The following is a 72089-nucleotide window of genomic DNA, read 5'->3' on the forward strand; positions in this document are numbered from 1 at the left end:
TCCCGCCTTTATCAGGGCAAATACACCGATTGGGAGAAAATTGGGTATTGTAGGGTATTTATATGTATTATCCCCAACCACTTTAATTTTTAAATATTTATTTATAAGTGAGGAGCTTTTGTAATTCATTTTTTGTCATTAGCCCAATAGATATTTTACTAAGTCCCTGCAGGAAAAAAAGATGCAATTTTATTTGAGTTTACATTTTCATGCACTTAGAATACCTCACACTTGCTCTTCCTCATGTTACCAATTGAAATTTGTGGCTGGGGAACATTCCCAGCTCTGATAAGCACAAGCTCAGCTCCCCCTCCCCTTTCCTCTGTCAAAGGCTGTGCAGCCTACCCAATACTATGCAATGCTCTTCTTGTATCTCCTTACTGTTTACTAGTGGGGGATAGGTTTGTGCTGCTGGAACTGATAATAACAGTGTAGTTGAATACGATACTATGCTATCTCTAGATCAAATGACAGGGTGGTTGGAAATGAGCTGCACTAAATAATTGTACTTTGCGCAGGTGGGTGGAGGCAGATTATCTGGATGGAGAGTAGAACATAACAAAGCAGTAGTACTCAAAGGTGCAGCATGCTCTGGTATGGGGCCTGGTGAGATGGTCAGCATTTCCCTACATCTTCCAACACGGTCATTCAGCCCTCTGTAATAAGGTTTCTCCCTTCAGGAATATCACAGGTTTTGTTATCCTCTTTTACTACTTAGGACTTGGAGGGACTGTAGTAAACAGTGACATATAAGTTTTCCATAGATTGCACTTCCCTGTTTGGAAGACTCACGTGAACTTACAAATGACTATGTGCTGATTTCTTACTGTCACTGCAGAAAGCCCTTGAGTGGTCGTGTGTTACAAATCCCTCAGTGTGTAATGTGCCCACCTCACAGCACACTCCTTCTGGCTCAGGAAGCAGGCAAGGGGAGGGGCTTAGAAGCAGCTGACAGTTTACTCTCACCCATGGATTTCACTAATCTGTCAGTTCTCCAGTGTGCATTGCCTGGGAAGATGGTACAAGCATGGAAACTAAACATTCAGAAATGTTGAATGAAAACCAATTACAAAAAGTCTTCATTTCTAAAGCCACATTGATTAAAGAAAGAAAGGAACAATACGTGTGAAGTTGTACATAGCCTTCTAAGTTCTAGAGTTTTTTGTCTTGGGTAGTGACCTGAAACACAGCCACTAACGACAACAGAAACAGCTGTGGAGGAGGCTTAAAACTCGGTGAGGAACAGGTTCTACACCACCACAAGACTGTGCACAGCAGCAAGACACCAAGTAGCTATACTGCATCATTGAGGTCTCTCCCAGGCAAATATATCAAACCAGACTGAGGTTTCAGGATGTTCTGTTCAAAGTACTTTTTGAAAAAGTACAAAGAAATGAGCAATGTTGAGGACTGTAGACACAGTGGTCAGCCAAGGAAACTTAGTGCAGCGCATGAAAGACACATCATGCTTACTTCCCTTTGAAATCTGAAGATCTCCAGCAGTGCCATGAGCTCAGATCTGGCATAAACTAGTGGGTACGCCAAAAAAAGAGAGATGTGGGCTCACCTCACCAGCAGTAACTTTCAGTGTTGCAGGAAGGTCTGAAATCCAACAGGAGCTCCATCCTCAAGTAGCTGACGGCAAACGGCCAGATTCCATATGAGCAGAAAATAGAGATGGAGGGGAGCTACTACCGTTAAAAATTTTCTTCTTTATTAAATAAAACAAAGCATACAGCTCACAGGTGCACGCTGAACGCGTTTCGGCAAAAAGCCTTTGTCCACAGCTGTACCTGTGAGCTGTATGCTTTGTTTTATTTAATAAAGAAGAAGATTTTTAACGGTAGTAGCTCCCCTCCATCTCTATTTTCTGCTCATATAAACTAGTGGGACCTAGGTACACCCATCTACAGTTCAGAGAAGTCTGATGAGAAGTGGTCTGCTTGAAAGTTTTCAAGCTTCATTGCATGGTAGTTCTGTAGAAACTGTTTGGGTACGAACACAAGGAGATAACAGAAAATACACTGTTGTAAGAATTTATATAGGCTGCCTGGACAAGCAGAAGATATTGATGAACTCTTTCTGTCAGGGTCAGTGGATTTCGGGGCCACCATGCCCACACCGCCGGCCCTGTCACCCGGACGGCAGCAGTGTAGTGCAGGGGAGCCCCTGTTCTGGTGACTTCCCCTGGCCGCCAGAATCCTGCTCATCACGGGGTTGCTTGGGATGCAGCGGGTGCCGCCCCGCACCACGTCCCCATCACCATGACGACCAGGCGTGCCTCCTTGGCTGCCGTTGATCCACCAAGGCTGGGGGTGGCTTCCCTAGTGACTCCCTGAGTGGAACCTGCTGCTGTCAGGCTCCCCGCCCCAATCAGCTGCTCGGACGGGAGTCTCACAGCATTTAACCCTCTCCAATCCACTGTCTGACGTCTGAAGACATTCTGATTGAAGGCTGTACAGCTCCGATGTCGTAAAACGTCCAGCAGGGTATTCTTACTGTATATTACTGGCCGCTCTGTTCTTGGGGGCCTCTCTAGCATGTCCCATACTGCAGTACTGGCTCTAGCCAGCAGATGGCGCCATGGTATAATGGCAGAAAGAGAAAGCCCCCTAGGAAACCCTGAATCCAAAATTGGATTGCAAAGGGTTAAATGTGTCTGTTTTCCTCTAGCAATTACCAGTGTATGTTTGTCTCCAGGTTACACCCGCATATTTGGATTGTTTTCCCAGCTTTTGACCCTCTTGCTTTGGACCTGGTTTTGCCTTGCCTCACCCCTCTTGTTCTGTGTATTCTGCAGTTGCTGACCCGGATTGTCCTACTTGCCTTTGTGTTTGTGTGTACCTTGTTTGTCTGTAAGTCTAACTTCTGCCCCTCCTCTCTAGCGAGGCTAGGGACTGTCGCCCAGTTGTTGCCCTAGGGCCTAGCCTAGGGGGGCAAGTAGGAAGGGACAGGTGTTGCGGGCTGTATTCCAGGGACTTCCAGTTCCTGACACTTTCTACATCAGATGGCCAAGCTCTCCAAAAAGCATGACAGTGATTATGGGAGATTTTAACTATCCAGATATTTGTTGGGAATCTCTCAGGTAAAAGCAAAAGATCCAACAAATTCTTATCCACTCTTGCTGACAACTTTATCTTCCAAAAGGTAGAAGAGAAAACAAGGGGATCTGTGATCTTGGACCTAATTCTTACCAACAGGGAGTGAATGGTTGAGCAAGTAAGAGTGGCTGGAACCTTAGGAGGCAGTGATCATGCTATCCTTTAATTTTGGATAAAAAGAGGAGGAAGACCTGAGAAGACTCAGACCTCAAGGTTGGATTTCAGAAAGGCAGATTTTACTGAACTCAGAAAGACGATAGTAAAAATCCAATGGCTGGATGTTCTTAAGGACAGAAGTGTCCATGAAGGTTGGGAAATATTGCGAAATGAGATTCTCAAAGAACAATCGTTACCAATCCCTAAAAGAATGAAGAATGGGAAGCATTTAAACAGACCAGGAAGGATGAACACAGAACTTGTCCACATGTTAAAGAGGGAGAAAAATATGTTTATCAAATAGAAAGAGGGGAGAAGAATCTAATGCAGTCTGCAGAAACTGTAGGGCAAGTGTCACTTTAAAAAAGACATAGACAAACTGGAGCAAGTTTAGAGAAGAGTTACCAAAATGGTGAACGGACTGCAAATCATGTCCTATGAAGAACGGTTAAAGGATCTCGGAATGTTTAGCAGAAGAGAAGGCTGAGAGGAGACTTAATAGCTGTCTACAAATACCTGAAGGGCTGTCACAGTGCAGAGGGATCAGCCCTATTCTCATCTGTACAAGGAAAGACCAGAAGCAATGAGATGAAACTGAAAAGGAGGAGACAAATTAGATATTAGAAAAAACTTTCTGACAGTGAGGGTGATCAATGAGTGGAACAGGTTACCACGGGAGGAGGTGAGTTCTCTTTCAATGCAAGGGTTCAAACAAAGGCTGGACAAATATCTGTCTGGGATGATTTAGTGAATCCTGCAACCATTCTATGACTTCTGTATAATTCCCTATACAGCACTTGTTAAAAGGGTTGTCGCATGAAAAATATTGTTTACAGTTCAGTGCGGCCCATAATGTTAAATATTTTTTGTATGTACAATTATTAAAAAGAAGCTATTTTAGAAGTATTGTTAGGCTAGTGTCATCTGCTGTTTCTATTCTGTTTCAAGCTTAGTAATTGCAACAGGGTAGTCACTAGACATGAGCGAGCATACTCGCTAAGGACAATTGCTTGATCGAGCATTGTCCTTAGCGAGTATCTCCCCGCTGGGAAGAAAAGGTTCGGCTGCCGGCGCAGGTGACAGGTGAGTTGCGGCCATGAGCAGGGGGGAGAGAGGGAGATAGAGATCTCCCCGCTCTCCCCCGCCCGCCGCCGGCAGCCAAATCTTTACTCCTGAGCGAGCAGGAACTCGCTAAGGGCAATGCTCAATCGAGCAATTGCCCTTAGCGAGTATGCTCGCTCATCTCTAGTGGTCACACATGCTAAGTCTTGCCTCTTTCTCTCTCTCTCTCTGCTCCACTGGGTACATGGAGTGATGAGCAGCTGTTTCTGAAGTTCCTGCATCTTCTCTGACTTTAGAAGAAAGCAAGAGCAAGACAGCAGATGTTCTGTGGAATATCCTAGTTAATGTGAAAGCACCGTTACTGCAGAGAAGCAAGACTGGGTATGTGTGAACTTTGGAACATTTGTTGGTGTGAACTGGACACAGAAAGGCTCTTCAGTAGAAGCAACAGGTGGCACTATTTAACATTAGTCTCAGTATATTTGGGGATAGAAACATACACTACCGTTCAAAAGTTTGGGGTCACATTGAAATGTCCTTATTTTTGAAGGAAAAGCACTGTACTTTTCAATGAAGATGACTTTAAACTAGTCCTAACTTTAAACAAATGCACTCTATACATTGCTAATGTGGTAAATGACTATTCTAGCTGCAAATGCCTGGTTTTTTGCACAATATCTACAAAGGTGTATAGAGGCCCATTTCCAGCAACTATCACTCCAGTGTTCTAATGGTACAATGTGTTTGCTCATTGGCTCAGAAGGCTAATTGATGATTAGAAAACCCTTGTGCAATCATGTTCACACATCTGAAAACAGTCTAGCTCGTTACAGAAGCTACAAAACTGACCTCCCTGTGAGCAGATTGAGTTTCTGGAGCATCACATTTGTGGGGTCAATTAAACGCTCAAAATGGCCAGAAAAAGAGAACTTTCATCTGAAACTCGACAGTCTATTCTTGTTCTTAGAAATGAAGGCTATTCCATGCGAGAAATTGCTAAGAAATTGAAGATTTCCTACAACGGTGTGTACTACTCCCTTCAGAGGACAGCACAAACAGGCTCTAACCAGAGTAGAAAAAGAAGTGGGAGGCCGCGTTGCACAACTAAGCAAGAAGATAAGCACATTAGAGTCTCTAGTTTGAGAAACAGACGCCTCACAGGTACCCAACTGGCATCTTCATTAAATAGTACCCGCAAAACACCAGTGTCAACATCTACAGTGAAGAGGCGGCTGCGGGATTTTGGGCTTCAGGGCAGAGTGGCAAAGAAAAAGCCATATCTGAGACTGGCCAATAAAAGAAAAAGATTAAGATGGGCAAAAGAACACAGACATTGGACAGAGAAAGACTGGAAAAAAGTGTTGTGGATGGATGAATCCAAGTTTGAGGTGTTTGGATCCCAAAGAAGAACGTTTGTGAGACGCAGAACAAATGAAAAGATGCTGGAAGAATGCCTGACGCCATCTGTTAAGCATGGTGGAGGTAATGTGATGGTCTGGGGTTGCTTTGGTGCTGGTAAGGTGGGAGATTTGTACAGGGTAAAAGGGATTCTGAAGAAGGAAGGCTATCACTCCATTTTGCAACGCCATGCCATACCCAGTGGACAGCGCTTGATTGGAACCAATTTCATCCTACAACAGGACAATGACCCTAAAAACACCTCCAAATTGTGCAAGAACTATTTACAGCAGAAGCAGGCAGCTGGTATTCTATCGGTAATGGAGTGGCCAGCGCAGTCACCAGATCTGAACCCCATTGAGCTGTTGTGGGAGCAGCTTGACCGTATGGTACGCCAGAAGTGCCCATCCAACCAATCCAACTTGTGGGAGATGCTTCTAGAAGCGTGGGGTGCAATTTCACAAGCTTACCTCAACAAATTAACAGCTAGAATGTCAAAGGTGTGCAATGCTGGAATTGCTGCAAAAGGAGGATTCTTTGACGAAAGCAAAGTTTGATGTAAAAACAATGTTATTTCAAATACAAATCATTATTTCTAACCTTGTCAATGTCTTGGCTCTATTGTCTATTCATTTCACAACGCATGGTGGTGAATAAGTGGGACTTTTCATGGAAAACACAAAATTGTTTGGGTGACCGCAAACTTTTGAACGGTAGTGTATAGGGTAATATAGCTTAGGCATTTACTATTCTCATAAATGCAACATATACAGGGTGCCTCAAGAGTATCGAAACACCCATATAGAATGAAAATGGTTTGACAGATGGGGATGCAATTTTTGCATGCAAGCTGCTGGGGAAAACCTGTTAGGCCATGTCACCATCAAGATGGCCATTTTGAATCAACTCTAATTTTTCAAATGTGATATATTAGCTGACAGAGAATTTCATCAGAAAAACAATGGTGTGACATTTTAACATAACTGTAACTCACGGTAACACAGTGACACACGGTAACACAGTGACACACGGTAACACAGTGACACACGGTAACACATTCTCACGGTAACACAGTGATTTTTCTTCATTACAGGCAATGTGAATGATTGTGTTATCTCAAGCAGAATATGTTGAGATCATCTTCCATCAGGTGTTGCAGCATCTGCAATTTGTAAGGATTCCATTTATGCCTAGACAAAATTTGCTGTATAGAGACTGTATGGCTAACCCAAAATTCTTGAGACAAATGAATAGTGCTGAAGAGGCGAGAACGGTGGCCAATGATGCTTCATCAGTAACTGTTTTTTGTCATCCTGATTTTGGTTTATCAGTGACACAAGCTGTATCTCAGAATTTGGAAACACGTTTGGCCGCTGCATTGTGGGTGATGGGAGGTCTGGTTGGGTGGCGTTCATTGAAATCTGCTACAAGGATACACGTGCTTTGTTCACCTGACATAAGGATAATCTCAACACGTTCTGCTTGAGCGAGCGCCATCATTCACTTTGCCTGTAATGAAGAAAAATCAGTGCATTACCATAAGAACAAATAAAGTCATGTTACAATGAAGCACACCATTGTTTTTCTGGTGAAAATCTTTGTCAATTTGATACCCCAAACCTACCTTCCCATTGGAAAAATTAGAATTGAATCCAAGATGGCGCCATTCTAAATGGCCATCATTTTGATAACATGGCCTAACAGGTTTCCCCCTTTTCCCACAACTGTTTCCATTCTAGATGGGTGTTTCCACACTTTTTAGACACCTTTTATTATAAATATAGAAACTTATTTTAGATAATTAATGAATGACGTCAAAGAAAAAAATCATATAAAGTTGAAAAAAAATACATATCGCAAACAAAATTCATAAAAATTCAAGCCTAATCTATACATAATACATAATTGTATATATAGAAAGTACAGTCAATCCTGAAAAAAAATCAAAAACTTCATGCATAAAATAGAATAGTTATAAATTGTGAAATACCAAGATGAAAACATTTGTGTGGTCTCGAAGCACAAGAAAGGCTTCTTCAGTTCTCCAGGGGTTAGAAGGAAAACAACATGCGTCTATGCTAAATTAATTGCAAACCATATGACATTCTTCAGTTCTTCATATAAGTAGGGTCTCTGCCATGATTTGCTTAGATTTTGGTTCAGTAATTCTGTTATTGAAAATCACTTTATATTTTTGTATCTCTGAAACAGAAGAGCTTATAAGTTATGCATTAAGAGCTTTAGTACAAAAATGTTTTTTTATGCCAGTGTCTTTGCAGCACAAGAAAAGCGTTATAAGCATTTTAACAGCTGTTAATAAACATAGCATTTCAATCTCGTAGAGGCCTTTTTTCTGCTCTATTGGTTCATCTCTGCAGAGACTGAATAAAACTGTGACAGAGGAATTTGAAACAAAGGGCACCTTTTTCAATCCCCCCTAGATTATGCAATTGGCATTTCAAAACTGTTCTACTGCTCTTCTTGTTCAAGTGTCATCTATGGAGAGATGTTACAAGATGCTTAAAGTGCTATGATTATAAACACCTGCTTGCCATAACATCAGAACATAATAACATTAGGAGCACAAAACAAAATAGATAAAAACAGCTTTTGTTGGTTCGCACATTGTGCTTCACTGCTTTTTTTTAAGGGTTTAATCATTATTACAAAAACTTTTTCAGCAGCTGGACCAGCTATAAAATAAAAAGAAATAGATAATACTCACCTCTCCTTGGACCCTCCGACCCTTCCCACACCCCATATCCTAACCGGATCCTTCTTTACCCACCCATTCTCACTCCATCCCACTTCCTCCACTTTCCACCGTCCCCCTTCAACCTCACCCCAAGGTTAAGTCAAGTTAATGTTAATTATGCAACTTAGAGTTAAAAGTTAAAAGACCAAAGGATGCAAAATACACATGCTATAAACATTTATCGGAAAAAAAATGATTTTCAGTAGCTTCTGTCATTTTTGGTGGTTTATAGAAAACGCCTATGAAGATTTTATTGTTGTTTCTAGAGATGAGCGAACATACTCGTCCGAGCTTGATACTCGTTCGAGTATTAGCGTGTTCGGGATGCTCGTTACTCGTAACGAGTACCACGCGATGTTCGAGTTACTTTCACTTTCATCTCTGAAACGTTAGCGCGCTTTTCTGGCCAATAGAAAGACAGGGAAGGCATTACAACTTCCCCCTGCGACGTTCAAGCCCTATACCACCCCCCTGCAGTGAGTGGCTGGGGAGATCAGGTGTCACCCGAGTATATAAATCGGCCCCTCCCGCGGCTCGCCACAGATGCATTCTGACAGAGATCAGGGAAAGTGCTGTCTTGCTGGAGTTGCTATAGGGAGAGTGTTAGGAGTATTTTAGGCTTCAAGAACCCCAACGGTCCTTCTTAGGGCCACATCTAACCGTGTGCAGTAGTGTGGAGGCTGCTTTTTGCAGTGTTGCACTTTTTTTTTTTTTTGTATATCGGCCGTGCAGAGCATTGCGCCCTGCAGTAATTATACATAGTCCAGGGCCAGTAGTGGTGGTGAGGCAGGGACAGAAGACATATTTATTGAATATAGGCAGTGGGCCTTTCCAAAAACATTTGGGAAAAAAAATCTATTTGGGCTGCCTGTGACCGTCCTCAGTGTACTGGGTCTCTGCTGGGGGTAGTTGTCCTAATTCATACGCAGCCAGCTAAGTGTTACAGCAGGCTTGCGCCAAATTATTTCCTGGCTCTGTGTTGGCTGTTATATCACCGCTGTATTCCAGTCCACAGTGCAACAGTCTGCAGTTATTTTACATTGTCCAGGGCCAGTAGTGGTGAGGCAGAGAGAGAAGACATATACAGTGTATATAGGCAGTGGGCCTTTCCAAAAACATTTCGGAAAAAAAATCTATTTGGGCTGCCTGTGACCGTCCTCAGTGTACTGGGTCTGTGCTGGGGGTAGTTGTCCTAATTCATACGCAGCCAGCTAAGTGTTACAGCAGGCTTGCGCAAAATTATTTCCTGGCTCTGCTGTGCGTTCCGTAAGCGAAGTCAGCCTCCAACCACAGGCCAATAAGCGGCACATTTAATTACAGCGTTCTGTTTCTGCACTACTGGTAATACACCATGCTGAGGGGTAGGGGTAGGCCTAGAGGACGTGGACGCGGGCGAGGAGGCCCAAGTCAGGGTTTGGGCACAGGCCGAGCTCCTGATCCAGGTGTATCGCAGCCGACTGCTGCGGGATTAGGAGAGAGGCACGTTTCTGGCGTCCCCACATTCATCTCACAATTAATGGGTCCACGCGGTAGACCTTTATTAGAAAATGAGCAGTGTGAGCAGGCCCTGTCGTGAATGGCAGAAAGTGCATCCAGCAATCTATCGAACACCCAGAGCCGTCTGCGCCGTCCACTGCTGCAACTCTGAATCCTCTGGCTGCTGCTCCTCCTTCCTCCCAGCCTCCTCACTCCATTACAATGACACATTCTGAGGAGCAGGCAGACTCCCAGGAACTGTTCCTGGGCCCCTGCTCAGAATGGGCAGCAAGGGTTCCGAATCCTCTCCCACTGGAGGAGTTTGTCGTGACCGATGCCCAACCTTTTGAAAGTTCCAGGGGTATGGGGGATGAGGCTGGGGACTTCCGGCAACTGTCTCAAGACCTTTCAGTGGGTGAGGAGGACGATGACGATGAGACACAGTTGTCTATCAGTGAGGTAATAGTAAGGGCAGTAAGTCCGAGGGAGGAGCGCACAGAGGATTCGGAGGAAGAGCAGCAGGACGATGAGGTGACTGACCCCACCTGGTTTGCTACGCCTACTGAGGACAGGTCTTCAGAGGGGGAGGCAAGGGCAACAGCAGGGCAGGTTGCAAGAGGCAGTGCGGTGTCCAGGGGTAGAGGCAGGGCCAGACCGAATAATCCACCAACTGTTTCCCAAAGCGCCCCCTCGCGCCATGCCACCCTGCAGAGGCCGAGGTGCTCAAGGGTCTGGCAGTTTTTCACTGAGAGTGCAGACGACCGACGAACAGTGGTGTGCAACCTTTGTCGTGCCAAGATCAGCCGGGGAGCCACCACCACCAGCCTCACCACCACCAGCATGCGCAGACATATGATGGCCAAGCACCCCACAAGGTGGGACGAAGGCCGTTCACCGCCTCCGGTTTGCACCGCCGCCTCTCCCCCTGTGCCCCAACCTGCCACTGAGATCCAACCCCCCTCTCAGGACTCAGGCACTACCGTCTCCTGGCCTGCACCCACACCCTCACCTCCGCTGTCCTTGGCCCTATCCACCAATGTCTGTCAGCGCACCGTCCAGCCGTCGCTAGCGCAAGTACGCCGCCACGCACCCGCACGCTCAAGCGTTAAACGTGCACATAGCCAAATTTATCAGCCTGGAGATGCTGCCATATAGGGTTGTGGAAACGGAGGCTTTCAAAGGTATGATGGCGGCCGCGGCCCCGCGCTACTCAGTTCCCAGTCGCCACTACTTTTCCCGATGTGCCGTCCCAGCCCTGCACGACCACGTCTCCCGCAACATTGTACGCGCCCTCACCAACGCGGTTACTGCCAAGGTCCACTTAACAACAGACACGTGGACAAGCACAGGCGGGCAGGGCCACTATATCTCCCTGACGGCACATTGGGTGAATTTAGTGGAGGCTGGGACAGAGTCAGAGCCTGGGACCGCTCACGTCTTACCCACCCCCAGAATTGCAGGCCCCAGCTCGGTGGTGGTATCTGCGGTGGTGTATGCTTCCTCCACTAAACCACCCTCCTCCTCCGCAACCTCTGTCTCACAATCAAGATGTGTTAGCAGCAGCACGTCGGCAGCAGTCGGTGTCGCGCGGCGTGGCAGCACAGCGGTGGGCAAGCGTCAGCAGGCCGTGCTGAAACTACTCAGCTTAGGAGATAAGAGGCACACGGCCCACGAACTGCTGCAGGGTCTGACAGAGCAGACCGACCGCTGGCTTGCGCCGCTGAGCCTCCAACCGGGCATGGTCGTGTGTGACAACGGCCGTAACCTGGTGGCGGCTCTGCAGCTCAGCAGCCTCACGCACGTGCCATGCCTGGCCCACGTCTTTAATTTGGTGGTTCAGCGCTTTCTGAAAAGCTACCCACGCTTGTCAGACCTGCTCGGAAAGGTGCGCCGGCTCTGCGCACATTTCCGCAATTCCCACACGGACGCTGCTACCCCGCGCACCCTGCAACATCGGTTTCATATGCCAGTGCACCGACTGCTGTGCGACGTGCCCACACGGTGGAACTCTACGCCCCACATGTTGGCCAGGCTCTATGAGCAGCGTAGAGCTATAGTGGAATACCAACTCCAACATGGGCGGCGCAGTGGGAGTCAGCTTCCTCAATTCTTTACAGAAGAGTGGGCCTGGTTGGCAGATATCTGCCAGGTCCTTGGAAACTTTGAGGAGTCTACCCAGATGGTAAGCGGCGATGCTGCAATCATTAGCGTCACCATTCCTCTGCTATGCCTCTTGAGAAGTTCCCTGCAAAGCATAAAGGCAGACGCTTTGCGCTCGGAAACAGAGGAGGGGGAAGACAGAGCACCCTCCTGTCTATATCTTAGCGCGTTGAGGAGGAGGGGGAGGAGCATGAGGAGGATGAGTAGGAGGGGGAAGAGACAGCTTGGCCCACTGCTGAGGGTACCCATGCTGCTTGCCTGTCATCCTTTCAGCGTGTATGGCCTGAGGAGGAGGAGGATCCTGAAAGTGATCTTCCTAGTGAGGACAGCCATGTGTTGCGTACAGGTACCCTGGCACACATGGCTGACTTCATGTTAGGATGCCTTTCTCGTGACCCTCGCGTTACACGCATTCTGGCCACTACGGATTACTGGGTGTACACACTGCTCGACCCACGGTATAAGGAGAACCTTTCCACTCTCATACCCGAAGAGGAAAGGGGTTCGAGAGTGATGCTATACCACAGGACCCTGGCGGACAAACTGATGGTAAAATTCCCATCCGACAGCGCTAGTGGCCGAAGGCGCAGTTCCGAGGGCCAGGTAGCAGGGGAGGCGCAGAGATCAGGCAGCATGTACAGCACAGGCAGGGGAACACTCTCTAAGGCCTTTGACAGCTTTCTGGCTCCCCAGCAAGACTGTGTCACTGCTCCCCAGTCAAGGCTGAGTCGGCGGGAGCACTGTAAAAGGATGGTGAGGGAGAACATAGCCGATCGCACGACCGTCCTCCGTGATGCCTCTGCTCCCTACAACTACTGGATGTCGAAGCTGGACACGTGGCCTGAACTCGCGCTGTATGCCCTGGAGGTGCTTGCTTGTCCTGCGGCTAGCGTCTTGTCAGAGAGGGTGTTTAGTGCGGCTGGGGGAATCATCACAGATAAGCGTACCCGCCTGTCAACCGACAGTGCCGACAGGCTTACACTCATCAAGATGAACAAAGCCTGGATTTCCCCAGACTTCTCTTCTCCACCAGCAGACAGCAGCGATACCTAAACAATACGTAGGCTGCACCCGCGGATGGAAGCATTGTTCTCTATCACCATCAAAAACGGGGACCTTTTAGCTTCATCAATCTGTGTATAATATTCCTCCTCCTCCTCCTGCTCCTCCTCCTGAAACCTGACCTAATCACGCCGAACGGGCAATTTTTCTTAGGCCCACAAGGCTCAGTCATATAATTTTTGTAAACAATTTTTATACGTTTCAATGCTCATTAAAGCGTTGAAACTTGCACCTGAACCAATTTTTATTTTAACTGGGCTGCCTCCAGGCCTAGTTACAAATTAAGCCACATTAACCAAAGCGATTAATGGGTTTCACCTGCCCTCTTGGTTGGGCATGGGCAATTTTTCTGACGTACATTAGTACTGTTGGTACACCAATTTTTTGGGGCCCTCGCCTACAGTGTAATCCAATTAATTTTTTGCCCACCTGCATTAAAGCTGATGTTACATCAGCTGTGTTGGGCACTGCAATGGGATATATTTATGTACCGCCGGTGGGTTCCAGGGAGCCACCCATGCTGTGGATCCACAGGGAGTTGTAACTGCATGTGTCTACTTCTAAAGAACCCCAGTCTGACTGGGGCATGCAGTGTGGGCCGAAGCCCACCTGCATTTAATCGGACGTTACCTCAGCTGTGATGGGCACTGCAATGGGATACATTTATGTACAGCCGGTGGGTTCCAGGGAGCCACCCATGCTGTGGGTGCACACAGAATTCCCATTGCGGAGTTGTACCTGCCTGTGACAATTTCTCAAAAACCATGATCTGACTGGGGCATGCAGACACCTTGACAGAATGAATAGTGTGTGGCACATAGGTTCCCCATTGCTATGCCCACGTGTGCAGCTCCTGATGGAGGTGGAACAGGATTGGATTTCTCATTGCTTCTGTACAGCATTGTGGGCTATCGCCCCGCCCCTTTTAAAGAGGGTCGCTGCCTAGCCGTGCCAACCCTCTGCAGTGTGTGCCTGCGGTTCCTCCTCATGGCAGACGCACTTATAAATAGACATGAGGGTGGTGTGGCTATGAGGCCAGCGTGTGGCATGAGTGCAGCTGAAGGCTGCGCAGGGACACTTTGGTGTGCGCTGTGGACACTGCGTCGTGCGGAGGGGGTGGGAGGGGGTTGGGCAGCATGTAACCCAGGAGAAGTGGCAGCGGAGTGTCATGCAGGCAGTGATTGTGCTTTGTTGGAGGTAGTGTGGTGCTTAGCTAAGGTATGCATTGCTAATGAGGGCTTTTTAGAAGTAAAAGTTGTTGGGAGGGGGGGGGGCCCACTCTTGCCGGTATTGTGGCTTAATAGTGGGACCTGGGAACTTGAGATGCAGCCCAACATGTAGCCCCTCGCCTGCCCTATCCGTTGCTGTGTTGTTCCCATCACTTTCTTGAATTGCCCAGATTTTCACAAATGAAAACCTTAGCGAGCATCGGCGATATACAAAAATGCTCGGGTCGCCCATTGACTTCAATGGGGTTCGTTACTCGAAACGAACCCTCGAGCATCGCGATAATTCCATCCCGAGTAACGAGCACCCGAGCATTTTGGTGCTCGCTCATCTCTAGTTGTTTCCCCTCCATGTATTTTCACCCATAAAGACTCCACTTGTTCATCTCCCTTCCATATATCCTCCTATAATATGGGCATTAAACAGGATTTTTACCATGAAGAGAAACCCCTACCCCTCTAAACGAACTGTAATCCAGTAAGTTCACTGCCCAGTCACAGCCTCATCCAACCAGGTCTTTGTTATTTCCACTATGTCATAGTTTACCTAAGACATTATTCCTTTTAGTTTGTCTACTTTTTTGAATTCAATAGCCTGACGAAGGGGGTGAGATATCCCCGAAAGCTTGCTTACTGTAACATCATGGATTTTTCTTAGCCATTAACCCCTTAAGTGGCACGCCCGGAAGTTTTCCGGGACGAGCTCCGCTGCCAATAGTGATATAGCCCGGAAGATTTCCGGGCTATGTATCACTATGGGAGCTGCAGAGCACAATGCCATAAGCTGTGTCAGTGTGCTCTGCCTGCACAGACCCACAGAGAACAAAGCAAGGGCTTTGAAAAACCAGCAGAAGATATTGCCGATATGCCGGCAATCTCCTGCTTTGTTTACAGGTTGCCATAGAGACCATCGGCTTGTCAGAAGCAAGCCGATAGTCTCTGTGGCAGGGAGAGCTTGGTGCTTGGCTGTGAGAGGACAGCTAGGTACCAGCTCTTACAGCAGAGATCAGAGAAAACCTCCGATCTCTGCTGTGTTAACCCTTTACATGCGGCAGTCTATGTGAAAAAAAAAAAAAGTAAAAAAATTATAAAAAAAATAATAAAAACACTTGTCTCCCTTTACTTTGTAAAAAAATCAAAAATACAATCACACATGTGGTATCCGTGCATCGTAATGACCCAGAGAAGGAAGTTAATACATTATTTAACCCCTAAATGACATGGCCCCTTTTTTTCTTTTTTCCCCATTTCTGTTTTTCCTCCCCCCTGTTTAAAAAATCACAGGGGCTCACAAAAAACAAGCCCTCATATGGCCATGTCAATGGAAAAATGAAAAAGTTATGGCTCTTGAGACGCAACTGCAAAATTAGTTGAAATTCAATGATTAGACCATTTTAAAAAACCTGCCCTGGTGGGCACGACAGGGTGGTAGGAAACCCGCCACTCAAGGGGTTAAAAGGTATCATATCTACAAGATTACCTGGTTTCTCTCACTGAGAACAATCACACATTTCCCTACTAACTGTTATGCCAGTTCTAACTGTACTAACCCCTCCCACTTCTCCACCCCCATTTCCATTATTGAGTCTCAGGTTACAGTCTACAATGTCATCCCCTTATCTCTCTGATTGTCCTCCTCCCAGTACCTAAAATATATTTCAGCCAGGCACTGAGCAGTCTTTCAGGGCACAGCTATTGATTTCTTAAAACTTTACTTGATCTATGATAAAGGGTATAACTGTATACAAAATTGATTTAGTCTCTATATCAGCTGGTTGTCCAAAATTGCTCCCTTGTGAGTGCCTGATAGTAGGTATATGATCTTCAAGGATTTTAACCAGGGAGTCAATCTTGGGTTGTAATCCTATATTTTGGGTGGTACGATGTGGCATTGTCATAGCCATCCATGGTCCTAGATTCCATGTTTAATGGATTGTTTGGATCGAACATGGGGATAGAAGATATAGTTTCTACAGTTTCTGACATTTAGGTAAATTTTTCTTCTGGGTTTTGTACATCTCTGTACGCAATACCTCCTCCTCCTCCTTTACTAGGTTTATTTCTTATATGTATCCTTCATGTCTTGTATTCCAATCATGTGTGTCATTCCACCAAGTTTCTGCGAAGCCTATGACATCATATTTCTCTTCCTGTGTTAGAAGCTCTAATTTCCCTTGTTTATTTCCCATGCTCTTTGCAATTGTTTAGAAACATTTTAGTTTCGGATCGGTATCTCTTTCTCTTCTACTTTCCTTCAGAATTTTTTGTCTTTGTTCTTTCTTTCCACTTCTAATAGTAAGATTCTCAAATGTTTTAATTAGATGTATATTTTTACCTGGCCTTTCACTTCCATACCCATTTGTAAGGTGCAACCCGTCTCTAGCAAGCAGTCCATCCTATAGATAATTCATTCCATGGTCTAGAAATCCAAATATTTGCTGATGGCACCATAGATGTAGCCAGTTGACCACCTCTAGAATCCTATTCCATCTCCTTATTCCATGGCCATCCGCCAGGAGAATGGATGAGAAGACTACCTGTGCTTGATTCAATTGTTCAAATGATCAAGGCAAAAAGTGCCAGAGTTCGTTTGCTAACTATTGGGTGAAGGGGAACTTTTTGATCTGATCAGGATCTTCTTCAGATTTCTCATGTTGGGCATTCTTGACACTATGTCTCGATATTCTTTCCCATTCCTATCCAATAAAATGTTTTTCAGTTTTATGAGCTATACAATGTCCAGACTGGTTATGGTACGCTGTGAGGACTAATTAGGTATCTCTCTGTGGGAAAAGAATTTGATGGACTATTTCCTGTTATGGGATTCGATGGTGCCTCTATAAATGAAACCTCACTTAATGAACAGTCTCTTTCATTGTCTCTGCAACCTATGTAACTCATGGTCAGCATTTCTTTTGCTCATTTTTTTGGAGTGGTGCCATTGGTTAAGAATTCTTGTAATTCTCCCATTGTTCTACTATCAGTCTGGATATTTATCCATTATTTCTCTTCTTTTGGAGAGTCAGATGTTGGTGTTGTTACTTCAATAGCATATTGTTGTGTCTGATGGGCATAGAAATTTAGCATTTCGACTTCTTCTGGGTAAAGAATTGGCTCAGAGATAGAAAGCAGAGGGTGGTAATAAATGGATCATACTCTGATTGGGCCACCGTTGCTAGTCGGGTGCCACAGGGTTCAGTATTAAGCCCCATTCTGTTCAATATATTTATCAATGACCTGATAGAGGGGCTGCACAGCAAAATATCAATATTTGCAGATGATTCAAAAGGACCTAGATAAACTGGGGGCTTGGGCAGAAAAATGGCAAATGAAGTTTAATGTTGATAAATGTTGATCACATGGGCAGGGGAAACGGACGTCACCAATACACACTAAATTGGGTACCGCTAGGGAAAAGTGATATGGAAAAAGACCTGGGGGTACTAGTGGACTATAGATTTAACTGGAGCAATCAATGCGAGTCAGCTGCTGCCAAAGCAAATAAAGTCTTGGGGTGCATTAAAAGAGGTATAGGGGCGAAGGATGAGAACATTATCCTTCCACTATATAAAGCACTCGTCAGGCCTCACATGGAATACTGTGTACAGTTGTGGTCACCGGTGCTCAGGAAAGACGCTACAGTACTGGAGGGGGCTCAAAGAAGGTCGACTAAGTTAATAAATTGAATGAGAGGACTGGAATACCCAGAGAGACTATCAAAGTTGGGATTATTTACCCTGGAAAAAAGACGATTAGCGGTGATCAAATAACTGTATAAATACATGAGGGGACAATACAAGGATCTCTCCCAGGATCTGTTTATACCCAGGACTGCAACGGTAACAAGAGGGCATCCGCTACGTCTAGAAGAAAGCAGGTTTCATCACCAACACAAAAGGGAGTTCTTTACTGTAAGAGCAGTGAGACTGTGGAACTCTCTGCCTGAGGATGTGGTGATGGCAAAATCCATAGAGGCGTTTAAGAGGGACTAGATGTCTTTCTAGAGCGCTACGATATTACAGGATATAGACATTAGGTGAACAGCGGGTTGTTAATCCCCGGGTTTTACAGTCAGGTAGGAACTATCATTGATCCAGGGATTATTCTGACTGCTATTATGGAGTCGGTAAGGAATTTTCCCCCAATTGGGCTAATTGGCTTCTGTCTCTTCAGGTTTTTTGCCTTCATTCAGCCTAACATACTATGTTCCACTTGCCTTTCTCACTGGTGGAATCTTTTGTTGTTGGTAGTCGAGACAACGCATCAGCATTTTCATTTATATTTCTAGCACAAAACTTAATTGTAAAGTCGAAGTTAGCTAATCTAGAGGTCCATCTCTGTACTGGGGCTTCTAACTTGGATTTCAAATGAGCTAATGGGTTATTGTCAGTATAGACTATGAAAGATGAAGGAACAAGATAGTCCTTAAATTTATAAGTCTCCTCACTCACTCACCCTCTAGGTTCTCTCCCTAAGGAGAAAATATAGTGTTCCTGAGCCACATCACAGGTCTCTTGCTAGCCAAGCTGGAAGCCTACCGCACACTAATTAGGGGCAAACAATCCAAAACAGCTGTCTGTGTATGGATTCTGGCTTGTTTTTCAATTCCCAGTCATTGTTACAAGGCTTGTATAAAGAGTCTAACATTGACTTGCAGGAATGCTGCCTTCCAATAGGTGGCGCTGCAGAGGTATTTTTCCATCCCCCTTATTTAAATTTTTCTGTGACTGACTAAACTAATGCTTGAAATTCCAGTTTGAAGGAACTGAAGTTTTGTTCATTCCTTCAGCTCCCTTAAAGGGGTTGTCTCACGGCAGCAAGTGGGGTTATGCACTTCTGTATGGCCATATTAATGCACTTTGTAATATACATCATGCATTAAATATGAGCCATACAGAAGTTACTCACTTACCCCCTCCGGTGCTGGCGTCCCCGTCTCCATGGATCCGTCTAATTCTGATGTCTTCTTGCTTTTTTAGACGCGCTTGCACTGTGCGGTCTTCTCCCCTTCTGCTCGGTCCAGGCACGAGCGGCGTTCTGGCTCCGCCCCTTCTACGTGCCATCGCGTAGCTCCGCCCCGTCACGTGTGCCGATTCCAGCCAATCAGGAGGCTGGAATCGGCAATGGAACGCACAGAGCCCATGGTGCACCATGGGAGAAGACCCGCGGTGCACCATGGGAGAAAACCGCAGTGCATCCCTGGGAAAGGACCGGCGGCCATCTTGGGAAAAGATTTTTTAAAGTCCTTATTTCGTCGGATCGGTAAGTAGCAAGCGGCTTAAAAACCGCTTTACTTTGCTATTTTATGCCAGGGGGTGACAGGGGGAATGGGGTAAGGTAACATTTTGAGGTTTGCCGCGAGACAACCCCTTTAAGTAATTGACTGGCAAATAAGATGACTCTCTTTACCATTTCTATTTGACTCAGGACAGCTTCTAGTTCTTTTAAACTTGTGTCAGTGTAGAGTCTGAGAGGCTTGCTTTAATAGGGATACTCTAATATTGGAGGAATAGTTAGTGTGTCCTTTAACCCCTTGAGTGGCACGCCCGGAAATTTTCCGGGACCAGCTCCACTGCTCATAGTGACATAGCCCGGAAGATTTCCGGGCTATGTATCACTATGGGAGCTGCAGAGCACAATGCCACAAGCTGTGACAGTGTGCTCTGCCTGCACAGACCCACAGAGAGCAGTGCAAGGGCTTTGAAAAACCAGCAGAAGATATTGCCGATAAGTCGGCAACCTCCTGCTTTGTTTACAGGTTGCCATAGAGACCATCGGCTTGTCAGAAGCAAGCCGATGGTCTCTGTGGCAGGGAGAGCTGGTTGTTAGCTGTCAGAGGACAGCTAGGTACCTGCTCTTACAGCAGAGATCAGAGAAAACCTCCGATCTCTGCTGTGTTAACCCTTTACATGCTGCAGTCTATGTGACTGCAGCTGGTAAAGGGCTGTCACCGCAGCATGTAAAGGGCTGTCACCATTGGACCCCTGGAATGTGATCAGGGGGTCCTGATGGGTCCCTGTGGAAGTCCCCTAAAGGGACAAAAAAAAAATTTAAAAAAAAAAAAGGTAAAAATTTATAAAAAAGAAATAATAAAAACACTTGTCTCCCTTTACTTTGTAAAAAAATCAAAAATACAATCACACATGTGGTATCCATGTGTCGTAATGACCCAGAGAACGAAGTTAATACATTATTTAACCCCTTAATGACATGGCCCCTTTTTTTCTTTTTTCCCCATTTCTTTTTTTCCTCCCCCCTGTTTAAAAAAATCACAACTTGTCCCGCAAAAAACAAGCCCTCACATGGCCATGTCAATGGAAAAATGAAAAAGTTATGGCTCTTGAGACGCAACTGCAAAATTAGTTGAAATTCAATGATTAGACCATTTTAAAAAACCTGCCCTGGTGGGCACGACAGGGTGGTAGGAAACCCGCCACTCAAGGGGTTAATTGTTGGAACGCCATTTCTAGTTCTTGTTCTTAATTGATGATAATTGGCTTTCACTGGTTTTCTTTTGGGTGTCCTCTTATCAGCTCTTGTAGAGGTCCAGCTATTTTGGCAAAATTTTGGAATAAAGTGTCCGTACTGTCTTGCAAACCTAGAAATGATGTACTTGCTGCAAGATCTTGGTGTAGGCCAATGTTTTATGGCTTCTGTTTTCTCAGGATCAGGTCACACTCTTTCTGTACTAACTATATGGCAGAGATAACGTACTTGAGTTTGGAGTAGATGATACTTAGATGGTTTTATTTTTAGCCTGTGCTTAATCAAAATTTTGAAAACTTCGGCTAAAGGTTGAAGATGATCTTCCTAAGTCTTGGAATAGATAATCACATCGTCTTGGTGTAGCAAGGATTCTATACATTTTTTCAATGTGCCAGGAGCATTATAGACACCCAAAGGCGTGCAACTGAAGTCCCATTGGGGTAGTGAACGTTGTTCTCTCTTGGTCTTCTTTTGCCGTTAAAGATTGTTTAATGTGAGTTAATGAATATGAATCTTTATGAGTGATGCTATTAAGTTTTTGGGATTCCACACAAAACCTGATGCTACCATCCCTCTTTTTAACAAGTACTAGTGGTACAGCCCATGGACTATGGCTTTTTGGATGACTTTGGCCTCTTTCATTTTGTGAATCATTTTCTTAACTGATTGATGCATGGCTGGTGGTATGGAATGGTACCTTTTCTTTATTGGATAAACCCACAGAAAGAGAAATATCAACCAGAGAAAAGAATCACAGATAGCGGCCATATACTTGCTGACATACTCATACAAGATGGCAGGCATATACACCACTTAAGCTCCAACCTGTAGACAGCTAGAATGCTAAATAGAGGAGCAAGTAACACATGCAAAGGACACTGATGAAGCAGCCACTCATAAACCCTCTTTATACTGAGGGGGGTGGCTGCGTAGTGCTTATTCCTACACAAACAAATAGATACAAGGTCAGGCCACATGGTACATGTAGTGCACCATGCAGGTTTACAACCTATTAGTGACCCCATATTTGAATCCCACAGGTTGCTCTGCACCCCACAGGTGAACCACACCAGCAGCGGCACCCTGGGCTCCCCCAGCCTTCAAAATGGCACTGCGTGTTACAAAAAAAACTGATAGATGCGAGGTATTAGCTGATATTTTGGCAAAAATTTATGGGCTCACAACCCACGTCATGGGTCAATGCCCATTAATTAAAATATTAGTGGGGATAGTATGTCAAACGTCTTGGGCTTTCCCGAAATCCAACAGTATTTACTGAAAGCGGAGTGGAATTCTTGGGCTACTTGTATGACTCTTTCTACTTGTTGGGTAGGGGTGTTGGTATCGCAGCTTGCAGTTCAGACCCTCATGGGGTGTCTTCTTTCATATTTCTTTTGTTTATTTATTGGGCAGATTGTTGAATTTCTACACCTGAGGAAATGATGATGTCTTCCATGTTGACCAATAATATTTGTGCCACTAGATAGTCTTTCTTTAATTGTACAGGAGATTCTCCCCTGTTAAGTAAATGAATGGGTACTGTGCCTGCTGAGATGGCCACTAGGCTTCTAGAAGTCATAATGAAGAGATGCTTTTCTAATTTAAAGGGGTTGTCCCGCAAAATGAAGTAAAGGTAAGCACTTCTGTATGGCCATATACCTGCACTTTGTAATATACATCGTGCATTAAATATTGGCCATACAGAAGTTATATACTTACCCCCCTGTGTTGGCGTCCCCGTCTCCAAATCCTTCTCCTGGCTGGATTAGACGCGCTTGCGCAGTCTGCCTCTTCTGTCCCGTTGAAGGGGCCGCTCCAGCGTTCCCGCGCCGCACAGGTCGTCTGCGCATGCGCAGACCAGCATAAAGGTTTTTATCACAGTCATACAGAGGTTACAAAGACTGCTTAAACAATTGCAGTGAGGTAAGCAGGATAACTTGGGGATATATGGCTGTGAGGTAACAGCCTTTATTCAGAGGAGGTTTTCTGTGCTAGTATTGACTATGACGCTGGCTTTTGCAGTGATTCTTCTGTCAGAAATAGGCGCTTGATGCTGTGCTGGCTCACTCACCCAAGGTGATTATATCAGGCCTCAGGCACTTCGGTGCTTTACCTCTCGGTTACAGGCTTGCTTTGGACTCCAGCTAGAAGAAGGATTCCTGCACTTCCTTCCTCCCAGCTGCTCCAGGATCACTCTACCATCCACTCCTCGCTCCGTCTCCACTCCCCATATTCTCCTCACTGTGCTCTCACTAATTCTCCTTACGTGCATCTGCTCTGTTCTCCGTCCACTCAATAACTAACACTTTGCTCTCTCTCCTTCAATCACGGGCTCCCTCTTACTGTTACCACACAGTTTCTCAACCAATCCGTGAGCCCTTCTCACCAGGCAGACTGGCAAATGAGAGTTAGAACTGCTGGCAGCCAATGCTGCTATTTTTGTGATTTTTCCAATTAGATCGTTTTTATAACTATATGACTTGGCTGCTGACGCTGTGCGAAGAGAAGCCATCCTGTGCTGCATACAGCTTCTCCTCATATTGCTCTCAATCCTCGCTGCAACCTGATGTGCCGTGTCAATGTCTCAGTGCACCTAGTGTAACATAACCCGATGCACTGATAGAATGACTCAATGCATGTCGGGTCCCGACAGTAAGCCAACGAGATATGAAGGAGAAGCTGCATGCAGCACAGGATGGCTTCTCCTCATACAGCACTCATGGTCAGGCAGGAGGCAGCAGGAATATAAAAGCATCTAATGGGGGAAACGTAGATAATGTAATGACAAATACAGCAGCTATTCTGAATATACTATTGAATGTGTGCTGCTGTGCATGCACTATAGATGGCAGTGCAGGCACAGGGTAGCAGACCTCCCTGCATTCGCTATCCATATTCAGCTATGCAGCTAGTTAAAGACAGATTTTCCTTGCAGGGCTTCTAAACTGCATAGGTATATAAGGATAGGGGCAGCATATCAAGAGGTGTCTTGAAAATGCACAGAATAGGCTAATTAAACAAGCAATATCACATTTGTATATATATTTTTTTAAGTTATAAAAAAACAAACTTTTTTTTTTAAGAATTGCTTTCTGTTGCCATTTTTGACCCATGGGTCATTTTTAGCATTAGAGCTGTGTGGGGGCTCATTTTTTGCAGCCTGACTTGTAGTTTTTATTGGCACCATATTGGGGTACATACAACTTTTTGTTCGCTTCTTATTCCATTTTTTTCTTGCAGATGGGATGATCAAAGCAGCGTAGAAGCATTGTATTTTTTTCTTCTAACAGCATTCATTGTGCAGGATAAAAATTGTGATGTTTTATTAAATTGGACGTGGCAATATCATTTTTAGAAATCTTTTTAATGTATCTCTGCATTTAACCCAATATGCATCGTTATTATGTGGCCTCTCAGCCATTCTTTCTTCTAAGCTAAAGAATCCTAGTTTTGATAAGTTCTCTGGGTATTGTAGTTCGTCAATTCTATTTATTACTTTAGTTGCACACCTTTGTACCCACCCAAGCTCTGATATGCCCTTGTACCGGAGCCCCAAACTGTCCACAATATTCCATGTGTGGTCTGATCAGTGACTTGTAAAGAGGAAGAACAATGTTCTCATCATGTGCTTCTAGACCTCTTTTGATGCACCGCATGAGCCTATTCACCTGGGCAGCAGCTGCCTGACACTGGTTGCTCCAGTTAAGCTTACAGTTAATTAAGATCTTTTTCCATGTCAGTGGTCCCCAGTGGTTCCCATTTAGTGTGTACTGGTGACATGGATGTTCCCTTGGCCATGTGCAGAACCTTACATTTGCCATATTTTTATTCCTCATGTACATACGTGGTAGTTTATTCTGAAATGTCATCTGGAAGTGAAGGTGTGCTTTAAAAGAGCTATATGAACTTTTTAGACTTTCTGTCCACTTTTCTCAGGTAACAATACATTCAGGGTCCTGCTATGCATTTTAATGATTGTACCTATTTTAGAATGCTATACATAACAAGTAATGGGCACTTCTGTGGAGAAAAAAATGTAATTTCTATGTATTTTCACAGTCTGAACACTTCAATGATCAGTAAGAAACCCAAATGCCAACTGAACAAAATGTAAACTCCCAGGAATGCCCTTTCTCAAACAATCAGAAAAACTGTGCAGCTTATAAAGTCGTTTGTTATATTGCTGTGATTTTATTCACAATTGAAAGGTGAGGAAAAGGTCAGCAATAACTCTGTTGTTGCATTTTCGCTCGAAAAAACATAATATTGATCGATAAGAAAATGGAAAAAGCCCAACTATTAGCGTCTCACTTGATCTTCTGCGACCTTTACCCTTCTATGTTGATTTTTAAATGTTAACACTGATGTTTCAAAGCTTTGTCCTATTTAGTTGTTATTTAATAAAGCGTTGTTTTTTCTTTGCTTCTTATGTATAAACAAGTCCCATACATTTCTCTTATGTTGAACCATTGTCCTTACAGCTGAAATATTATGCTGAATAACAATTTTCTTTATGACATGGTTTGTTTAAAGCAGAGAGGTCAATAAGTGCCTCATAATAAGAGCAATTGTTTGCTAAATATTTAGGACTGTTGTTCTGTGAAGGAAAATTGGTTTTTTTTGCTAAAAAATATTTTGGCTTCTCCCTCATTTTTAAAAAATTTCTCTGTGTACGTCCTTACTTATTTTTCTCACTCGAATGCTCCAACCCCCCACCCCACCCCACCCCACCCACCACCACCACAGAAAGATGAGCTGTCCGGTTGCAGGCTTAGTTTTAGATTAGGTGTAGTCTCCGAGGCTAGAATGCATGAAGGACCAGTGCTGACATCACAGTCACATGACACCACATATCCTTCAACATATATATCATTGGCAGTCTGCAGAAGAGATAGACTTGTACTAGACAGCGCACACATGGGAATCTGTCTAGTAACAGCGCTGGATTGTTGGAGCAGGTAAATATAAAAAATACATCACCCGGCTTCCTGTCACTTCCCCTAATAACACCGTAACTTAATTTATAGTGCTGTGTGGATGTGACAGTTGCCCTTTAATTTTCCTGTTTAGAACACATTGGAATGGGTTTCCCAAGATAGGAAAACCCCTTTAACTACTTTAAGATCAGAGTGTTTTGATCTTAAAGGACGAGACACTGTTCAACGGTTTTGGGTAAATTGTGGTTTTATGGGCTTATTCTTTTTCTCATGGGCTACCAAAAGTTTTTTTGTTGCATTTTTCTTCATTACATACATGGCCGTTTCTTATTACGTTTTTCACTGATTTTTGGTTTAGCTTTTTTGTTTTATGGGGTAATTTGTACAAAAAGTATACTTTTTTTCAACTTTATGGTTCTTTTTAGAACTTTTACATTTATTCTATAATAAAGTATAGAGATGGTTTTACCATTTTGGATATGACAAAGGTTTAGGTTGGCATGGGTGGTGGTTGTTTTTTTTATTTATTCGTATTTTATTCTGTAAATTTTTATTGCTTATTTTTGTATCTTTTTTTTTTAACATAGAATCATAGAATGGTAGAGTTGGAAGGGACCTCCAGGGTCATCGGGTCCAACCCTCTGCTCAGTGCAGGATTCATTAAATCATCCCAGACACATATTTCTCCAGCCTTTGTTTGAACACTTCCATTGAAGGAGAACGTACCACCTTCCGTGGTAACCTGTTCCACTCACTGATCACCCTCACTGTCAGAAAGTTTTTTCTAATATCTAATTTGTGTCTCCTCCCTTTTCAGTTTCATCCCATTTCTTCTAGTCTTTCCTTGTGCAAATGAGAATAGGGCTGATCCCTCTGCACTGTGACAGCCCTTCAGATATTTGTAGACCACTATTATGTCTTCTCTCAGCCTTCTTTTTTGCAATCTAATCATTCTCAGATCCTTTAACCGTACTTCATAGGACATGATTTGCAGACCATCTTGGTAACTCTTCTCTAAACTTGCTCCAGTTTGTCTATATCTTTGTGAAAGTAGAAATTCCAAAATAAACAGGAGTAGTTCAGAAAGCGCCATAGGGATTGTTAATGGGGCTTTCGCTTAGCATTTCAAATCCTCTGAATCCAGGGAGAGCTGCAGAGACAATTGGGGTTTTTTCTCAATTGAGAATATCCCCCAATAAAAGAATACAACAGACCGTGAACAAAGAAAAAATGCCTGCGCTCTTAGAATATGCAAAGCGTTGACTCAAATTATTAAATCAATCCGGTTAGAAGAAAATAGGAACGGCACTTACTCCGGAGGAGGGGCGTATGACCAGCAAAAAGCCCCCTCCTTGAAGTGTCGACTCCTCAAGTCGACCAGATAGTGGTTACGTCTCAGAATCGGGTAAATTCAATGTTCTCTTTATTCCAAAACGTATAAACAGGCAACGCGTTTCCGTGCACACAGGCACCTTTCTCAAGCCAATATTATCTAGACATGCATACACACACACATATATATATAATAATTATTTTATATATTTTATATATATATATATATATATATTTATATATATATATATATATATATACATACATGTGTATGCATGTCTAGATAATATTGGCTTGAGAAAGGTGTCTGTGTGCACGGAAATGCGTTGCCTGTTGATACGTTTTGGAATAAAGAGAACATTGAATTTACCCGATTCTGAGACGTAACCACTATCTGGTCGACTTGAGGAATCGACACTTCAAGGAGGGGGCTTTTTGCTGGTCATACGCCCCTCCTCCGGAGTAAGTGCCGTTCCTATTTTCCCCTAACCGGATTGACTTAATAATTTGGGTCAACGCTTTGCATATTCTAAGAGCGCAGGCATTTTTTCTTTGTTCACAGTTTGTTAAAGTGGGGTGCCCAGAACGGGACCCAGTATTCCAGATGAGGTCTGACTAAGGTAGAGTAGAGGGGGATAATGACCTCACGTGATCTAGACTCTATGCTTCTCTTATACATCCCAGAATTGGGTTTGCCTTTTTGGCTGCTGCATCACATTGTTGACTCATGTTCAGTGTATGATCTATTACCGTGTTTCCCCGAAAATAATACAGTGTCTTATATTAATTTTTGTTCAAAAAAGTTTACCTTTTCTACATGTATAGCTGCCTAGACACTATTTAAATTGACTTTTTAATTAACTGTTAGCAGGGCTTAATTTTGGAGTAGGGCTTATATTTCAAGCATCCTCAAAAAGCCTGAAAAATCATTTTGCATCCTTAAAAAATTCTGGAAAATCATGCTATGTCTTATTTTCAGGGTATGTCTTATTTTCAGGGAAACAGGGTAGTATACTCAAGTCTTTTTCACCTGTGCTGCTGCTTAGCTCAATTCCTCCCATTCTGTATGTGCTTTTTTCATTTTTCATGTCCAGATGTAGGACTTTGCATTTCTCCTTGTTAAATACCATTCTGTTAGTCGCTGTCCACTGTGCAAGCTTTTCTAGATCTTTTTGAATACTCTCCCTCTCTTCCCTAGTGTTAGCTATCCCTCTTAGCTTTGTGTCATTAGCAAATTTGATCAGTTTCCCATCAATTCCCTTCTCCGGATCATTTATAAAAATGTTGAACAACACTGGGGCTAGGACAGAGCCTTGTGGTCCCCACTTTATACATTCTTCCACTTGGATGTGCAGCCATTTATGACCACTCTTTGAGTACGAACACTCAGCAGTTGTGAATCCACATAACAGTTGCCTTGTCAATCCCATACTTGGCCATTTTTTCAATAAGTATAATATGAGGTACTTTGTCAAATGCTTTACTAAGGTCAAGATAAACTATATCAACCGCATTTCCCTGATCAACCCGATCAGTGATACTATCATAGAAAGAAATTAGATTAGTCTGGCATGACTTGTTTGTTACAAACCCATGCTAGCTCTGGTTAATTACTCCATTTTCATCCAAGTACTTGCATACATGCTGTATAATAATTTGTTCAAAGATCTATCCTGATATAGAAATCAGGCTCACAGGCCTGTAGTTTCCTGGATACACCTTCTTCCCTTTTTTGAAGATAGGGACAACATTTGCCCTTTTCCAATTTTCTGGAACTTCTGTTCTCCAGGAATTTCCAAAAATCATGGTGAGTGGTTCAGCAATCACCTCCGCTGCTTCCTTTAGTATCCAAGGATGTAATTCATCTGGACCTTGAGACTTGAATTCATTAAGGTTAGCTAAGTGTTCCCTCCCCATCTCTCTGCTTACAGATAGCCTACATTATTTTATTCCCCCAATAGCACAGGAAGATCAGTTGATTTTCTATCTACTTTATGAGAGAAAACAAATACAAAATTGAAATTTAAAAGTTTGGCCTTCTCAACATTATTCTTAACCAATTCACCATTTTCATTTTGTAAGCATGCAATAGCATCTTTGCCTTTTTTTTTTTTGCTTTTGACATACCCCCAAAATCCTTTTTTTATTGCTTTTGGCCTCTGTTGCAGGCCTCAATTCATTATTAGCTTTAGCTTTTCTGACACTTGCCCTACAGTTTCTGCAGATCGCGTTGTATTCTTCTTTAGATATTCCCCCCTCTTCCCATTTGATAAACATATTTTTCTTCCTTTTTAACATGTGTACAAGTTCTGTGTTTATCCATCCTTGTCTCTCTAAATGCTTCCCATCCTTCCTTCTTTTAGGGATTGTTAATGATTGTGCTTTGAGAATCTCATTTCGCAATATTTCCCAACCTTCTTGGACATTTCTGTCTTTAAGAACATCCAGCCATTGGATTCTTCCTCTTTCTGAGTTCAGTAAAATCTGCCTTTCTGAAATCCAACCTTGAGGTCTGAGTCTTCTCAGGTCTTCCTCCTCTTTTTATCCAAAATTCAAGGATATCATGAACACTGCCTCCTAAGGTCCCAGCCACCCTTACTTCCTCAACCATTTCCTCCCTGTTGGTAAGAATTAGGTCCAAGATAGCAGATCCCCTTGTTTTCTCTTCGACCTTTTGGAAGATAAAGTTGTCAGCAAGAGTGGATAAGAATTTGTTGGATCCATTACTTTTATCTGAGAGAAATTCCCAACAAATGTCTGGATAGCTAAAATCTCCCATAATCACTATGTCATGCTTTTTGGAGAGCTTGGCCATCTGATGTAGAAAGAGTTCATCAATATCTTCTGCTTTGCTAAGAAAATTGTAGATCAATGTATCAGTTAATTTTTTTTTATTGCATTGTAGACTAGAAATATATAGCATGATACTAGTATAAGTAGTGAAGGGGTTAAACAAAATCCTTCTATAGCAGTGCATGTTTATTGATGGGACAGACAAGAGATAGGACAGTCTCCTAGACCCCCCTTGCATTCCCTTTTCCCTGAATTCATAACGGTTTTATTGTATGTTATAGTTACACCTTAAGAGGTGTAACTTATGTTAATCATTTTTCGTTTTAGCCTATTATGTATTCTTATTAATCTTGGAGGTATATACTTTTCCTGTGATGTCATTTATGGTACATAAGCTGCGAACATCTTAGATTAAATTAGAAATCATCTGATACCGCACAGGCTGGTGTGATATGTATTTCTCCTGGGTCCAGACTTCTGCACGAGATCTGGGATCATCTTCTCTTTGATAAACACATAAATTCTCCTTACATGCTTGTCCAGGTGGCCTATAGTAAATGCCTACAACTATATATGTATGCATTTACTATAGGCCACCTGGACAAGCAGTTGCCAAAGATATCATATTAGACCTCTGAGGAACATTCACAATGTCTTTTTCTTTTCATATTACGCACTTTTTCACTGTAACTGGGGCATCCATAGTAGCCACAGTTACAGGGAAAAACATTCCCCTAGTGCGGCAGAACTGGACTGGGGTCTGCTAAAACTTTGCACCTTTGACATGCCTGGGGTTGCCTGCAATCTTTTGATTGCCAGGTCCCATAGAGAAAATATCACTGCCACTTTCTGTATTCTCTACATAAAACTCTGATAGCCGAGCATCAGAGCTATCTCGGCTAGATTGCAACAGCTTTAATCTCGCATTCTATTTTCACTATGGTTTGGTATCAAAGTCCAGGACCAAGTGCCAAATATTAACAGCGCTTGGTCCTTAACAAGCTAAACACAATTTTTTGCAGTGTGCATTGCATGCTACTATCATTCTGCAATATTGTATGTGGGTTGGTGGGGCTTGTGTGCCAGGGTTGTCCTTTAATCTTAGTCTGGCCCTACTACTGATCACTATAAATTGAAGTGTTCTGACTACACTAAAAAACAGTGAGTGAAGTAAGGTTTTTAAGGATCTTGTTCCCATTTTCTATCTTTTATACTGCTCTGTATAGTTAGATAATGTTCAAAACCTGAACCTACAATGTAAAGGGTTTGTGTCTTGTTGTAAACTATTGATTGCGTATCCTTAGGAGAGCCCATTACAGGGATACCTGCTGATCAGCTGTTGACTGGGCTGTTGCACTCATACACTAAGCTAATTTCTGCAGGAAGCAGACAGCTCCGTTCACTGGAGTGGCCAGGGCTAATATTACAGGCAAATATTTCGATTTACTTCAATAGGAACTTTGCCTGTAATATCAAGCTTGGCAACTGCAGTGAGAACAGAGTTGTCTGCTTCATGTAGAAATCAGTTCAGTCCATAAGTACAATGATCCGGTGAACAGCTAATTTGTGTGAGTCCCAGGTGGCAGACTGCAGCTCTTGATGATTTAGGCTATCAGTAGTTTACAACTGGATAACGTCTTTGACTGTATTACATTACTTTGATACGGAATATATTAAAGTATTCATTTTCTTTCATTTTCTTTCAGGATACCACAAAAAATTATTATCTAGACTTCCCAAAGTATTGACTATGATTAAATTCAGGCAACATTTGAAGGTAGCCAAATACCTTAGATAGCTGTCAGACAAACAGCAATTCTTCCAGACCTATTCACATATGTGCTAGAATCTAGTGAACATGCACATGTTCTCAAATGGAGATGAGAATAAGTCACTGCCTGAAACCTTTAGCATTAGCTTATCTCCCATGAGCAAAAAAATCAAAATTTAAGATCCTTGATTCTTTTTTTTTACCTAACATCTGCTATTAGGATAGAGTCAGAATACTATTATTTGCATAAGAAATTGGCAGGTTCATCTAATGTGTATCATCAACTTAATGTGATTGTTCCCAGCAAGAGAAACCAAGTAATCCTGTAGCCATGATACCTTATAATGGGTAACAAAAATACATGATGTTGTAGTGAGCTTTCGAACCTCTCGGGTGGTTCTTCAGGCTGAATTGGAATAGATCCGAAGAGGTATGAATATTTAGACATACTTATAACATACATACTTATGACAAGGCACAGACATGGATGTGATTGGTTTGCACTTAAAAGGAATACTGCAACAGAGACATAAACCTTTTTAACTAGGCACTGATAGTGAAAGTTTTATGGTCCCTGAATTACTGTTGGGGGAAACTGATCTCATCCAGGCTTGAAACTCATCGCCATACAATTAAACAGAGGAAGACAGAATTACCTGCGGCTGAGCACTTTTCTTTTTTTAAATTCTTTATTTATCATTTTCAGTTCCCATTTTCCTTATAATATCAAAAGAAAAAACATTTTCCTTAAACTTCTTACACTCTTTAAGTAAACAAAACCATGTCATTCCATACATAATTCTGTTCTAACTGTGGTGTATTTGCGGACAGCTCAGTATATCCCTTCTACCCTCGTTTCTCTTCTGACAGGATAAAACTTAGAGTCGATTTGTCAGTCTCGTACAAAATTACATAAACAGAATTAAACATCCTTATAAAATAAAAAACAAAGCTGTTATTGCTCTCTACCACCCTGTTGCCTTTAAAACACAGAAAGAAAAGGAAAAAAAGGGGGGGGGGAGGGTTCCGTAATAAAATTCCTCACCACATGGTGGGCTCGTGACAGGGGATAATACTGAATCTCAAAGCTTCTCTTGCATTTTGTAATAACACCGAAGTGGTGATCCCTGGCACACTTCATACAATTCACATGTTTCTCATATCAAAACCCATCTAACGTATCACACTATGCATAAAGACAAGGCACAGAAAGGAGACAGACTTACATCCAACAAGAGGAAGGGAGAGGAGAGAAAAAAAAAGGGAGGAGGGGGGTGGATGTAACTTAGGTATGGAGTAATTGCCGGTACTCCTCCAAACTGTGAAATGCTATCCAGTGGTACCAAGTCTTCCTAAATTTCTCCTGTGGACCTTTAAGTGATGCCGTAAGGTCCTCCGTCTCCATGATCTGGTTTACTGTATTGAGCCACTGGCCCAAAGTGGGTGGGGTGGTCTGCCTCCAGAGTCTAAGGATACAGGATCTCACCGCGCCCACCAAATAGCACACTACTAGTACACCACCGAAGGAATGTTGCTATGATGCAGGAGAAAGAGAGCCGGGGAAGCAAAGGGTCTGTGAACTTTGACATAATCCGCCAGACTTCTGACCAGAAGCTCGCCAATGCCGGACACTCCCAGAACACGTGCAACAATGTACCAGGGTCCGTGCCACACCTCCAGTACAGAGGTGAGACTGATGGGAACATTGTATGTAAAAGGGAGGACACCCAGACTCCTGAATCTTACTAGATATTGATGAGGAGTGCATGATAGTAAATATTCTTTCCCTTTCCTCTGGAGAAAACGTTATCCCAAGATCCGTTTCCCATTTCTGCATATATCCGGGTCCTCAGATCGTGAATTGAGTATGTTGTATATTCTAGATAATGTGTGTCTTGAAGGTCCCTCTTCATTGCAAATGAATTCAAACTGCGTTTTTGAGCGTGTGAAGGAACTGGATCGGGGGAGAACTACGAGTGACATGGGAGGGGAATATTGTTCTATTGTGACCCACTGCTTAAATACTAAGTGTCTGTGCCAGTCTACAACCCATGTTAAGTGTGCTGCCTGATAGTATCACGTAAAATTTGGAAGGCCTATACCCCCTTCATTTTTTGGTCTAGAAAGTGTGTTCCACGCAATACGGGTAGGCCTATCCGCTCAAATAAATTTGGCCATAAGGGAGTTTAGATGTTGGAAAAACTGTTTTGGGACATGAATGGGAAGAGCCTGGATCAAGTACAATACCCTTGGAAGAATGTTCATCATAATAACCGCCCCCCTACCAAACCATGAGAATAGACCTTTTGTCCATGTACTGAGATCCTGCCTCACCCTGCTAAGAAGAGCTGGAAAGTTGGCTGAGTATAAGCCCTCAACCTCTGGTGTCAGTTTGATGCCTAGGTATTGTATATGGTCCCCTGCCCACAGGAAAGAAAAAGAGACACTAAGCTCGGATATCATAGTCTGAGGTAGAGATATATAAAGCACCGCCGATTTGTTATAATTAATCTTGAAGTTCGATAGGGTGGAGCATAGGTTTACTTCTGCTAACAAATTGGGTAGGGATATTCGCTGGTTCGACATAAAGAAGAGGAGATCATCCGCATATGCTGCGATCTTATATTCTGTATCTACTAGTGTGATTCCCTTAAAATCTGGATTAGAGCGAATATGTCCTAACAAGCATAATGCAAAGATCATAGGTGACAACCCTGTCTTGTGCCATTGCTGAACATAATTGGGGTGGAGAGCTGGCCATTCACCCCAACAGCTGCCGTTGGGTTAGAGTAAAGGCTTGCGAGCCATAGATGCATATTCAGCCCCACTCCCATGTAGGACACAGTAGCAAATAGGAAATCCCAGTCCACTCTGTCAAAAGCTTTGCCCGTGTCTGTGGACAATAAGCAGATGGGTATTGATCTTTTTTTCGCTATGCTAATCAGATTTATGGCTTTCAGTGTGAGTGAAATAAAACCGAGCATTGCAGAAAGGGGAAAATCCTATTAGCTAATATTTTAGAGAAAAGTTTCAGGTCCACATTCAGCAAGGAAATAGAGTGGTAACTTTGACATTATGATGGGTCCTTTCCTTCTTTTGGAATTACCATGATGTGAGCTTTTAGCGTGTCTCTAGGCAATTTATTCCTGTACTTTAATAGCATTAAAGGCCCAGGTGAAGTGGGGAGAGAGAATCTCCATATGCTTCTTGTAATACGTGAGAGTAAGCCCATCAGGTCATGTTGCCTTCCCTGTGTTAGAGTCCGATAGAGCACCTGCTAATTCTGCCTATGTAATCAGGGCCTCCATCGCACTTATAGCCTTATGTGGGAATTTACCTAGGTTTGAGCTACGGAGGTAATCTTCCATTGCCGCCCTTCTGGCTGCCCTTTCCCCATTTGACATGGGAAGAACTAAGTTGTACAGAGCATGGTAGTGGTCCCTGAATGCTTCTGCTGTCTGAAGCGCTGCGGAATAAGTTGGCGCTATACAAATAAAGATTATTATTATTATTATTATTATTATGTCTGTTGGGGCATATGTCGAACATGGCCATTGGAAATTGTAATATGCAGTATGTATGTCCTGGTTCTAGAGGTGCGAAGTGCCTCGGCTAACGTGCGACTAGGCTTGTCCTCGAACTCAAAAAAGTGACATCTGCATTTTGCCAAATTTGCCTTTGCTTGACCTAGACAGAGCGAGCAGACTTTTTCCCTAAGCTGGATCAACTCTTTCTTGATGCGTGATCCGATGCTGACACAAAATCCCAGAATGACACATTTGTGGGCTTCCCATATTGTTAGTGGGTCTACGGCGCAGGTGTTATTGGGTTCCAAATATTCTTGAAGCACCTTGATAATTTCTTTAGAGGTGTCAGAATCGATGATAAGGGGTTCATTTAAGCGCCAATTCCATACTCTGTTGTGCATAGAAGGGAGCGCTAGGGATATGGTAATCATGGCGTAATCTGAGAATGTAATGTTGTCTATGTCCGCTGAAGCCAGGATTGATAGAGTAGAGTGCTGTAGAAAGAAACTATGTATTCTGGAGTATGTGTTATGCGGTTTGGAGAAAAATTTAAAGTCTTTAGTGGAGGGGTGTAAAATCCCCCATGCATCTACCAGCTGGAATTTATGAAATGTTTTCCTAATCCTACGGTGTGCAGCTAGTGGTAGGCTGCTGCTTCCCTTGGATGTGTCTACGTGCGGATCTAGTGGAACATTAAAATCTCCTACAAGTATCAGGGTGCCCTCCTTGAATTCCTATAAGTCCTTCAAGGTCCTTTCTAAAAATGTCACCTGTTTGGAGTTAGAGAGATAGACCGCTGCAAGTGTAACTGGGGTGTCGGAAAGCTTACCCTTAAAGGAGATGTCCCGCGCCGAAACGGGTTTTTTTTTTTTTAAACCCCCCCCCCGTTCGGCGCGAGACAACCCCGATGCAGGGGTTAAAAAAACCACCCGCACAGCGCTTACCTGAATCCCGGCGGTCCGGCGTCTTCATACTCACCTGCTGAAGATGGCCGCCGGGATCCTCTGTCTTCATGGACCGCAGGGCTTCTGTGCGGTCCATTGCCGATTCCAGCCTCCTGATTGGCTGGAATCGGCACGTGACGGGGCGGAGCTACACGGAGCCCCATAGAGAAGAGGAGAAGACCCGGACTGCGCAAGCGCGGCTAATTTGGCCATCGGAGGGCGAAAATTAGTCGGCACCATGGAGACGAGGACGCCAGCAACGGAGCAGGTAAGTATAAAACTTTTGATAACTTCTGTATGGCTCATAATTAATGCACAATGTACATTACAAAGTGCATTATTATGGCCATGCAGAAGTGTATAGACCCACTTGCTGCCTCGGGACAACCCCTTTAAGGAAGAGGTATCTGCCTCCTGGATAACTGCGCGTCTCCATGTGTTCCCACGGTACTGAGTTGGCGATGAGAATTGAGACTCCTTTAGATTTGGAATCAGGGTTCGTGCTGTGGTAGGTGCTCGGGAACCTGGCGTCTGAGAACCTAGGATATGCGTCTGTACAAAAGTGTGTCTCCTGGATGAAAGCCGCCTGCGCTTTTCTTTTCCAAAGAAGATGGAGGGTGGAGGACCTTTTATCTGGAATATTTAAGCCCTGTGCATTGAGGGAAATAACCATAAGATTGGTAGAGCCAGGTATCATGATCAACAGCACTTACACTTGTAATCGAATAAAGTGAAATTATGATAATCCCTGAGAACGAGAAAAGAGGGGCAAAGAGAGAGGGAAAAAAGGGGGGGGGACAAGAGAGGGGGAAGGGAAGACTCACAAGTTAAATGACAAACACTAAGAACTACAGACTTAACACCAACCAAATCTGTGCCAACTTGACGCTAGCAGCTGTGAACTAATCAGGGGGCCTGATCCCCTATAACGCGGAGATGAAACCAGGGCCCCTGATACCCTACTTGGGGAACGTGGAAATGCATAGGGTTAAGAAAGACATGAACGGCCACATAGAGCGTGTAGTGAGAGGAAAAAGAAAGAAAAGACAAGGAAAAGGAAAAATGTCTCCTCTTATCCTATTATTATTACATGTAAAGTTGCAACATTGATCGGAGTATCCGCTTGGCCGCTACTTGCAGGTCCTTATCTGGAAAAAAAAGAATTATTATGATGAGGGAACAACTGCCTGTTTTCCTTTTATTGGAATAAGTAGGGTGAACAAATCAGAGTCTGTGTGGGGATTGGCAAGAGTCCCAGGGCCATGAAACTGTCCAGGTAGATCATAGACCAAACCATGACTAGAGAATGTCCCATTATGTCCTTGGCCGTCATATATTTGGAGCGAGAGTGTCCATCGGGACAGTCCAGTCCGGGACCGGAATGACTGGGACCTCCAGAAATGAAAACGCCCCCTCAAGGTTCGCCGGGGATCTGACCGTGAAAAGGCAGCCATGTTTGCGGAGGATCAGGTGGAAAGGGTGCCCCCATCTATATGTCCCATCTGCTCTACATGTTGCATCCAAAAGTGGGGGAATCAGCCTCCGGCTATTGAGAGTCAGTCTTGAGACATCAGGCAGGATGGTATTCTCCGCTCCATTAAAGCTGACTGGGCCCCGTTCCCATGCTAAATGCTGGATTTCCTCTTTCTGCCTATAGGAGTGTACGCGGCAAATAACGACTCTCGGAATGTTAGGGTTCTACATTCTCCTGCCTATCAGGTGGTGAACTCTTTCTATTTCTATAGCTCTGTCCTCGGGATGGTGCATCAGTTTGTTGAAGATGGCCGTCACGCACTCGTGTAACGCATCTGGAGGGACGTCCTCTGGAATGCCTCTTAATTTGAGGTTGTTACGTCTTCCTCTATTTTTGATGTCGTCTAAGTGAAAAGTCAGGTCTCTAAGCTGTTTTTGCTGCCTTTCCACTGTGAGGGTTAATTGTTGAAAGTCCATAGGAGATACAACCGGGGTCTGTTCTATTGCGGTAACCCGGTCCGGCAGAGCCTGCATAGAGTGATTAACTGCAGAAATAGCCCCCTCATGTTTCTCTTCAATACGCTGAAGTTGTGATTCTAAGTCCACTTTTGTCGTCAAGGCGCAAACCATTACCCATAATGCTTGCAAGGTCTGGAAATCATCTATTGATGGCTCCGGAGGCTTGAGGGTTAAAACTTTGTCTGACGGTAGCGGAGCACTGATGCTTGAAGAATGGGGCATATAATTTGAGCGTCTCCTGAAGAAGCTACAGAGTGGAGAGTGGGAGTTATAGTTCCCCCGTTTACTCAGCTGATTGTGCCTGAGAGGACCTTGGTTAGCAGTCTGTAGCTGCTGCCTACTTCCAGGCTGCTACTGACCTGGTCTGGGGCCATGTGGGTGCCTTTCCCAGCTATGGTTAGTGCTGGTGAGAAGGGAGAGCCTGGTGCTGCCTAAAGGTTATGCTCCTTGTCCCCCGCACTGACCTTGTTAGGGGAGCGCAAAGTCCCGTGCAGGCGCGGACTCCCCGCTTCTCCTCCACTCTGCTTTGCTGTCTCCACATGGTTCCCTGGCGCCATGTTAGTGGAGGGACTTTCTGCTGTAGCGGCGCCCGTGCCGTGAAGGTATCAGCGCAGCGGGGTTCCGTTAGCTGGCGGGGGGTCACCCCTCCGTTTTCCTCCTTTGGTCATCATTGGGCCCGGTGAGTTTAAGCTGTATGCCAATTTTCTGTAAGTTGGCGGCCGCGGAGCTAAGAGCCGTGCATCCTCACTCTCCCCGAGCACTTTTCTAACCATGGACATGGCATAGGAGATATGAGAGTTATAATATTGAAAGGTGGTTTCAAGTCACAAAGCCATAGAAGAATTTTGGAATATAAATTTATAACAACTATTAACACGTTCAATAGAGGGCTAAATTATTCACGAGGATTTATGGGTGAATGGGAGGTATGAGACATCTGATGCACAGATGAGACTGCTGGCCTGGTTATTCCCTCCCCCCACCACCACCACCAACAGTAATTCAGAGACCATAAACTATCTCTCTCTTACCAGTGTCTAGTTAAGAATGTTTGTGTACCTGTTGCAGTATTCCTGGCCTGGTGACCCCCAATAGCAATTCAGGGACCATAAAACTCACTCCCTTATCATTGCCTAGCTTAAAAGGTTTATGTCTCTGTTGCAGTATTCATATCCATGTCTGTGCCTTGTCATAAGTATGTGTGTCATAAGTATGTATAAGTATTCATGCCTATTCGGATCTATTCCATTTCAGCCTGAAGAAGAACCCGAGAGCTTCGCAAGCTCACTATAACATGATGTATTTTTGTTAGCCAAAAAAAGGTACCATATCTACAAGATTACGTCGTTTCTCTTGCTGGGAACAATCACATTTTGCTCTACTGGCTAACACGGTACCAGATCTTTGTTTTCATCACCTTAAGACATTGTCAATGAATGTCACATCTTTTTTCAGTTGAATGTGTTGCAATTAGAGATGAGCGAGCACCAAAATGCTCGGGTGCTCGTTACTCGGGACGAAATTTTCGCGATGCTCGAGGGTTCGTTTCGAGTAACGAACCCCATTGAAGTCAATGGGCGACTCGAGCATTTTTGTATATCGCCGATGCTCGCTATGGTTTCCATTTGTGAAAATCTGGGCAATTCAAGAAAGTGATGGGAACGACACAGCAACGGATAGGGCAGGCGAGGGGCTACATGTTGGGCTGCATCTCAAGTTCCCAGGTCCCACTATTAAGCCACGATAGCGGCAAGAGTGCCCCCTCCCCCCTCCCAACAATTTTTACTTCTGAAAAGCCCTCATTAGCAATGCATACCTTAGCTAAGCACCACACTACCCCCAACAAAGCACAATCACTGCCTGCATGACACTCCACTGACACTTCTCCTGGGTTACATGCTGACCAACCCCCCCCCCCCCCCCCCCGCACGACCCAGCGTCCACAGCGCACACCAAACTGTCCCTGCCCAGCCTTCAGCTGCCCTCATGACACACCACCCTCATGTCTATTTATAAGTGCGTCTGCCATGAGGAGGAACCGCAGGCACACACTGCAGAGGGTTGGCACGGCTAGGCAGCGACCCTCTTTAAAAGGGGTGGGGCGATAGCCCACAATGCTGTACAGAAGTAATGAGAAATATAATCCTGTGCCACCGCCATCAGGAGCTGCACACGTGGGCATAGCAATGGGGAACCTATGTGCCACACACTATTCATTCTGTCAAGGTGTCTGCATGCCCCAGTCAGACCGCGGTTATTTATAAATACTCACAGGCAGGTACAACTCCGCAATGGGAATTCCGTGTGCACCCACAGCATGGGTGGCTCCCTGGAACCCACCGGCTGTACATAAATGTAACCCATTGCAGTGCCCTGGACAGCAGAGCTAACGTGAGATTAAATGCAGGTGGGCTTCGGCCCACACTGCATGCCCCAACCTGACCGGGGTTTTTAATTCATAGACACAGGCAGGTACAACTCCCTATTGTGAAGTCGCTGTGGACCGACAGCATGGGTGGGTCCCAGGAAGCCACAGGCGGTACATAAATAAATCCCATTGCATTGTCCAGCACAGCTGAGGTAATGTCATGTTTAATGCAGGTGGGCTTCGGCCCACACTGCATGCCCCAGTCAGACTGGGGTTCTTTAGAAGTGGACACATGCAGTTACAACTCCCTGTGGACCCACAGCATGGGTGGGTGCCAGGAAGCCACCGGCGGTACATAAATATATCCTATTGCAGTGCCCAGCACAGCTGATGTAACGTCAGCTTTAATGCAGGTGGGCAAAAAATTAATTGGATTACACTGTAGGCGAGGGCCCCAAAAAATTGGTTTACCAACAGTACTAATGTACGTCAGAAAAATTGCCCATGCCCAACCAAGAGGGCAGGTGAAACCCATTAATCGCTTTGGTTAATGTGGCTTAATTTGTAACTAGGCCTGGAGGCAGCCCAGTTAAAATAAAAATTGGTTCAGGTGAAAGTTTCAATGCTTTAATGAGAAATCAAACGTATAAATATTGTTTACAAAAATTATATGACTGAGCCTTGTGGCCCTAAGAAAAATTGCCCGTTCGGCGTGATTACGTCAGGTTTCAGGAGGAGGAGCAGGAGGAGGAGGATGAATATTATACACAGATTGATGAAGCAGAAATGTCCCCGTTTTGGATGGTGATAGAGAACAATGCTTCCATCCGCGGGTGCAGCCTACGTATTGTTTAGGTACCGCTGCTGTCCGCTGGTGGAGAAGAGAAGTCTGGGGAAATCCAGCCTTTGTTCATCTTGATGAGTGTAAGCCTGTCGGCACTGTCGGTTGACAGGCGGGTACGCTTATCCGTGATGATTCCCCCAGCCGCACTGAACACCCTCTCTGACAAGACGCTAGCCGCAGGACAAGCAAGCACCTCCAGGGCATACAGCACGAGTTCAGGCCACGTGTCCAGCTTTGACACCCAGTAGTTGTAGGGAGCAGAGGCGTCACGGAGGACGGTCGTGCGATCGGCTACGTACTCCCTCACCATCCTTTTACAGTGCTCCCGCCGACTCAGCCTTGACTGGGGAGCGGTGACACAGTCTTGTTGGGGAGCCAGAAAGCTGTCAAAGGCCTTAGAGAGTGTTCCCCTGCCTGTGCTGTACATGCTGCCTGATCTCCGCACCTCCCCTGCTACCTGGCCCTCGGAACTGCGCCTTCGGCCACTAGCGCTGCCGGATGGGAATTTTACCATCAGTTTGTCCGCCAGGGTCCTGTGGTATAGCATCACTCTCGAACCCCTTTCCTCTTCGGGTATGAGAGTGGAAAGGTTCTCCTTATACCATGGGTCGAGCAGTGTGTACACCCAGTAATCCGTAGTGGCCAGAATGCGTGTAACGCGAGGGTCACGAGAAAGGCATCGTAACATGAAGTCAGCCATGTGTGCCAGGGTACCTGTACACAACACATGGCTGTCCTCACTAGGAAGATCACTTTCAGGATCCTCCTCCTCCTCCTGCTCCTCAGGCCATACACGCTGAAAGGATGACAGGCAAGCAGCATGGGTACCCTCAGCAGTGGGCCAAGCTGTCTCTTCCCCCTCCTCCTCATCCTCCTCATGCTCCTCCTCCTCCTCCTCAATGCGCTGAGATATAGACAGGAGGGTGCTCTGACTATCCAGCGACATACTGTCTTCCCTCGCCTCTGTTTCCGAGCGCAAAGCGTCTGCGTTTATGCTTTGCAGGGAACTTCTCAAGAGGCATAGCAGAGGAATGATGACGCTAATGATTGCAGCATCCCCGCTCACCATCTGGGTAGACTCCTCAAAGTTTCCAAGGACCTGGCAGATGTCTGCCAACCAGGCCCACTCTTCTGTAAAGAATTGAGGAGGCTGACTCCCACTGCGCCGCCCATGTTGGAGTTGGTATTCCACTATAGCTCTACGCTGCTCATAGAGCCTGGCCAACATGTGGAGCGTAGAGTTCCACTGTGTGGGCACGTCGCACAGCAGTCGGTGCACTGGCAGATGAAACCGATGTTGCAGGGTGCGCAGGGTGGCAGCGTCCATGTGGGACTTGCGGAAATGTGCGCAGAGTCGGCGCACCTTTCCGAGCAGGTCTGACAAGCGTGGGTAGCTTTTCAGAAAGCGCTGAACCACCAAATTAAAGACGTGGGCCAGGCATGGCACGTGCGTGAGGCTGCCGAGCTGCAGAGCCGCCAACAGGTTATGGCCGTTGTCACACACGACCATGCCCGGTTGGAGGCTCAGCGGCGCAAGCCAGCGGTCGGTTTGCTCTGTCTGACCCTGCAGCAGTTCGTGGGCCGTGTGCCTCTTATCTCCTAAGCTGAGTAGTTTCAGCATGGCCTGCTGACGCTTGCCCACCTCTGTGCTGCCGTGCCGCGCGACACCGACTGCTGGCGACGTGCTGCTGCTGACACATCTTGATTGTGAGACAGAGGTTGCGTAGGAGTAGGAGGAGGGTGGTTTAGTGGAGGAAGCATACACCGCCGCAGATACCACCACCGAGCTGGGGCCCGCAATTCTGGGGGTGGGTAGGACGTGAGCGGTCCCAGGCTCTGACTCTGTCCAAGCCTCCACTAAATTCACCCAATGTGCCGTCAGGGAGATATAGTGGCCATGCCCGCCTGTGCTTGTCCACGTGTCCGTTGTTAAGTGGACCTTGGCAGTAACCGCGTTGGTGAGGGTGCTAAATTTGGCTATGTGCACGTTTAACGCTTGAGCGTGCGGGTGCGTGGTGGCGTACTTGCGCTTGAGCTCCAACACTTGCGCTAGCGACGGCTGGACGGTGCGCTGAGAGATATTGGTGGATGGGGCCAAGGACAGCGGAGGTGAGGGTGTGGGTGCTGGCCAGGAGATGGTAGTGCCTGTGTCCTGAGAGGGGGGTTGGATATCAGTGGCAGGTTGGGGCACAGGGGGAGAGGCAGCGGTGCAAACCGGAGGCGGTGATCAGCCTTCGTCCCACCTTGTGGGGTGCTTGGCCATCATATGTCTGCGCATGCTGGTGGTGGTGAGGCTGGTGGTGGTGGCTCCCCGGCTGATCTTGGCGCAACAAAGGTTGCACACCACTGTTCGTTGGTCGTTTGCACTCTCAGTGAAAAACTGCCAGACCTTAGAGCACCTCGGCCTCTGCAGGGTGGCATGGCGCGAGGGGGCGCTTTTGGGAAACACTTGGTGGATTATTCGGTCTGGCCCTGCCTCTACCCCTGGCCACTGCACTGCCTCTTCCAACCTGCCCTGCTGCTGCACTTGCCTCCCCCTCTGAAGACCTGTCCTCAGTAGGCGTAGCAAACCAGGTGGGGTCAGTCACCTCATCGTCCAGCTGCTCTTCCTCCGAATCCTCTGTGCGCTCCTCCCTCGGACTTACTCCAATTACTACTACCTGAGTGATAGACAACTGTGTCTCATCGTCATCGTCCTCCTCACCCACTGAAAGCTCTTGAGACAGTTGCCGGAAGTCCCCAGCCTCATCCCCCGGACCCCGGGAACTTTCCAAAGGTTGGGCATCGGTCACGATAAACTCCTCCAGTGGGAGAGGATTCAGAACCATTGCTGCCCATTCTGGGCAGGGGCCCGAGAACATTTCCTGGGAGTCTGCCTGCTCCTCAGAATGTGTCATTGTAATGGAGTGAGGAGGCTGGGAGGAAGGAGGAGCAGCAGCCAGAGGATTCAGAGTTGCAGCAGTGGACGGCGCAGAATTCTGGGTGGTCGATAGATTGCTGGATGCACTTTCTGCCATCCACGACAGGACCTGCTCACACTGCTCATTTTCTAATAAAAGTCTACCGCGTGGACCCATTAATTGTGAGATGAATGTGGGGACGTCAGAAACGTGCCTCTCTCCTAATCCCGCAGCAGTCGGCTGTGATACACCTGGATCAGGAGCTCGGCCTGTGCCCACACCCTCACTTGGGCTTCCGCGTCCTCGCCCGCGTCCATGTCCTCTAGGCCTACCCCTACCCCTCAGCATGCTGTATTACCAGTAGTGCAGAAACAGAACGCTGTAATTAAATGTGCCGCTTATTGGCCTGTGGTTGGAGGCTGACTTCGCTTACGGAATGCACAGCAGAGGCAGGAAAGAATTTTGCGCATGCCTGCTGTAACACTTAGCTGGCTGCGTATGAATGAGGACAACTACCCCCAGCAGAGACGCAGTACAGTCAGGACGGTCACAGACAGCCCAAATAGACTTTTTTTCCCAAATTTTTTAGGAAAAGCCCACTGCCTATATAGACTGGATATGTCTTTCACTGTCCCTGCCTCACCACCACTACTGGCCCTGGACTATGTAAAATTACTGCAGACTGTTTCACTCTGGACAGGATGACAGCGGTGATGTAAGAGGCAACGCAGAGCCAGGAAAGAATTTTGTGCAAGCCTGCTGTAACACTTAGCTGGCTGCGTATGAATTAGAACAACTACCCCCAGCAGAGACGCAGTACAGTCAGGACGGTCACAGGCAGCCCAAATAGATTATTTTTCCCAAATTCTTTTGGAAAAGCCCACTGCCTATATAGACTGTATATGTCTTTCACTGTCCCTGCCTCACCACCACTACTGGCCCTGGACTATGTAAAATTACTGCAGGACGCAATGCTCTGGACGCAATGCTCTGCACGGCCGATATACAAAAAAAAAAAAAAAAAGTGCAACACTGCAAAAAGCAGCCTCAACAGTACTGCACACGGTCAGATGTGGCCCTAAGAAGGACTGTTGGGGTTCTTGAAGCCTAAAATCACTCCTAACGCTCTCCCTATAGCAGCTCCGGCACCAGCAGCACTTTCCCTCCTCTATGTCAGAATGCATCTGTGGCGAGCCGCGGGAGGGGCCGATTTTTATACTCGGGTGACACCTGATCTCGCCAGCCACTCACTGCAGGGGGGTGGTATAGGGCTTGAACGTCGCAGGGGGAAGTTGTAATGCCTTCCCTGTCTTTCTATTGGCCAGAAAAGCGCGCTAACGTCTCAGAGATGAAAGTGAAAGTAACTCGAACATCGCGTGGTTCTCGCCTCTAGTAACGAGCATCTCGAACACGCTAATACTCGGACGAGTACGTTCGCTCATCTCTAGTTGCAATGCTTTTGTAACATTTTCCAGTTTCAGGCACCTTTATATAATGCCTATAGCACATTTTCACTGAGCCATGATTGACACTAATCAACCTTTCTTTGTCAGTAATCAGGCTTTGTGTGCTTGATTTAATAAACAAAGCACCAGTAAAATCCACACATCTAATTGCATCTCCTTATTTTAAACACTTCGGAACAATTAACTCTTGGAGAAGTCATTAACACAGAGGTTCACTTACTTTTTCTACCCACTGTAGATGTATACTTAATGTGTTTAAAAAAAGACATGAAGTACACCACTGTTTAAAAGCTAGATCGTGCCGTTTTGAATTGTGACTTAGATAACAATCAGACCACACTTTATTAGTAAAACAGGCAAAAATTGAGGTAATTCCAAAGGGTTCACTTACTTTATCTAGTAACTATATTATATAAGTAATGGCCCTTTTATATGGGAATTTGAATGATAATTGTCCCATATGAATGCATGCAGCTACTGAATAATTGTTTAGTTTCTGCATGCATAAAACTGAGCAACATGCCATTCAGTCGTTCACTTTTGAACAACTAACTGCTTACAGTGAATGTAGGCGGGCGGGCGGTGGGGGGGGGGGGGGATGTTTCCTGACCCCCTCTGCCTCCATGCCAGTAGCACTCTGAGCGATGAGAGCGATATTCACTCCCGTGTAACAGCACTGGAGCAAGCTTCACTGGGATGAGCTGCCAGGCATCGTTTGCCCAACAGCCCGTCCCGTGTAAAAGGACCATTACACAGATGCAACACGAGGGAGACTATCATATGTAAGTAGTATATAGTACATATGTTATGTCAAAGTGAAAAGCGACAGGTGCCCCGCCTAGTTTGACGTCTCCGCCCCTTTTGACATCTCTTTGACGCGCAACCTTTGGCCCTCACATTCTTGATGAAACCAGGCATCCTCCTCTGTCTGTCGGCCCCCACCCTTGCATTCCAGGGGCTGTGACGTACCAGGGCCTCTTCTGCACATTGCGGCCCCCACCCTTGTATCAGCGTGTCTCATCATAATAAAGGCTTTTACTATATTTATAGACCAGATTGCTGTTATATCGCTTTTTTTCCAAGTCCCCTTATGAGTGCGAGGGGTAATATATAGAAGGCATCTCCAGCCCTAGTAAGCTTTTATGTATAGCCCTGACAGAGCTGTTATTATAGAGAGCACACAGGAGCCAAAAAACGCAAAGTTTTATAAAAAGCTTTATTGAGCTCACAAGGCAATGTGAATACATAATGAGGTGCGATAAAAAATATGAATGATAGAGTTATTACATAAATGAATACAGCATATGCGAAAAATATAAAAAAAATGGAGTTATAGAATTATTACATAGCTATGTATAACAGTGTATGTTAACAGATATATAGTCACATTTGTACAAGCATTTACAGACTTAACCACGCCGTGGGAAACATCTGTGTTGATCACTTTTTAGGCTGCAAGCTCCCTTATGTCATAGGGCTGAAAGTCCGTTTTTTGTTTTGTGGAGTAGCGGGTGCAAAACCGGGGGGGCTGATGCTGTTTTCATAGTCTGCAGAATTTCTCTAGTACCATGGTGGCCAATGACCACAGAAGGTATATTAATCTCGGCCATCGAGTGCCTAAAAACATCCCAGCCCAGAGGGGGATTCTTCTTGGTAGCGCTATGGCTCTGCGTAGCATAACGGATCAATTCCAAGATGTTTGATCCGTGCGCAGTCTCACCCTTAGAAACAAACTCATCTCTCGCATTCCACGATATTATATTGGCATTCTGCGACAATCTGTTTAGCAAAAGCTCCGCTTTTTTTTTTGAGCCGCGGATTCACATGACTCACAATTTCATGAACAGTATTTTTATTATCAGGAGGTATTTGACCGCTGCTGATGACGTGTTTCGCCCGGGGTCACAAGGTTTAAAGTTGATAGCTCCTTTGCATCCTGTTTAGCATGTACCAAGTATCTTTGTAAAACATCGGCATATTTTTTAATTTTTACATTGTCAGGCATACCTCTATGCTGTAACATTGCGCTAATTTCATCATCAAGCCGATAAATAACCATCTGGCATATGTTTGGCGTCATTGTAGCGGCTTGTCTTATCTTGTTAAGTTCGTGTTTAGGCACCAAGTACATTTTCTCTGCATGCTCCATTATCGCTTGGCAAGCAGACACGTAATTATCGGTATCGCGAAGCCCAAGAGCGAACCTATAAACCCACTGGCCTGATTCACTATACGCTTCTTTTTCTTTATGCCCAAGGTTTTTCTACCAAACGCCTTATAGCAGTCCGCCATTTTTTTAAGAATCTTCCTCTGACGAGCTTTTAGAGGGATCCTACCTTTTGAGATATTTCAAGCGATCTCGCCTACGGCCGTAATCAGATTGTTGCTCGCACTGTGTAAAATAGACTTTCTGATGGCTGGTTTTGCCTTCACCAGGCTTTTTAAGAGAGCCTAATTACAACGTATTCTCTCAGACATCTTGCCACTGCAAAGTGCTAGGAATAAAATAAATCACGGAAAAGGCAAACTCACTTTTTAGAAGCATTTTTCTTAAGAATATAAATGGCAGGAAAGGCTGGGGGAAACAAACCCGGTCACAAATGATGCTCCTCAGCTGTATTGCCTCTGAAGTCTACTAGCAGATACCTGTAAGGAGCACTCGTGGCATCCTCAAAGGCTTCTAAGAAGAAGTGGGTCTGCCTAGAGTACATTTGTCTAGCTAGAGTAACAATTTGTAATTTATCACACAGATTTTTAAAAATAATCATGATTTCGACAAAGATCTCTTGATGGAAACGTTGCAGCTTTTACTCAGGAGGTAAAATAAAGCTTTGATTTTTCTTGCATCACTTTATGCTGCCACGAACGACTGTTTCCTGTGTCTGGCTGGAATCCTTGGATCCGGATTCCCTGTAGTGGCGTGCATTTTTGCAGTCCTGCTTCACTGTGAGACTATATAAGAATGCCGCTCATGCTTACCATTCACATGTATTTCGCGTTAAAGTTATTTGTTCAACTTTTTTTACCTTGACAAAATATCTTTTGCACGGGGTACAAAATGCTCAGATTTCTGTGATGTACATACTTGGTAAACGCTTTCTCTATTTCGTTGTTTTCACTGACGCTCTCCATGAGATCATCAACAACGGTCCAATTTACCGTATCACGCGGGAATAAGTCATCATCTATAAAGGTCTGAAGTAGACCCTCTATAAATCTAATGTTGGGAAAAGAGGTAGAGAGTTTGTCATAAAGCGGCTGCCAACACGAATAAATAGACGATGTTGTCGGGTTTGTGCAATATATGAGTGGCAGAGTTATGTAACAGTTGCTTCACAAAGTTAGACGGTCCGGCTAAAATACAAGAGAAGGGGTGTTGCAGGCGTGTGTCCATCATACAGCTGTTAAGAGCCGCAAGGTTATGTTGTAAATTCATCAGGCAACTGTCTCTTAGACGAGCTTGTTGGTGATGCGGCATTTGTATTCCTTACAAAACCTGGTTAGGAGAAGAAACAGATACCCCAACATATAATTACGCCAACATGCCCCAATATCAAACAATATTACTGGTTCATAGGTGTGGATGTGTTTTCACACTACACACTAGCTGCACTAATAATAGTAAGGCAGAGTTGTAAAATCATCTACTAGATGCCTCTTTGTATAAACACACCTCTGTGTTTTGCATAGCGGCCTTTTTTCGATGTCCCAATACTTCTTATTTCTTACAAACCCCGGCTGGTCTACATTTATAGTTTTTTGCCTTTCAGGGTTTGGGTTGCAAGGATAATCCAAAACCAATCAGAGGCAGCTCTCACTCACCCATTCATGAATGGGTGAGTGAGTGCTGCCTCTGATTGGCTCAGCACAGGGACCAATCAGGGGCAGCTCTCAGCTATTGAATGACAGCTGAGAGCTGCCCCTGATTGGTCCCTGCACTGAGCCAATCAGAGGCAGCACTCACTCACCCATTCATGAATTCATGAATGGGTGAGTGAGAGCTGCCTCTGATTGGTGAGGGCTGTGACCAATCAGAGGCAGCCCATTCAGCAGGCGGGGATTTTAAATCCCCGGCTGCTGAATACTACTCAGAGCAGTTCAGGAGAACAGCTGGCCGGCCGCGGCTGAACTCCGTCTGCGGGGACAAGGTGAGTATATATATTTTTTTATTTTTACACATTTTTGGATGATTTTCAGGGAAGGGCTTATATTTTTAAGCCCTTCCCGAAAATTCATCCCGCGCTCGACGGCAGCCCCTTGCTTTCAATGGAGCCGGCTGTATTGTCGGCTCCATTGAATTCAATGGGCAAACATCATTCTTCTCTGCCACAGGTGTTACAGCTGTGGCAGAGGAGAATGATTTGTGTAGTATATGTTCTCAATGGGGTTGGCACTGCTGCCGCCGGCCCCATTGAGCGCATATACAGAACACAAGGAATCTCAGATCGCAGATAGGCGCCCATGCGTCCGATACCATTGCAAAGCAATGGTTCTATAAAATCGCCGGTCGCATGTGCATGCGCAAATCGCGCGAAAAAAACACCATTGTGACCGAGGCCTAAAAAAGAAAAAATGATAAACGGATAAAATTAGTAAAATAGTAAAATTTATATATATCTAGTACTATATGAAATCAAAATGGTAAGACTGTTGTATGCCTACTAATCTGAGTAGGGGTAATTTCAAAAGGTGGACTAACGATATCCTGGCCTTCCATCTGAAAATACACAAACACATTTCTAACTAAGCAACTGACTGATAGAAAATACATTTGTAAAATTTTCATCATACGGTATTAATTTAGTCCATGCATATATTAATGAGGATATATTAAAATATACGTATAATTATTATAAAGATCTTAATATTAGTTAAATAATACAACTATAGTGTTAATATAAACGTATATTAAAAATATGCATATAATGCCGCAATATTATATTATACAACAGCATAATCAGTGAATTTAAAAAGTAATCAGTCTTTGGTGTTAATATAATTCTATACTCCCATACTGCAAATATTCCTATAATACGACAATATTATGATATCATGCGGTGCCGTAATACAGTTATGATAATATCACTCTATAGCGTACAAATATAAAAAGATATAGATGCAAAATAAGTAAATACAATAATATTTTTAAACAATACATTTATGCTTTTTGTCACATTATTTCCGAAAATTAAAAGACACACATTACCTTCTATCAGCAACGCTTTGGAGTCCAAAAGTTGAAGTGTGTCAGTGTTCGCTGTGTAGCCCTCTGCAAAAGCCTGCTACCCTTATATATATACATGCTTCTTCACCACCCTGGACATGTCTTGGAGGCATGCCTCTGACTAGATATCAGGATTTTTACGTATTAGAAAAAAAGTGCCTTGATATGTATCCAATAGGTTAGAAAAGGTCATAAAATCTAGCATTCCTCAAAAAGTGTCGGTATGTCTAGCTCCTCAACTCGTTCGGCCATGGCTCTATTTTTATTCGTGTTGGCAGCCGCTTTATGACAAACTCTCTACCTCTTTTCCTAACATTAGATTTATAGAGGGTCTACCTCAGACCTTTATAGATGATTGACCGTTGTTGATGATCTCATGGAGAGCATCAGTGAAAACAACGAAATAGAGAAAGCGTTTACCAAGTATGAACATCACAAAAATCTGAGCATTTTGTACCCCGTGCAAAACGTATTTTGTCAAGGTAAAAAAAGTCAAACAATTAACTTAAACTCGAAATCATGATTATTTTTAAAAATCTGTGTGATAAATTTACAAATTGTTACTCTAGCTAGACAAATGTACCCCGGTAAGACTCACTTCTTCTTAGAAGCCTTTGAGGATGCCATGAGTGCTCCTTACAGGTATCTGCTAGTAGACTTCAGAGGCAATACAGCTGAGGAGCATCATTTGTGACCGGGTTTGTTTCCCCCAGCCTTTCCTGCCGTTTATATTTTTTAAAAAATGCTTCTAAAAAGTGAGTTTGCCTTTTCCGTGATTTATTTTATTCCTAGCACTTTGCAGTGGCAAGATGTCTGAGAGAATACGTTGTAATTGGCTCTCTTAAAAAGTCTGGTGAAGGCAAAACCAGCTATCAGAAAGTCTATTTTACACAGTGCGAGCAACAATCTGATTACGGCCGTAGGCGAGATCGCTTGAAATATCTCAAAAGGTAGGATACCTCTAAAAGCTCATCAGAGGAAGATTCTTAAAAAAATGGCGGACTGCTATAAGGCGCTTGGGAGATAAAACTTTGGGCATAAAGAAAAAGAAGCGTATAGTGAATCAGGCCAGTGGGTTTATAGGTTCGCTCTTGGGCTTCGCGATACCGATAATTACGAGTCTGCTTGCCAACCGATAATGGAGCATGCAGAGAAAATGTACTTGGTGCCTAAACACGAACTTAACAAGATAAGACAATCCCTTACAACGACTCCCAACATACGCCAGACTGTTATTCATCGGCTCGATCATTAAATTAGGGCAATGTTACAGCATAGAGGTATGCCTGACAATGTAAAAATTAAAAAATACACCAATGTTTTACAAAGATACTTGGTACATGCTAAACAGGATGCAAAAGAGCTGTCAACTTTAAACCTTGTGACCCCGGTCAAATACCTCTTGATGATAGAAATACTGTTCATGAGTCATGTGAACCCGCGGTTCAAAAAAAATGCAGAGCTTTAGCTAAACAGATTGTCGCAGAATGCCAAAATTACATTGTGGAATGCGAGAGATGAGTTTGTTTCTAAGGGTGAGACTGCGCACGGACCGAACATATTGGACTTAATCCGTCATGCTACGCAGAGCCATAGCGCTACCAAGAAAAATCACCCTCTGGGCTGGGATGTTTTTAGGCACTCAATGGCCGAGATTAATATACCTTCTGCGGTCATTGGCCCCCATGGTACTAGAGACATTCTCCAGACTACGAAAACAGCATCGGCCCCCCCGCTTTCAGCCATATGTTATTTCGTTTGGACGACGAGGGTCTGTAGCGCTGATCTAGAATGACCATGACTGAGAGCATTGTTCCATTTGGTGTTGATGTCTGAGGAGGTACTGTTGCCTATCTGTTGCACCCACGAGTGCCGCGGACGACAAGGGGGCCTCCGCCATCCGGCAGGGGGTCGTCTCTTGATTTCCCTAGCAATTGCAGCGGTTAGAGCACCGTGGGTCTGAACAGCTTCTGACAAGCGTGCAACATGACCAAAAAGTGTAAGTCATCTCCTTGTTATTGTTTTTGTGATTGACTTAAGCCCTATGACAGCTGGAATAACACAAGGGGCTTGCAGCCTAAAAAGTGATCAACACAGATGTTTCCCACGGCGTGGTTAAGTCTGTAAATGCTTGTACAAATGTGACTATATATCTGTTAACATACACTGTTATACATAGCTATGTAATAATTCTATAACTCCATTTTTTTTATATTTTTCGCATATGCTGTATTCATTTATGTAATAACTCTATCATTCATATTTTTTATCGCACCTCATTATGTATTCACATTGCCTTGTGAGCTCAATAAAGCTTTTTATAAAACTTAGCGTTTTTTGGCTCCTGTGTGCTCTCTATAATAACAGCTCTGTCAGGGCTATACATAAAAGCTTACTAGGGCTGGAGATGCCTTCCATATATTACCCCTCACACTCATAAGGGGACTTGGAAAAAAAGCGATATAACAGCGATGTAACGCTGATACAAGGGTGGGGGCCGCAATGTGCAGAAGAGGCCCTGGTACGTCACAGCCCCTGGAATGCAAGGGTGGGGGCCGACAGACAGAGGAGGATGCCTGGTTTCACCAAGAATGTGAGGGCCAAAGGTCACGCTTCAAAGAGGTGTCAAAAGGGGCGGAGACGTCAAAAGGTCAAAGGGGGCGGGGCACCTGTACTCTATATTACTTAAGTAAACGCAAAAGGAAAGAAAGTATCCCTTTACATGGGTTAATATTCGTTCCAGTGATAATCAATCCTGTACTTTCACACAGGAGCAAGGATCATTTAGTGAAAGGAGGTGCAGTGGGCCAGTGATCACTTCTACCCATCTCCATTCATAGAAAATAGGCAGTTTTTCACAGATTGTTGTTTAGTTTCTGCAGGCAAAAAAATCAAACAACTAACGAATTATTGTTAATCGTTTAGTCACTGCAGCATTTACAGTGAACTGGAATTGTTCAGATTCCCATGATCCAGCGAGGATCTGAATGTTATCGTTTTGTGTAAAAGCGACCTGACAAAGAGGTAGGTTGTCCTATCAGTGCAGGAGAATCACAGTCTGCAGATGTAGTTCTGCCATATCTGGCACTTTCTCTAAATTCACTGTGTGTCCACAACTAGTTTTTCACAATAGCCGCATTTAATAACCCTTTTGTGTGCAGCAGGAGAGTCGGACAGCAGCAGCGGTTACAGTTCACCATAGTATCTTTTTCTGCTATTTCCCTGCTATTCTTCTATTGCAGAATTACTAATTGAAACCTGCAAATGCCAGCAGTGTCCTTCATTGTCATTAGAAGGAAGAGCCTGAGATAAGGAAATGCCTACAGAATGTGACTCCAACTATTATCTAGCTTGACCTTTCAAGGGACCAAATGAAGTGTTGTCACTCAAGAGATGTAGAGGTCATAATAGGCACTGGGCCAAACAACTTTCATAATGTGTTGGAGCCAGGTTAAAGTGAAGACAGAATCCCCTAACCTGCTCTGTCATAACAGCATCAAGTCAGCACTAGCATATCTTCAGCCACCTCCTAACTCCAAAAGGTATGCATGATCGCATTAATGAATACACCATTGAAAGGGTACCTTGTAGCTGATTGTCAGGTCTGAGCCACATATCTACATGCTAATGGAAAGTTTTCAGACTGGAAGGGCAATCAGCCAACACCCCATTATTGAGAAAATGTTGACCTAGATTATTGCAGAAATACATCAGTAGATGCTTATTTTTGTTATTTTATTCTTTTCTTCCTTCAGTAAAATATGTCAAATGCCGATGTAGAAAGAATTACGTTTCAGCATCATTCTCTGGAAAGCCTGGAAAATGAAAATTCTGTGCATAGCCTGCAAACAAGTATGCAAAGAGAATATAAAGCAAAAGATACAGACGAGTGGAACAAACCGAAACATTTTATGCAGAGAAAAATGATTTTGTTATACATGGGTAGTCAGAATTGAAACTGCGCTGTTATATCTTCTTCTTTTTTCAAGTTTTACTCTAATTTTCTCTTTGTTCATTCTGGTTTCTAGAGATCGATCCTATTTAATCAGAGGTCATCAATAGCTTCTCATTTTATTTGTGGCATTTCATCCCTACGTGATTACATTAATTAATTCCGCTTATCAACTGCACATTTTGTTTTGCCCTGCATTACACTTTGAATTAAATAAGCTTTTCTATTGTATGTGATATATTTGTATATAATTCTAAAATATGGGAATCTGTAGTATACTGTGCTTAACAAACTGTAAATTCTTCGCTTAGCAGGCAAAAATAGCAGTCATTTCTTTCCCAGTGTGGTGGTAGCTTCAGGTTAGGCCCTTTATCATACGTCCTGTTACAACTTAGCCATGCTTTATAGACCAATATGTGTTTGTGCAACCATTGGATGAGAGGAAGGCTGACGACATTGGCCAATAGAAACTAATCGCAGCACAGCTTTTATTTTTTCAGATCAAGCAAGCTGAGTTCTGATTTGTTGCTTTGGGCAACAGAGACCATTTTTTCTTCGACAGGTTTGATAAATCTGCCAAATTGCTGTCTCTACAGGCAGTAACATCTCTATAAGGGTGCGGGCAGACGAGCGCATAAACGGCGCGTTTTTGCGACCAAACGTATATACGTGACCATCTGAGGCAATGGTTTCGAATGTATTCGTTCACATGGGCGATTTTACGGCGCGTAAAAACGGCAATTCGAAAAAAAACGGAACATATGCGACCGAAATACGCGCCAACGCATATTCGATCGCCGAAAAGACCGTTTGCAAAGTAGGAACAAACGAAAATACGCTTTCTAGCTCTGGTCGTGATCGGTGAAAAACGATCGCTCGGGCGATTATACGTTGCGCTGGTGCGAACGTAAATACACCTACGCTCGTCTGCCCGCACCCTAAAGAGAAGCTGATGCTGACTAATGATAATGTTAAAAAAGTTAATATCACACAATAATTCCTTAGTAATGGACCATGTGAACTCGGGGCTGAAATCAGTGGCTGTAACATAAGCCAGAATATCATTATTTGGTTACGTAAGAGTTATAATGTCAGTGGTGCTTACTTAATAATGAGACCACTTTGTGTGTGTACTTAGTTCCTCTTTCTTGTTTTAATTATTTACATTTTTATTGTTTTTTTTTGTTCCATATTTCTGTGCCCTGATGAACCCATATTGTGCAGGTAAATGCACCTGGACATACTAGTGACAGAGGCTAGTGAGGCTGCATTAGGGTGAGGATCTTGAATGGGGTTTTCCTTTTAAAGCAGCTGCTCTGTGTAATCTTAGGGCATATAGTACCAAGATTAGGGACAGCATATCAATGTCCATTTAGGCTTACTTCCAAATTTTGTCCATTCAGTAGTGATTTTGATTGTACCCCTGCAGTACCACATGGCTATTAATATGGTTTCAAATTTTAATATATAATTTAACAGAATTTGTTTTATTCTGCTACGCCTCTTTGATAGTGTTGATTGTTTACGCAAGGCTGGCGTTTGGGTTGTGTGATCTGTACGACTGCACAGAATGCATCACTCCATGAAAATGAAGGGGCAGCCACCCTGCCCTAAAACTTCGGCAGGTGGAAGGGGTAAAATTCAGTAGCACACACAGTGGCTGCTAGCTGTTCTGACTCCTCTGTTATCTTGCATACTTTAGCTTCCTCACTCCTCCCCCTGCTCCCCATTCTGAGAACTGAAACCTACCTGGGGAAGTATTAAGAAACCTAAGCTATGCAAAATAATATGGAGAATCAGTAAGTCAAAGACTCAGAGCAGCCAGCAGCCACAGTGTGAGTGTCTTTCTGAATTTAACCCCATCCCTGTTGGAGTGGGACCCAACAGCCCTAAACATGAATTGGGGAACAGAAGGACCTATTAAATGTGGACACCAGGAGGGTCCTATTACTAAGTGGGGACACCTAGGGGGTCCTACTACTAAGTAAAGTTACAGAGGGGTTTTCTTTACTCACTTTACTCACTTAGACACACAAAACCGCGGCGGTTTTGAAGCGCCCCGGCAGCTTCCTCTTCCGCTGTGGCCGGTGCTCGCATCTGAGAAATCTCGTCCACATGGCTGGCTAATCCCGGCTGGCTAAATTCCAACTGCCAGATGGTGCTCAAAACTGATGTGTATCATGAGAAATGACGCTTACGAGCAAGATTTCCAATTACACAAGCCACAGCATTAATACCGTGTTCCCCCGAAAATAGGTCCTACCCCGATAGTAAGACCTATCAGGTTTTCGGGGAAGGCTTGAAATATAAGGCCTCCCCCCAAAATAGGACCTAGCTAAAGTGCCCCCCCCCCCCCCAAAAAAATCAATACTCACCTGGTCTGCAGCATCCTGATGGTGTCTGCGCTGCGGTAAACTGTGTCCTCCTTGTCTCACAGCTGGGCTTCTGCTGGTGACAGGGCTTTATATACCCCGCCTCCAGCAAAGCGAGCACTGTGATTGGTTTATCGAGCGCCAGCAGCCAATCACAGCCGGCGCTCGATGAGCCAATCACAACCATTCAGTGAATGACATCGCTTTGCTGGAGGCAGGGCATTCAAGCCCCGTCACCAGCAGAAGCTCAGCTGGGGAACGCGGAAGACACAGTTTACCGCAGCGCCGCCGAAGACCATCAGGAGGCATTGGGAAAACGCAGACCAGGTGAGTATTAGGCCTCCCCCCGAAAATAAGACACTGTGCAGTTTTTGGGGCAAAAAGTAATATAAGACAGTGTCCTATTTTCGGGGAAACACCGTATTAACAATTTGCTTTTGCAAAACAACCACTATACTTTAAAACAATAAGTATTGACAATGGCATTTGTTCTGAAAATCTACACATTTGTGCTGTTCCTCCAAAAATACCTCCAATTATATGAAAATAGTCAAAATCACGACACAAATACTTGTCAGTCAGTGCTTAAGGATTGGACAGCAGTAGAGATGAGCGAGCATACTCGTCCGAGCTTGATACTCGTTTGAGTATTAGGGTGTTCGAGATGCTCGTTACTCGAGACGAGCACCACGCGATGTTCGGGTTACTTTCATTTTCTTCCCTGACAAATTTGCGCGCTTTTCTGGCCAATAGAAAGACAGGGAAGGCATTACAACTTCCCCCTGCAATGTTCAAGCCCTATACCACCCCCCTGCAGTGAGTGGCTGGCGAGATTAGGTGTCACCCGAGTATTAAAATCTGCCCGCCCGCGGCTCGCCACAGATGCATTCTGACATAGTTCAGGGAAAGTGCTGTTGATGCCGGAGCTGCTATAGGGAGAGCGTTAGGAGTGATTTTAGGCTTCAAGAACCCCAACAGTCCTTCTTAGGCCATAGAAATCGAAGATCACACCTATGTGCGATCTGCGATTTCTGTTCTCTTCTCTATATGCGCTCAATGGGGCCGGCGGCAGCAGCGCCGACCCCATTGAGAACATATAGAAGACAAATCATTCTTCTCTGCCACAGCTGTAACAGCTGTGGCAGAGAAGAACGATGTTTGCCCATTAAATTCAATGGAGCCGGCAATACAGCAGGTTCCACTGAAAGCAATGGGCTGCCGGCGATCGCAGGATGAATGGTCGGAAAGGGGTTAAATATATAAGCCCTTCCCTGCAATTCATCCAGAAATGTGTTACAATAAAAATATATACTGTATATACCGGCGTATAAGGCGACGGGGCGTATAAGACGACCCCCCCAACTGTCACCTTATACGCCGGGAATACAGTGGAGCAAAGAATAAAAATCATTACTCACTTCTCCTGGCGTTCTGCGGCGCTGCTGCAGGCTGTCGCTCCCTCCTTAAGTGATTAACCCAATTTCTTCATTATTAATTAAATAATAGCCAGCACAAATAATGTATTTTGGGGACGCTGCCCATTCTTCAGAAAGGGACAGAAAAAATGCAGAGATGTTACTGAATATTCTTGTCCTGTACTCCCCAGGAAAGAAATGGCCGGAAACCTTATTTGTGCTTGCTATTAATTAATTAATAATGAAGAAATTGGGTTAATCCTTTTGCTTTTATGCACTTACATTACGAGAGTTGGACCCATCATTTTCTCCTTTTTACAATTAACCTTTTATTTATATGGTTTTTGTTTGTTTATGTCTATTTTGATTTTGGAAGACAAAATAACGCAGCTGACCGCAACATTCTGTCCTCTAAAATAAATGGAAACCATGTCAAACGGAAACCTTGTACGTCTTACTAATTAGTCCATTTAAGGTCAATCTGAATACCATTTTCAGTGATTCATAGGGCACCCTGGTAGAGGAAGATAGGGTTTATACTGAAACACAGTGTGAACCCAGCATAAGGGCTCCTTTACACAAACGTATTGTTACAGTGTATTACACATGCGGGTTTTGCACACAGAACACACTTTACCAATCTGCCAAAGGCTCCCCCTGTTACGTCCATGCAGGCCATGGGAAAAATGACCTACATTCACACAACCCATTAAAGGTCTGGTCACTCCATTGAGTTCCCCTTGAGCCAAGGGCACACTACACCCTAGACAAATGTAAGGTTATGTTCATGCCAGAAGAGAGAACCTGCATGCACAATAATACAATCACCACATAATAACAACAATCTGTACTGTGAAGCTACGACAAATAAACTGAACATGCAAACAACCAATTACAACCGACAATCGCCAAAACACTTACCAATAATACCAACATAAGCACCTGACCACAGAGGTCCAGCAAGCATTGCCATGGATGTTAAATATCCTTAGTAGCACACTGGGTCAATGTCCTGTAGGTGGGCCATGAAGCCAATAGTGGTGGTCCACATTGCATGCTATCTCCAAGAGTTGTGGGACATTCATCCTTGTTTGTCCCCTCGTCATCCCTTCCTCCTCCTTCTCTTCATAACACTTTTACATTGGCACAGATATCCTTATGTTACAGAGCTTGCACAACATGCTATAGAGATGCTGGCCTGCCCCGCTGTCAGAAAGGCTGCTTCCACCATGTTTCCTATTTCTTCTCCCAAAACTAAAATTTTGTAAAGCACAAGAAACAGGTGTAGCTCTACAGTTTTTCTTTGGAGAAGATCCTTGCTTGGCTGTTCTGTTCACCTTTAGAATTTATCCTTTGCAAAATTAATCACGTTGATTTTAAAACAATCAGCACACCTGATGGCTTGCATAACAACCTTTTTTCGTAGTTCTATTGCTTTTTCCTTGGAGCAGGCCCATACTTGTGTGTTGTGTTTACCTGGCAGAATTTCTGCTAATTTATGACATTGCTTTTAGGCCTTTAATGACACATAAGATACATTTTCATCCTATACATTCGGAGACCAATGGCAAAGTGAAATCATACTAACAAAGAAGATCAGAACAAGTATGTTACCATTCCCGTGAGTGTTTTACATAAAATCCCTAGCCAGAATGGTAGTAATGGACTCATGAGAGCGTTATTGCAATGTAGTGATAATGGTGCCATAGGTTATAGGGTTAATGCAAGGCCTTATGTGGGTTAATAATTACATGGGGGAAATGTTATATGCAATGTGGTGTGATGTTATGTAAAGCGGTATGCGGATGTGAAATGGCGTGGTGGGGCACCTGACATAGAGCAGTAGTACGGATTTGTGTAGAGTAAAACATAACACTGGAGTTAAGCCTCCAATAGTATCATGATGACGTTTGGAGAAGTAAATGATGTATATGATATGTATTACATTCTGTGAGTAACACCACTACTCCTATGAGGCATGTGAGGTTGGGGGTCACAGCCATAATTATACTGTATGTAGAGATAATGCCACATAGAAGAGAAGTTGTAAAAATATGCTGATAGTGATGAAAATGTCATGTTCCTTGCTGCTGCCAGGAGGAGCTGTAGAGGATGCATATTGATAGCAAGTGCCGTTGTTTTAAAAGTTATGACACTTTAAGAGAATTTATGCTTGTTATTACTTAACATTAAAAGTACACAAGCCTCATATGGAGCATTATGTTATTATGCATATGTGCAGCAAAGTTATTTGTTATCTGTTATAATGTTGCAGAATATAATTATGTAACATTATCAAATTAATTCTTTATATATTGTTATGTGATTTGGTTCCTTGCTGTGATCAAAATTGTGTGTATAGCTTTAAGAAAACATATATTAGGATATTAAGGAGCTTTTTAGCTACAGGGCGTAGTTTTTGACTTGCTTTGGCTCGCTTATCTAGATGAGACGGCCAGAAGAAACACTGCTGTTAAGAGACCAGCATGACAAAGCGCGTGCTCTTATGTTGGAAAGCGAAATTACAAAACAGAACTAATGTTCTATAACATTCTAAAAACTTCTACAAGCTTTCATACTTGCTTATTGGCTAGGAAGATAGGCGCATGCTTTGGGTTTCTTTCTGTAAAGTGCTGCATGATTAAATAAGGCTGAGATCATTCCATTACATAAGCCTAAGGGCTCATTATCATGGGCGTATTGTCACCGTGTATTACACTCACGTATTTCCCATAACACGTGGTGAGGGGAGGCAATGAAAGTCTATGGACTTTCATTCTTCCATTTACACCTGCGTTGAAGCTCCAAGGGGACATCCATATAAAACACAGGAGAAATAAATTGCAGCATGCTCTTTTTTTTCCTGTTGTATACGGAGCCCTTGAAGGGATGTGTATTGAAATGCTGCCCCCTCGCAATGCCTGCAAAAGGCAGTGCTTAATACAGAGCTCCACTCTGCACAGAGCAGAGGACTTGAAAAAAAAGTCACATTGTGCATGGCAGTGACATCAGAATCCTGAGCATGCACAGTGCGAATTGCAGCCTGTACATAATCTCTGAGGATTAGAGATGAGCGAGCGTACTCGGAAAAGCACTGCTCGCTCGAGTAATGTGCTTTATCCGAGTATCGCTGTGCTCGGGTCTGAAGATTCGGGTGCCGCTGCGGCTGACAGGTGAGTCGCAGCAGGGAGCAGGGGAGAGCGGGCGGGAGAGAGGGAGAGAAAGATCTTACCTCCGTTCCTCCCCGCTCTCCCCTGCAGCTCCCCGCTCCGTGCCGGCACCCGAATCTTCAGGGACGAGCACAGCGGTACTCGGATAAAGCAAATTACTCGAGCGAGTAGGGCTTTTCCGAGTACGCTCGCTCATCTCTACTGAGGATTCTTCTGCCGTCAGAGCATAGGGGCTGCGATAAGTACAAGACTGCTGGATTCACAGCATTAATCATAGACTCCTAGAATGGTAGAGTTAGAAGGGACCTCTGGGGTCATCTGGTCCAACCCCCTGCTCAGTGCAGGATTCACTAAATCCTCTCAGACAGATAATTAGACAATTATCTTTCTGACAGCCTTTGTTTGCACACTTCCATTGAAGGAGAACTCACCACCTCCCATTGTAACCTGTTCCACTCATTGATCACCCTCACTGTCAGAAAGTTTTTTTTCTAATATCCAAAGATTGGAGCTGCAGGAAGATCATTTGCATATTCCCTGTGCATTCTGGGAAAAGCAAAGAATCACCATAAGCGGGAAGATTTCGGGGATTAGCCGGATCTAGCTGCTCAGAGGACATCACCAAACCGATTGTGCACTTAGTGGTATTTTACCGGTTTATACATCTTCACTACAATTCTTGACTTTTAGAAGTTTGTAAGTGGACATCAACTAATAACATGGAAAAGGACAGGAGGGATTTGGTGAGCTGCAACGTATGCTATATGTTTACAGACCTACAAGAGGAAAAGTTAATTTTCACATGCCAGAAATCCGAGCTTGTGTTTCTACTGGAGGAAAAGGTGCGTAGTCTTCAGGAGAGAATAGCTACATTGAAACGTATTAAGTAGAGATGAGCGAGCACCAAAATGCTCGGGTGCTTGGTACTTGAGTCGAACTTGACTGTTCGCCATACACCGCCCCATTTCTGCTGCTCCCATATTTAGTCCATTTGTCTTTTTCTTCCTTGCTGGCTTGTAACTGTAAAGTCTTTAGCATATCAAAGTCCAAAGTTTGTATCAAAGTCCAAGTTCATATCAAAGTAATCAAAGTCCAAGGTTTATATCAAAGTCCAAAGTTATTGTTAAATTCTTCTTTTCTTCCACGGCTTGAGGGCCGCTGCCTTTGCTGTGTAATCTGTGATGGCGTTGCCTCTTGTTTCTCTGCTGTAGGAATTGGTGTGAGCTTTCTACTTTGTCACCGCTGCACCATTCTTAACAAGCTGTCTGGCCTTCCATGTTAGGCCGTAGTCATGAGCTATGCCAAATGCATACCGGGAGTCAGTGTAAATGTTTGCCGTCTTACCTTCTACCACTCCACACGCCTCAGTGAGGGCCTGTAACTCCGCTTCCTGTCCTGCGACATGCGGAGGCATTCTGCTTTTTTTTAGGGCATCTTGTTGCGTGACCACTGTATATCCAGTGTGGAGTCGTCAATCACCCTGGGTACCATCTATAAAAAACAACTCAAAATATGTATTGTTAACAAGGGCTTTCAGTAACTTTTTAAAACTTAAATTTTCTTGTTGCATCAATGCTAGACAATCAGGCTGATATTCTATTTCAAAAAGATCAGAACCTTGCTGGGAAAAAATTTAAAAATTTAAAAATGGCTTGCAAAAATTTAAAAATGGCTGACTTGCAATACCTAGATTACCTATGCCTTCTCCTCCCCCCCTTTGAACCCGGGTACTCAATTGGAAGAAATAGTAGCCGGGTTTAAGTTAGTACAACATTGTAAAAAGATTTGATGGATGCAGATAAGGCCTGTAAGATGTCAGCACCAATAACAGAGACATGAGTTACATCAGGGAAGGATAACCTACAAAACACCTATTCATATTTGAAATGTGAGATCCTTTAAGTGAATTCAGTATTAGTCTGTTCCTGCCTGCAATGTCTTATCAAATTTGAGAGAGAGAAAAAAAACGAAAAAAAAAACCAAAAACTTTTACTAGCTGCTCAAGATCCTCACCCCCTCCCTTGTCGAGAAGAGGGATGAAACATTACGTACTATTACATCATCTAGCTCCACCCCCTCGATATTGGCTGCGTGCGTCTTTTTTCACAGCTCATTTCAGCTTAACAGTCTACACGTCCACACCACAACCAAGCAAAGTCCCATGCATGGGGTGGGGAATGTTTATCCCCAGTCATTAACTCTCATCCATCCATGCGCTCAAGTCTGCTCCGTCACCCCCTTTGAAGGTGTACCAGTACATACAGATGCACAGACAAAAAAAAAAAAAGTTTGACAAACATACATACATCAGTTGAAAAACATTGAGGTGGGTGCTATAATGTTATAAAGTACATGATTCTATTGAGATGAGATTGTGAATGAGCGCTATTTTTGACAAATTATGTGAAAAAAAATTTGCTGAGTGACTGAGACATTGTCAGCCTCTTATATACCGGCAAAACAACCGAGGGTCCCTTCTCCTATGGAACCAGCCTCACAGAATGCATCTCTCTGAAATCAAATCGTTAGCCCCATATATAAGGCAAAACAACCGAGAGTCCCTTCTCTTATGAAGCCTGTCTCATAAAATGCATCCCTCTTAATTTTCAAATTGTTAGTCCCTTATATACTGGAAAAACAACCGAGGGTCCCTTCTCTTGTGAGACTAAATACAACAAACAACCTTCACTATCGTTAAAACACCATGGACTTCAAAGTACAAATAAACTACAGACTAATTTCTGGGTGAGCGATTGGTGCGCATATCACGGTCAGTGGTCCATGACGGCAAACCCGAAGCCCACACGAGTTACCGTGTAGAACTCTTAACCCAACCCGTCCGGTCACAAACCACAGATAGTCCCTCCTGCTGCAAGACTCAGCGTAAAACACAACATAAATATATGCTGGTCTTACCTGGAGTTCTGTGAGTTGATCAGGCTCGGTTTGCAGCAGGACGGCTTCTCCGTGCGTGGATCCGGGTGGAATGCGTTGTAAGCTCCGGTTTTGTCGCCCCAGTTGGTTGCGCCATTTGTCAGGGTAAAATTCTAAGTACAGCACCAATCAGGCCCACCCCACTTGCCCCGCTGCCGGCGGTAAGAAGAAAACACCACACGGAGGTCTGATATAGTTTCTCACACGGGGACATGACTGAGCTTCGCGCTTTATTACAGATTACATGAGATCTTATACCCTTTGTCTCATCACCAGGAATGGGTGATGGGCTCATAACCATATATGGGAAGTCCGGATTTCCGGCCTGAGACAGTAAAAGTTCAGATGCATAGTTGAACATCTTGATATGGCATACTTGGTCTCTAGCTTATGTACAGAAAATCACGTATTTAATTAACTCCAGTGCTAAGAATCACCCACTCAATTCTAAGAAAGCGGCTTAAGCATGCATTCTTCGTATCTCTTTCCTCCTCCACTTTAACCTTCATCCTTCGTCTGGTTCCTTTGGACATTCTTTCTCTGTTTTGCCTTGCAAAGCATCTTGGCATATCTGATATAAGGCGACGTATTAAGTTTTTTCTCATTTGGAATTGAATAGAACTTGCATATAGGTATAAAGCATAAAAAACATATGGCAATATATACATATACCCTCACAGTAGGACCCTCAATACTCTGTGTGGGAGGCACGTGAGCGGGCCCTGGGTCAGGCTTGGTCCCTGCCTTCAACAAGTTCACCCAATGTGCCGTCAGGGAGATATAGTGGCCCTGCCCGCCAGTACTTGTCCACGTGTCCGTGGTTAAGTGGACCTTTCCAGTAACTGTGTTGGTGAGGGCACGATTTATGTTGCGGGAGACATGCTAACTGGGAAAAATAGTAGCACCTGGGGACCAAAAAGCCTCCATTTCTACAAGCCTGTACGGCAGCATCTCCAGGCTGATTAATTTGGCAATGCGCACGTTTAAAGCTTGTGCATGCGGGTGGGTGGTGGCGTATTTCCGCTTTCGCTCCAATGCTTGTGTTAGCGACAGCTGTACGCTGCGCTGAGAGACATTGCTGGATGGAGTGGAGAACCGTGGTGGTGAGGGTGTAGGCCGGGAGGTGCTCGTGCCTGCATCCTGGGAGGGGGATAGGATCTGTGTGGCAGGTTGTGGCACAGGGGAAGAGGCAGTGGTGTGACCCGGAGGCGGTGAATGGCCTTCGTTCCACCTTGTGGGGTGCTTGGCCATCATACCTCACTGATCGACAACTGTGTCTCATCATTCTCATCCACAAAAAGCTCTTGAGACAGTTGCCGCAAGTCCCCAGCCTCATCACCCGGACTGCAGGAACTTTCCAAAGGTTTTGCATCGGTCACGACAAACTCCTCAGGTGAGAGAGGAACTGTTTTTTCCCACTCAGGGTAGGGACCCGAGAACAGTTCCTGGGAGTCTGCCTGCTCAGAATATGTCATTTTCATGGAGTGAGGAGGCTGGGAGGAAGCAGGAGCAGCCAGAAGATTCAGAGTTGCAGTCCCTAGGCCGGGAGTAGTGGACTGTGTAGAAGACTGGGTGGTCGATACATTGCTGGACGCATTTTCTGCCATCCATGACAGGACATGCTCGCACTGCTCTGTTTGTAATAAAGGTCTACCATGCGGACCCGCAAATTGTGATATGAATCTGAGAGGCCAGAAACTTGCCTCTCTCCTAATCCCTCAGCAGCCGGCTGTGATTCACCCCGCCCAGCGCCCACGCCGTCACATGGGCGCCCGCCTTCGTGTCCATGTCCCTTACCCCTACTCCTCATCATGGCGGATTAAGGATAGAGCAGGGCCTAAATAAATTACCCCACTGTACAGCACTGACAACTGTGGCTAATTCACCGCACACAGAGACTTGTAGATAGCGGAGGCTCTATGCTGTGATTTGTGTCTTGCGCTGATACCTAGGGGTAATTTACTGCTCGCAGAGACTTGTAGATAGTGGAGGCTGTGTGGAGTGGGAGAAGACTCTAAAGCCAGTGGATAGTGCTGGTAACTGCGGCTATCTCAACCGCACCAAGGAAAGGGTATTGTGAGATGCTCTGCACAGCGGCAGAGCTGAAATACTTTGCAGTGGCCCAGGAAATATTACAGTACTGTTTAGCGGTGAGACCGCTGTCTAATGCTCTGCAGACATAGAACGGTATAACTGAAATAGTTTGCAGTGGCCCAGGAAATATTAGAGTGCTGTTTCACGGTGAGACCTCGGTGTAATGCACTGCAGGCTGAGAATCCTATAAGTGAAAGGCTGGGAACAGGCCTAGATGCGTAATAAAAAAATTGATGCACTACTGCTCCCAGCCAGCCACAACCATAATGCACATGGTGAGATGTAGCCCTAAAAAGGACCGTTTGGGTTCTTGTAGAGAGGATCACGACTGTAAAACTTTCCCTATATAAGCAGCTCTGACCCTAAACTCTGCGTAATGCACTGCAGACTGAGAATGCTATAGCTGAAATGGCCTGCACAGCACTAGAAGCTTAAAAGAAAATTGGTGCACTACTGCTCCTAGCCAGCCACAACTGTAATGCACACGATGAGGAGTAGCCCTAAGAAGGACCGTTGGGGTTCTTGAACACAGGATACTACTCTAACACTTTCTCTATATCAGCAGCAGCACTTTCCCTAACCTCTGCCAGCATGCGTCTGAGGCGAGCCACGGGTGGGACTAGAAAATGGCGCTAAGCATGCGGGGAAGGGAAATGCAATTGTCTCGAGCACCGTTACTCGTCTCGAGTAACGAGCATCTCGAGTACCCCAATACTCAAACGAGCATCAAGCTCGGACAAGTACGCTCACTGATCTCTAGTATTAGGGAGGATGAGGATTTCCTGGACAGAGTAGAAGAAAGTCTTCAAAATGTTGAAGGAAAAGAAATGTCCAGTGTACCTGTAGAAGCCGAGGAATGAAAGCATGTGACCCAAAGAAGCAGGAAGAACATGAGTCAGCCAGCACCCATACTGCTTGGGAACCAGTACGAGGTTCTCATGCACGGGGACCTGGTACTGGTTCCTGAGCAGAAGGACAAAGAGGTAGAGAAAAAATGACTCCACCCACAAAGAGCAGAGCAGAGGCGAAAGAGCTACAGCAAGAAATGACTCTACCCAGAGAAAACAAAGCAGAGAAAAAATAAATAAATAAAATAAATCTTGGTATTTGTATAGCACCAACTTATTCCGCAGCACTTATAGGTAATTATTAATTATTATCCCCCACCAAGCTGGGTTCTCATTTTACAGACCTCGGAAGGATGGAAGGCTGAGTCAACCTTGAGCCGGCTACCTGAATCAGGGAAGAAAAATGTTCTACAAGAAATTACTCTACCCACAAAGAACTGTGTAGGAAGGAGTCCTCATGAATGGAGAAAAAGAAGGGCTGTTGTGAAGAAAAAGAGGAGAGTGGTGATTGTAGGGGATTCCCTATTGAGAGAAACAGAGGCTGCTGCCTGTAGACCTGACATAACCTCACGAGAGGTGTGCTGTCTTCCAGGTGCACAAATCAAAGAAGTGTCTGATAGGCTATCAAGACTCTTCAGTCCTACAGAACACCACCCATTCCTACAAATACATCTAGGCACAAATGATACTGCAAAAAAGGACCTTGCAACTATCTGCAGAGACTTTTAAAGACCTCGGAAAGAAGGTGAAGGAACTAGGAGCACAGGTGTTCTTCTCATCCATCCTCTCATGGAATAAGAAGATAGAACAGGATTCTAGAGGTGAACAACTGGCTACATCGATGGTGCCGTCAGCAAAGATTTGGATTCCTAGACCATGGAGTGAATTACCTATATGATGGACTGCTTGCTAGAGATGGGTTGCACCTTACAAAAACAAGTAAGCACATTTTTGGTGGCCGCCTTGCTTTACTCATTAGGAAAGCTTTAAACTAGAACAATATGGGAAGGGAAGTGAAAAGTTAGGTAAAAATATACAGCTAATTAATACATTTGAGACCCTAGCTATGAGAAGTGGAAAGAAAGAACAAAGACAAAAAATTCAGAAGGCAAGTAGAGGAGCAAGAGACACCGATCACAAACTAAAATGTTTTTATACAAATGCAGAAAGCATGGGAAACAAACAAAGAGAATTGGAGCTCCTAACACAAGAAGAGAAATAAGATGTCATAGGCATTACGGAAACTTGGTGGAATGATACACATGATTGGAACACAAGGTTTGAAGGATACAACAAATTTATAAGAAACAGACCAAAAAAAATAGGAGGAGGTATTGCGTTGTATGTTAGGAAAACATTCATCTCCACAGAGATTTGAGCTTCAGAGCATGGGAGTTCTGTAGAAACTGTTTGGGTAAGAATACAGGGAGAGAACAACAGAAAGGACACCATTGTAGGCATTTACAATAGGTCATCTGGACAAGCAGAAAACAAAGTATAAAATTAGGACAGCGCTCCAAGCAGGTCCAATGTAGGCTATTGCCTCAATCCTTAATCACACAGCACACAAAGGAAGTTAAATGTGGGTATGACTTACCCGATGCATAGTGGAGCCCTCCAGGGAGGATCCAAGCAGAAGATATGGATGAACTCTTTCTACTTCAGATGGCCAAGTTCTTCAAAAAGCGTTACATAGTGATTATGAGAGATTTTAAAATCCAGACATTGGTTGGGAATCTCTCAGGTAAAAGTAATAAATCCAACACATTCTTATCCGCTCTTGCTGACAACTTTATCTTCCAAAGGGTCGAAGAGAAAACAAGGGGATCTGCTATCTTGGACCTAATTCTTACCAACAGGGAGGAAATGGTTGAGGGAGTAAGGATGGCTGGGACCTTAGAATTTTGGATAAAAAGGGGAGGAAGACCTGAGAAAACTCAGACCTGAAGGTTGGATTTCAGAAAGGCAGATTTCAATGAACCCAGAAAGAGGAATCCAATGGCTGGATGTTCTTAAGGACAGAAATGTCCAAGAAGGTTGGGAAATATTGTGAAATGAGATTCTCAAAGCACAATCGTTAACAATCCCTAAAAGAAGGAAGAATGGGAAGCATTTAAAGAAACCAGGATGGATGAACACAGAACTTGCACACATCTTTTTTTTTTTTTTAACTCCTTTTTATTGTCATTTTTTTCATATTAACAAAAGTAACAATATCACAGTGAACATATAACGTTACATTGTTATCTTACTTCTGGAACGTTGTCACATATGTAGAGATTCCATCTTGCATTGGTTACACATAAAGAAAAGAAAAATAAGTGGAAAAGCACAACATACTTATATGGTTCCCGAATTTCACATAATAGCCATTGTCAGCTGTGGCTCTGTTCACGTGGTCCAATTAAGATAGCAAAAATTCGACAAAGTCAGCCGCAAAATTAAACTTAACAATCGTATAAATAAAAATAAGAATATAGGTGGTAAATTACTAACGTATCCTCTTAGTCTCATCTTTGTTTAAAGTTAATTAAATTGAAGCTGCAATAATAACTCGCATCTCAAGGTTTATACATTTGTCGTCTAGAGCATCTCGTGTATATTCGAACGCCCCTAGTTATGTTATTTTTAGCTTCCCCAGGCGATCCGCACCATCTTGAATATGATACCAGGTTGTGTTACTGAACGGCCTCATACATTCAATGATTTCGGTTGAGTCTAGGAACTTTTCTATAAATGTCCGCCACTTTTCAAAAAAGCCCTCAGCCTGAGATTCTGCACACCTCTCCAGCTCTAGTCTCTCCATCCGTAAAAGATATTTTAGCTGTTGTAGGATATCTGATACTAATGGGGTTTGGGCTTGCAGCCATTTTGTCAATAAGCATCTCTTACTTATTAAAAGTATAGTATGTGTCATTTTAGGACTTTTTGGTTGCTCACGGAAAGAGTGAAATATACATTCTTGTGGTAATAACTGTATTGTGTGACCCCCAATTACACTCACAAGCTTCTGAGTATCTTTGTCTGAAATTGAGTGCCTCTGCTGGGGACCTTTTATAATTATATCCATAGGGTTAATTATTGCCTCCCTGGTGATATCTCTAAGTCTGGATCGCAAGAAATGTTGTACTTGTGCGTAGGGTAGGAAGTGTGATGCAGGAAGGTCATATGTGTCGCACAGCTCTTTAAATGTTCTATATCTAGGTTGTACTGGATGGAGGAGATGTTGGACCGTCTCTATGCCTTTACCTTGCCATACTGCAAATATTTTATTAACCTGCCCTTCCCTAAATTCCGGATGCCCCCATAGATCCATATATTTTGACATTTTAAACGAAAGGCCATATGCTTTACGAGATGCTTTCCAAGCGGCGATAGTATCTTTTATCATGATAGAATGCTTAACCTCTGGTGGAAGACTAGAGAATCCCGCGTGTAGGAGAGCATTTGGGCTCCACGGATGTGATAGTTCTGCTTCAAGTTCATAATTGGAAAACTTGTCAGCCCTCTGCAGCCAGTCTAAGGAATGTCGCATAAGGCTTGCCACATTGTATGTGCGTATATCCGGGAAATCAAGTTCCCCCCTATCCTTGGAGAGCATGAGCTTTTTCAAAGCGATACGTGGGCGCCTGTGGGCCCAGATAAATGCAGAGAAAGTGGAATACAGCTTTCCCAAATCTTGTCTATGTATCAGAAGTGGGATAGTTTGTAGAGGGTAGAGGAGCTTTGGGAAACTGATCATCTTGATCAATTGGCAGCGGCCCAAAAATCAGAGTGGAAGGTTATTCCATCTTTTGAGTTCATTTGTAATTTTGTGTATAATTGGGGGATAGTTCAGCCTGTATAGACTTTCAGAGCTCTTGCCTATGTTTATCCCAAGATATTTAATAGAGGTCTTTGCTACGGTGACGGGGACTCTTTCAGTATCTAAGATATTTGTTCTGTTCCCGGGAGAGATGTCCAATAATTCGCACTTCGTGGTGTTAACCTTGAAGCCTGATTGCCCCCCAAATGACTCGAATAAATTGAAGACCATTGGTAAGTCTCTATTCAGTTTTGCGAGTGCTAGTAAGATATCGTAAGCAAACAGCATCGTTTTAACAGTCTTATTGCGTATCCTGATGCCCTCTAACTCTCCATTTCCCTCTAGCGTACGGGCCAGTGGTTCAATAGCGATATTAAATAACAATGGGGAGAGGGAGCATCCTTGCCTGGTACCTTTCTGCAAGGGAAATCTCGAGGAGAGAAAGCCAGGGGTGTATATTTGAGGGTTTGCATATAAGTTCCATAAACAGGTACAAAAAGGGCCTTTAAACCCCATTCT

The sequence above is a fragment of the Eleutherodactylus coqui genome, chromosome 9 (assembly GCF_035609145.1).
Source record: "Eleutherodactylus coqui strain aEleCoq1 chromosome 9, aEleCoq1.hap1, whole genome shotgun sequence".
Lineage (NCBI taxonomy): Eukaryota > Metazoa > Chordata > Amphibia > Anura > Eleutherodactylidae > Eleutherodactylus > Eleutherodactylus coqui.